This window comes from Chiloscyllium plagiosum, unplaced genomic scaffold (assembly GCF_037043375.1).
Source record: "Chiloscyllium plagiosum isolate Xiang-an unplaced genomic scaffold, Cpla_swu_hap1 HiC_scaffold_51, whole genome shotgun sequence".
Lineage (NCBI taxonomy): Eukaryota > Metazoa > Chordata > Chondrichthyes > Orectolobiformes > Hemiscylliidae > Chiloscyllium > Chiloscyllium plagiosum.
This window is the reverse complement of record NW_028270189.1, coordinates 17900663-17972751: the sequence shown is the minus strand read 5'-3', so window position 1 is coordinate 17972751 and position 72089 is coordinate 17900663. Positions and strand designations below refer to the sequence as shown.

General features: G+C 47.7%; 1 protein-coding gene across 1 annotated transcript; it reads right to left on the bottom strand.

Annotated features, from left to right (window-relative positions):
- Positions 1 to 24039: 24039 nt before the first annotated feature.
- Positions 24040 to 54150, bottom strand: LOC148135034 (putative G protein-coupled receptor 139). Its single transcript, XM_087985223.1, has 2 exons — positions 53937 to 54150; positions 24040 to 24947 (listed from the first exon to the last, which is right to left on the bottom strand). The coding sequence occupies exons 1-2, from the start codon at positions 54112 to 54114 to the stop codon at positions 24040 to 24042; spliced, it is 1086 nt and encodes a 361-aa protein (XP_087841349.1). The 5' UTR covers positions 54115 to 54150.
- Positions 54151 to 72089: the final 17939 nt, after the last annotated feature.

The following is a 72089-nucleotide window of genomic DNA, read 5'->3' as shown; positions in this document are numbered from 1 at the left end:
TTGTGTGGGAGAGAGGATGTCTGTGTGCATGTGTGTGAGAGAGAGAGTGTCTGTGTGTGTGAGAGAGAGTGTCTGTGCGTGTGTGTGAGAGAGAGTGTGTGAGAGAGAGTGAGTGTCTGTATGTGTGTGTGAGAGAGTGCATCTGTGTGTGTATTTGAGGGAACGTGTATCTGTGTGTGTATGTGTGTGTGAGAGAGTCTGTGTGGGTTTGAGGGAGCGTGTGTCTGTGTGTGGGTCCTTTGTGTATGTGTGTGTGAGAGAGAATGTGTCTGTGTGTGTTTGAGGGAGCGTGTGTCTGTGTGTGTATGTGTGTGTGAGTGTTTGAGGGAGCTTGTGTAAACTAGCCAGTCTTATTGTGTGCCCAGCTGCTGTTTCAGGTGAATTGGTCCTTGTGTCTCCAAAGATACAAAATCTGTCAGGGTGGCTTAACTGGGGCAAAGAGAGTGCTGTTCATTCCAGTGGGGATTCATCCAGTAAACCTTCCCCACACACTAACATCCCTCTGGCAATGCAGTGAATAGTCCTGCACACAGTGCTCCAGGTACAAACCAATGTAATGTCACCGTAGTCTTACCAGAGCATGGGACAGCTCTGCATTCGAGAGCGGTGTCTGGTGGAAATTTAATCAGAGGGTCACCATGGCCCAGCTGATGGGACAGGTTGGGAAGGAGAGTCCTTTAGAGTAACTCTAGCTGGTGTGGTAAGCTAACTGACCAGCGAACTGAGCTAACTGACCTCACTCCAGGGACATGTCCTATATAACCCAATCATAGCCAGCCTGCATCTCAATAGAAGCCAGAAGCAAGACCATTCGGCCCCCACCCTAACCCAGAAGGGAGAGCTCGGGAAGCTGATGAAGGAAACATGCCCCTCCCATGTGGCCTTCTGAAATGGAGCTGGAGGACAGAGCACATCTGGCCAGCTGTTTGCTTCCCGTGACTGGCCTGCTGCACCTTACAGTGAGACACTGAGGGGAATGTCGAGATTTCACTTCTCACTGAGAGGCTGCAACTCCAATCCAAATCAGGCTGGTTCCCTCCGAGACTCACGGAAGAGTGCAGCACTCTACAGATCAGGACCTTGTGGAGTCATAACCTCCAGGGTGGGGGCCAAGAGCTGGGAGATAGCATTAAGAACATAAGACCATCCGGAATAGGAACAGGAGGAGACCATTCAGCCCCTCGAGCCTTTGTATTGCCCTTGTATTCAATAGCATCGTGGATGATTCAACATTTGATTTGGGAGCTGAAGCTAAGACAATACAGAGACAGAGAATCAAATTATTCTGCCATGACGAATCATCAGGCGAAAGCGCGCGTGCGCGCGCACCCACACACACACACACACACACACACGAATTGTGGGATTCAGGCTGTCTGTGGGAATGGGGAGAGACAAAGGAGCAAAATGCTAGAGAGGGATCTGATCCCACAGATTCCACTGCTTCCCTCTCTCTCTGCAGCTCTCATCTCTATTTCTGTGTTCCCAGTTCTCTCTCCCACATCTTTCCTTCAATCCCTATCCCTCAACATCCTTCACATCTCTGCCCTGTTTACGTTTCCCGGTAGATTCCCTTCCCCATTTGTCACCTCACCAGGTTTTTCAGTAATGTTTAATCATTCAGTCTTTCATAAAACCAACACCTTGCTCACCTCTCTCTGCATCTGTCTGTCAGCTCTGTGGGATCTTGCATCAGCTCTGTACGTCATTCTAGCCACATCACAGCCCCCACCACCACCCCACTCTCTCAGCTCTATCTCTCTGCTGTTGCAACTCCTCTCTCTCTGTCCTATATCTCTCCCTGGGATTTCTGTCTTGCTGTCTGCCTGAACTTCTCTCCCTTTCTTTCTCCCCCCATTTTCACCTTGTATCTGTCTGACATTGTATTACTCTTCCTGGAGTTTCACTCTCTCTGTCTCTGTCTGTCTCTCTCCTGCTCTCTCAGTTCTTCTCAAGTTCTCTCCCTCCCTCTGCCTGCCTGTCTTTCTCTTGTTCTCTCCCTCCCTCTCACTGTGTGTCCATCCTTCTCTCTTTATCTCCTGTAGTTTCTCTCCCTCTTTCTCCCTGGACCCCTCTGCTCTGTCCCAGTGACTGGGGGAAGGGGCATTGGGAAGAGCTTGCCGCAGTGGCTGGTCTCTCCCAGGATTTACCCCCACTGTGGGGAGGGGGTGAGTGGAAGGAACATGATGTACTTTTCTGAGTGAGTCTGAAATAGAGAAAAAGAGAAGGAGAAAGGGAGAGTGACAAAAAGAGAAAGAGACATGGAGAGAGTGGAGATGGAGAAAGTGGAGAGAGAGAGATGGGCAGTAAGAGTCAAGGAGGTGGAGTGAGAAAAGGACAGAGTGAGAGGGACAGTGAGGGAGCGAGAGAGAGAGTGAGAAGGACATATATTGAGGGAGAAGGACAGTGTGTGTACTTGGCGATGGTTTTAGAGTGGGATCTTGGTGTGCATTACAGCAGTCAGTCAAAAGGCGAGTTAGTCTCTGCACTATGTCCTCCAGCCCAGGGGCTGTGAGTCTGCATGGGAAGGGGGAGAGTGGGAGGTACGGAGGGAGTGGGACAGCCAGAGACTGGGGGAGGGTTTAATTGGGCTTTGGAGTTGGTGGAGAAAGGAGGGGCTGTTTTCAGAGAGATGGAGAGAGGGATAGCATGTGATGCAAAGTCTGAGACAGGGTGGAGAAGAGGTCTCCACAGGAAGGATAGTCAATGAGGCCATTCAGGGGCCAATCCTGAGGATGCTGAACCGGACCAGGATCATTTCATGGGAGAGGGGAGATGATCGGCAGAAAGGACTCCATCTGTGATACAAACCTTCTGTAATTCTGGCACTGGGAACTTGCTGTACATTAAAATAGTCCCAGGCCAGTCAGTCAACCCAGACTCATTTACTGGTGTGAGAAAGTGAGGACTGCAGATGCTGGAGAGCCAGAGTTACAAAGTAAGGAGCTGGAGAAGCACAGCAGGTCAGCCAGGAGAGTCGATGGTTCAGGCTTGACCTGCTGGGCTTTTCCAGCTCCACACTTTTCCACTCAACACCGTCTGCCCCAGTGAGTGGGGCTCACAGCAGTGTTGGGGGCAGCAAAATAATTGAGGGGGAGCATATTTAGTGAAGTAGGTATTTGGGAGGAAAAATATTTGGGGAAGGGGATAAATTTGGGAGGAGAGTGAAAATGAGGAGCAAAATATTTTTAGGGGGTTCAAAATTGGGTGAGCACTTTCAGGTCTGAAATAAAGAAAAAGAGAAAAGGAGGGTGAGAAAAAGAGAGAGAGGTAGAGAGAGTGGGGATGAAGAAGGGGGATTAGAGAAAGATGGGGCAGAGCCAGACAGTGAGAGCGAGGTTGCGAGAGAAAGGCAGATTGAGAGAAAGAGACAGACAGAGAGAGAGAAGGACAAAGAGAGATGGGGAAGTCAGACTGAGACAAACAGGTGTTAAAGCATGGACAGACTGAAGGGGTGATACTCAGTATTCCAGTTGGTTCCAGTTCCCTCTCTCTATATGGTTTTTCACACTCCCTCTCTCCCATGCTCCTGGGGTTTGCTTCAGCTTATCTCTCTCCCTCTCTCTCCCTCTCTCTCTCCCTCTCTCTCTCCCTCTCTCTGGATGGTGAGCTGGTCTCTGTCCCTTGCCATGTTGGTCACCTCAGAAAGCCTCCAGAAAATTCAAGAAATCAGTCTGCAGGTGAATCCTCGTTTTGTTCATTTCTGGATGGTTTCCCAGAACTTTCTGTACTTCTGGCCAATTCGGAGAATCAGTTAATAGTTTGAAGCGTTGCTAATCATTTGGATGGATTGTTCCTGTTAGTTTCTTTATGTAGCAGGACCCAGTGCCTTCCTATCTGGGCCCTCCTTTGTTTGGTCGAGACGTTGTTAGGGATATGTCTGCCCAGGGAACTGTTGCGTTTGACATTATGCTGATGGTATAACCATCTGGCTGCTATCTGGCTTTTGTGATTTGGGAGTATAACTTGTCCAGTATACCCAGCATCTCTTGGCTGTCTATCTGTGTTTTAGCAAGGAGACCGCAACATTTCACCCATTCCCCTTCCCCCATCCAGTCTTTTGAAAGGAAAGAAGATTATACAATGAATTACAATCCTAATTTTGAAAGCTGGTTATGTTTGTTGTCAGAGTAGCCTGCTGTTTGAGCGAAAGCCATTTTGTACATTGTCACACCGACTGTCATATGGCTGATAAGTGATATCATTGAATCCCCACAGAGCAGAAACAGGCCCTTCAGCCCATCGAGTCCACAAAGACCCTCTGAAGAGAATCCAACTCAGATCCGTCCCCTGATGATATCCCTGAAACGCTGCATTTCCCATGGCTATTCCTGCTAACCTGAATATCCCTCGACACTATAGGCAATCTGTCAAAAATGTGAGTTATTGAACAGTGGGAGAAAACCCATGCAGATGCAGGGAGAATGTTCAAACTCCACACAGACAGTCGCTCAGGAGTGGAATCAAACCCAGGTCTCTGGCGCTGTGAGGTAACAGTGCTAACCACTGAGCGACTGTGGCTGTTCTAACTGTTTCGACAAAACATATTCCGTTCTGGGAATCCATACAGAATTGTGATGCATAGCCAACATCCAGTGATCAGAATAAATGCAAGGGAATGAGACCTGCTGGCTCAAACTCCTGGAATTCCCTCCCTAAGGACATTGTGGGTCCGCCACCTGCAACAGTTCAAGGAGGCAGCTCACCACCAAAACCAGCTCCCCAGCAGCTACGGACAGGCAATCAATACTGGGCCCAGCCAGGAACACTCAAACGCTGCAAATGAATGAAACTAAAGGTGATCAACCGGGGAGTTCCATCTACCTTCCAGTCCCTGGGGGTGTTTCCAGGCATTATTCACCATGATCGTACCCATCTGTTGCAGTCTTCAATCCGAACCACCGGTATCCCGAGATATATTAAGGTGAGTGCAGTTAGGACTACAGCCGATGTGAGAGGAGCCGAATTCGTTAATGACAGGCAGTGGGAATGCCGTGGTATGGCCTGTTCCTTCATATTTACATAAGTGTTGTCCCTGTCAATGTCCCGTCTATCTTCACAGCATGTGGTATGGAATCATGATAACCCATCCAAATACCTTTTTTAATGTAATCCGATACTTTCGACTTCAAAGATCCCCATCCAAACTTTGTCACTTGGGATAATTGGAATCCCTCGCACCAAGCCCAGTGCCTCACCGAAAGTATCCTTGCAGCTGTCATTAACCCAGCCCTTGGTGAGCTGCTGTAAGTGACAGTGAGAGATGTTGATGTGGGTGTTCTCCTGGAACAAATATTTACGCTGTTTGTCACTAATCTGGGATGGGACTTTTCTTGAGCAGTGAGGACCGCTGCCTTCATTTCATTATGGATGCCCCTCCCTCACTGTTGTCCCTCACGGAGGGCTGAATGGCCTGGTGGACAAAGTCACATGGTGATTAATTTAGTTTGTTTGTCAGCATCCAGTCCGTGTATGACAGACTGTCGGTCTGTCTTATACGAAAATGTATCTGGTTTTGAGACAGGATCAAACAGAGTGGTCTTTTTGATGCTGCCCACCAGCTGCGTGCCTGCAATGGCTGTTGTGTATGGAGTGAGACCATCCGCTGTCTGACACTGGGTAACCATAGGATTCATGGAATCTGGGTCCGTCTGTGGGTCAGGGCTGGGGGCAAAAGTTGCAGTTACCTGGGAGCAATGCAGTGGGAGTTCCCATCTGTGGGCGTGTGTGGATGTGTCAGGAAGGGGCCTGTCATTATCTTTTTGGGGAGGTAGAATCCCAAGGGCACACACTATCCCATTCTGGAAGGAGCCCTTGTTCCCTAGGGATTGTATTTGCTCCTGGCACCTCCTACTGGGCCTGATGTGTGTTGCTCCGTGTTGCAGGTGTACAGGACCCATGCAGCTGCTTGGAGCTCATACACTGTCCTTCCAGATTGTCAATACAACCTGAGGCTGCCTCCCCATCCCCAGAGACCCCCCTTTCACTGGATTGGGCTCTTTCCAATTGTAACTGGAGTAGTCCCATGTGGGTGAGATTTTCCTGCAACCTTCTGTCCTGCTCATTGTGTAGGAAACCTAGCTCGGTCACAGCCTGTAGGTTTCCCTGGGGTGACCGGATCCCAGCTGCCTTATCCCAGCCGGGGATCCTCCAGGCTATCGGCAGTGGAGTGAGCTTTCCATATTCCTTCCCCAGTTCTCTATGGGCATCTCACCACAGATCCTGTGCCAGGAATCCTTCGCTGCACGGCCAGGCTGGTTTCCTGCCAAATTCTGCCGGACTGTTTCACATTTGTACCGGCTCGTGTTCATGTCGCTTTGGCTGCTTCTGTATTAGGGGACACCTGGATATGTTCATAGAGTCACAGAGTTCTGCAGCATGGAGACAGGCCCAAACTGGCCCATCCACGCTAACCCCGTTTCCCTGCACTTGGCTCATATCCTTCCAATATGTTCCTCTCCATGTATTTGTCCAAGTGCCTTTTAAATGTTATTAAATGTATCCTCCTTGACCACTTCCGCTGGAAGTTCATTTCATATGTGTATCACCCTCTGGAGAAAAGGGTTGTCCCTCGGGTTTACTTTTAATCTTTCCCCTTTCACCTTAAACTGATGCCATTTCGTCCTCAATTCCCCAAGTCTTGGATAAAGACTGAGTGCATTCACCCTATCCATGCCTCCCATGATCTTATACACCACTATAAGGACACCCCTCAGTCTCCTACACACTAAAGACAATGCCCTAGCTTGTCCAACCTCTCTCTATAACCGTCTAGTTGAGTTCTGGCAACATCCTTGTAAATTTCGTCTGCACTCTTTCCAGTTTAATAACATCCTTCCTATAGCAAGATGGGCAAAACTGAACACAATATTCCAAGTGCCGCCTCACCTACATCCTGCACAACTACAACAGAACTTCCCAACTTCGATATTCCATGCCCTGACTGACGAAGGGCCCAGTGTGCCAAAGGCCTTCTTCACTGCCCTGTCTCCCTGTGACTCCACTCTCAGAGAACCCTGCCCCTGGAATCCAAGGTCCCTCTGTTCCACTACAATCTTTCAGGCCCTACCATTCACCATGAAACCCCTGTCTTGATGTGACTTTCCAAAATGCTCGATCTCGCCCTTGTCTATATTAACTCCATTTGCCATTTCTCAGCCCAATTCCCCAGCTGATCAAGGCCCTGTTGCAATTGCTGAGAACCTTCCTCACTTATTTTAGTGTAACCTGCAAACTTACTAATCATGCCTTTGCAATGGGCCTAGCACTGACCAGCTCAGTGGCACAGTGGCTCAATGGTTAGCACTGCTGCCTCACAGCGCCGTGGATCTGGGTACAATTCCCACCTCACAGGATGGTCTGTGTAGTTTAGATCCTGTTAGGGGTAGACTTCCTACAGTATGGAAACAGGCAATTTGGCCCAACAAATCCACACCGACCTGCCGATGAGAAACCCACCCAGAGCTATTCTCCCTACCCAATATTTACCCTTGACGGATGCACCAAGCGCTATGGGCAATTTAGCCTGGCCAATTCATCTGACCTGCACATTTTGGATTGTGGGAGGAAACCGGAGCACCCAGAGGAAACCGGAGCACCCAGAGGAAACCCACGCAGACACAGGGAGAATGTGTAAACTCCACACAGTCACCTGAGGCTGGGGTCAAACCCGGATCCCTGGCGCTGTGAGGCAGCAGTGCCAACCACTGAACCACCATACCACCCCAACTGAGTTTGTATGTTCTCCCCATGTCTGCGTGGGTTTCCTCTGGGTGCTCCGGTTTCCTCCCACAGTCCAAAAATGTGCAGGTCAGGTAAATTGGCCATGCTCAATTGCCTATAGTGTTCATGGATGTGTAAGTAAGTTGCATTAGTCAGGGGTTAATGTAGAGTAACAGGGTACGGGAATAGGTTTGGGTGGAATAATCTTCAGAGGGCTAGTAGACTTGTTGGGCCGAAGGGCCTGTTTCCACAGAGGAGGGATTCTATGATTCTATGACCGCTCGGGCACACCACTAGTCACAGGCCTTCAGTCGGACTGTTACCCTCTGCTTTCTACTATCAAGCCAATGGTGTACCCAGTCTGCTAACAGCCCCTGGATTTCATGCGATCTAACCTTCCAGAGCAAGGTACCATGTGGAACCTTATGAAAGGCCTTCCTGAAATCTGTAGAGTCTACATGTACTGGCCTGCCCTCGTCAACCTTCCTGATCACTTCATCAAAGAATGCTAACAAATTTGTGAGGCATGGTCTCCCACACACAAGGCTATGCTGACGACTCCCAATCAAATGCTGTATTTCCAAATGCATAGCATCTTCTCAAGTAATTTACTTACCACGTATGTTAGGTTTACTGATCTATAGTTCCCAGGTTTTCCTTTGCAGCCCTTCTCGAATAAGGGCACAACATTTGCTGCCCTCCAAAATCTGGGGCCTCACCCCTGGGTAACGTTGATGCAAAAAGATCAGCCAGGGACTCCACAATTTCTTCTCTCGCCTCTTGCAGTGTTGGTGTATATTTTTGGTCAGGAGATTTATCCACGTTCATACATTCTAAAACATTCAACACTTCCTCTCCTGTGATATGGACTGTCCCCAAGAGACATCACTAACTTCCCCAATCTCCCAAGCCTTCATGTACTTCTCCACAGTCACACAGAAGAGAAATAACTCTTGCGATTCTGCATATACATGCCCATGAAGAGTCCTATTCTTTCTCTAGTTATTCTTTTTCCTTAAACATACTTCAAGAATCTCTTTGGATTCACCCAAATATTCTCAGCCAAGGTCATCTGCCCTCCTGATTTCCTTCTTCAGTAAACTCTTGTATCCCCTATTTATCCCCAGGGATTCCCTTGACCCCAGCTGCCTGTACCTGAGCCATGTCTGCCTTGTTTTTTTCTGGTTCAAGCCTCAATGTCTCTTGTCATCCAGGGTTCCATATTCCTGCCAACCTTGCTCTTCACACTCACAGGAACGTACAGATCTTGAACTGAACCTATCCAACATTTAAAGTACTTCCACTTGCCAGAGGTCCCTTTGCCTGCAAACACACTACTCAAACCAACCCCTGCAAGCTGCTGTCTAATTCCGTCAAAATGTGCTTTGCCCCAATGTAGAACTAGCACCTCTGGAACATTTTGCCTTACTCCACAATGATTACAATATTAATAGAAATATGGCCACCAGTTCCAAAGTGCTCCCCCACTGTCACCTCACTCCGAACATTCTGGTTGTTGTTTACCTTGTTTTTAGAAATAACTGAACAACACCATCAGCATCTCAATGTTCACTTGTGAGACTTTATCTCTTCCATGTGAAGGAATATGACCCAGAAATCTTCATTTACTCTGGCTCCCATCAAAATTCCCAGGAACAGTCCTGCCCAGGTTATCAGTGATCCCAGGTAACGACAGCAAGGCACAGAAAAGGTTCAAAGTTAAGCTTCACTGAAACGGTTCTCATGTAAACATCCTAGATTAGTTTGAGAATGTACTTAGATATGGAGGAAAGCTTCCTCGAAGTGCTCCCATCGAACACTCTGGAGATTGACAGCACCTCGTGTTCTCTGTGTTGTCACAGTCAAATACACAAAGGAGAGGATTAATTATTAATACCTGCAACTCTCTGACCTGACCTGGGAGAGATGGGTCAGGAGGGGGAGATTGCTTTGTTGGGTAGGACAGGAGAGTGAGGGGCAAATTGCAGTGTTGTGTAGGGATCAGTCAGGGAGGGGGTGATTGCAGTGATGTTTAGGGATCAGTCAGGGAGGGGTGAGTGCAGTGATGTTTAGGGATCAGTCAGGGAGGGGGTGAGTGCAGTGTTGGGTAGGGATCAGTCAGGGAGGGGGTGAGTGCAGTGTTGGGTAGGGATCAGTCAGGGAGGGGGTGAGTGCAGTGTTGTGTAGGTATCAGACAGGGAGGGGGAGAGTGCAGTGCTGGGTCGGATCAGTCAGGGAGGTGGAGATTGCAGAGTTGGGTAGTGATCAGTCAGGGAGGGGGAGATTGCAGTGATGTTTAGGGATCAGTCAGGGAGGGGTGAGTGCAGTGTTGGGTATGGATCAGTCAGGGAGGGTGTGAGTGTAGCCTTTTGTAGGGATCAGTCAGGGAGGGGGTGATTACAGTGTTGTGTCGGGATCAGAGAGTAAGGGGGAGATTGCAGTGTTGTGTAGGGATTAGTCAGGGAGAGGGTTAGTGCAGTGTTGTGTATTGATCAGTCAGGGAGGGGGAGATTCCAGTTTTGGGCAGGGAACAGTCAGGGAGGGAGCGAGTGCAGTGTTGGGTAGGGATCAGTCAGGGAGGGGGAGATTGTAGTGTTGTGTAGGAATCAGTCAGGGAGGGGCCGATTGCAGTGTTGGGACTGATCTCTCTTCCCCAACTCTCTGCCCCATCTCTCTCTCTCCCCACTCTTTCGCCCCGCTCTCAGTCTCTTTCTGTCCCCCCTCACCCTCCCTCGCACCTTCCTCTCCCTCCCCTCTCTCCCCGTCTCGCCCCCCTCTCCCCGTCGCTCTTCAATCTCTCTCCCCCACTCTCTCGCCCTCCCCGTCTCTCTTCGCCCTCCCTATCTCTCTCTCTGCCGCCTCTCTCTCTTCCCCCTTTCCACACCCCTTTCCCCCTTTAACTCCTCTCTCCCCTCTCCCCTCCTCTCTCCCCTTCTCTCTACACCTCTCTCTCTCACCCACTCTCTCTCTACATCTCACTCTCTCTCTCCCCTCTCTCTTCACTAACTCTCCCCGACTCTGTCACCTAAATCTCTCCCCCCCCTCTCTCTCCCTCCCTAACCGTCTCCCTCCCCCACTCTCTCTCCCCCTCCATCTCTCCCCCTCTCTCTCCCCCTCTCTCTTTCCCTCCACGCTCTTCCCCCTCCCTCTGTCCCTGTCCCTCTGTCCCCCTCCCTCTGTCCGCCTCTCTCTCCTCTCTGTCCACCACTCTCCCCCTCTCTCCGCCTCCCCTTCTCTCCCCTTCCCTTTCCCCTCTCTATCTCTCTACCCCACTCTCTCACCACCTCTCTCTATCTCTCTCTCTACCCCGCCCTTCCCCTCACTCGACCCCCAATCTCTCTCTCCCCTCTCTCTTCACAAACTCTCTCTCCCACTCTGTCGCCTAAATCTCTACCTCTCTCACTCCCTGCCTCTCTCATTTTCTCACTCTCTCCTCTCTTTCCCCCACTCTCTTTCCCCACTCTCTCCCCCACTCTCTTCACCCACTCTCACACCATCTCTCTCCCCCCTCTCTCTCCCCCTCTCTCGTCCCCTCTCTCTCTCCTCTCTCTCCACCCTCTCTCCCCTCCCTCTCTCACCATCTCACTCTCCCCCTCTCTCTCTTTCCCTACTCTCTCGGCATTGTCTCCCCAATCTCACTCCCCCTCTTCCTCTCCCCCTTTCTCGGTCCCCTACTCTTCCCACACACCCCTGTCTTTCCCCTTTTCTCAACCCTCTCTCTCACCCCCTCTCTCACCCCCTCTCCCACACCCTCTCTCACACCCTCTCTCTCCCCACTCTCACTCCCCCCTCTCTCACCCCCGTCTCACCCCACTCTCACACCCTCTTTCTCCCCCTCCCTCCCACCTCACGCCAACCTCTCTCTCCCTAAACTCTCTCCCCCTTTCTCTCCCCCTCTCTCTGCCCCCTCTCACTCGCCCCCTCTCTCACCCTCCCTCTCTCTCCCCTCTCTCCCATCTCTCACCCCTCTCTCTCCCACTCTCTCTCGCCCCACTCTCTCTCCCCACTCTCTCTCGCCCCACTCTCTTTCAACTCCTCTCTCTCGCCCCACTCTCTCTCGCCCCCTCTCTTTCAACCCCTCTCTCTCACCCCACACTATCTCGCCCCCTTTCTCTCCACCTCTCTCTCACCCCACTCTCTCTCACCCCACTCTCTCTCGCCCCACTCTCTCTCTCCCCCTCTCTTTTAACCCCTCTCTCTCGCCACCTCTCTCTCACCCCCTCTCTCTCACCCCCTCTCTCTCACCCCCTCTCTCTCGCCCCCTCTCTCTCGCCCCACTCTCTCTCGTTCCCTCTCTTTCTCCCCTGTCTCTCGCCTCACTCTCTCTCGCCCCCTCTCTTTCAACCCGTCTCTCTCGCCCCCTCTCTCTCGCCCTCTCTCTCTCGCCCTCTCTCTCTCGCCCCCTCTCTCTCGCCCCCTCTCTCTCGCCCCACTCTCTCTCGCCCCCTCTCTTTCAACCCCTCTCTCTCGACTCCTGTCTCTCGCCCCCTCTCTTTCAACCCCTCTCTCTCGCCCTCTCTCTCTCACCCCCTCTCTCTCCCCCTCTCTCTCGCCCCCTCTCTCTCAGCCTCTCTCTCCACCCATTTCTCACCACCCATCTCTCTTCACCCATCTCTCTCCCCTCTCTCTCCCCCTCTCTCTCCCACCCCTCCCTCCCCCCACTCTCTTCCCCACTCTCTCCCCCTCGCTCTCTCCTCCCACTCTCTCCCCTCTCTGTCCCACCTCTGTCCACACCTCTCTTGCCCCTCTCTCTCGCCTCTCTCTCTCTCTCACCCCCTCTCTCACCTCCCACTCTCTCTCCCACTCTCTATCCCCCACACTCTCCCCCCCCGCTCTCTCCCACTCTCTCCCCCTCTCCCCCTCTCTCAAGCCTCTCTCTATCTCCTCTCTCCCCCTGTCTCGCCCCCGACTTGCTCCCTCTCTCGCCCATCTCTCGCCCCTGTCTCGCTCTCCTGTTTCTCCCCTCCTCTCTCGCACCCTCTCTCGCCCCCATCTCGCCCCCTCTCTCATCCCCCACTCTTACCCCCACGCTCACCCCCTCCCTCGCCCCCCTCTCGCACCCTCTCGCCCCCACTCTTGCCCCCCACTCGTCTCCCCTCTCTCCCCTCTCTCTCTCCCCTCTCTCACCCCCTCTCTCCCCCACCTGCCCCTCTCCAACCTCTCTCTCTCTCCCCTCTCTCTCTCCCCTCTCTCATCCACTCTCTCTACCCCCTCTGTCTCTCTCTCTCTCCCTCGCTCTTTACCTTTGTTTCTCTACCCTCTCTCTCTCCCCTCTCTTCCCACCCCTCTCTCTTCCCCTCTCTCCATCTCCCCTTTTTCTCGCCCCACTCTCTCCCCTCTCTCCTTCCCCTCTCTCTGTCTCTCCGCTCTCGTACCCTGCTCTCTTAACCGCTCTCTTACCCCAGTCTCTCTCCCCTCTCAGCCAACGCAATCTCACCCCACTCTCCAACCCCACTCTACCCACCCAGTTTCCCTCCCCCACTATTTCACCAAACTCTTTCCCCACCACTCTCTCCACCCAACTCTCTCTCCCCACTCTCTCCCCCACTGTCTCTCCCTCACTCTCTGCCCCCCTCTCTCCCGTCTCACTCTCCCTCCTCTCTCCCCCCCTCAACCCCTCTCTCTCCCCCTCTGTCTTCCCCATCTCTCTCCCCCTCTCTTCCACCCCTCTCTCCCCACACTCTCTACCCCCACTCTCTCTCCCTCACTCTAATCCCTTCTCTCTTTCCCCTTTCTCTCCCCCTCTCTCTCCCGACTCTCGCCCCCCTCCCCCTCTCTTCCCCTTCTCTCTCCCCACTCTCTCCCCTACTCTCTCTCCCCATTCTCTCTCTCCCCCACTAACCCTCCTCTCTCCCCCTCTCTCCCCACCTCTCTCGCCTCTCTCTCGCCTCTCTCTCACACCCCCTTTCTCTCCTCTCACTCTCTCCCCTCTCTGTCCCCAAATCCCTTGTCCCTGTCTCTCAACTCTCTCTCTCCCCCCACTCTCTCTCCACCACTCTCTCCCCCTCCCCTCTCCAGCCTCTCTCTCTCCCGCTCTCCTCTCTCCCGCCTCTCTCTCCCCCCTCTCTCCCCTCTCTCTACCCCCTCTTTTCCCAAAACTCTCTCTATCCCCTCTCTCCCCCTCCCTCTCTCTCCCCTCCCTCCCCCCCTCTCTCGCCCCCCTCTCACACCCTCTCTCTCGCCCATCTCTCGCCCTCCTCTCTCGCCCCTCCTCTCTCGGCCCCTCTTTCACCCTACCCTCGGCCCTTTTTTCGTCCTACCCTCGCCCCCTCTCTCGCCCCCCACTCTTGCCTCCACTCTCACCCCCATCATCTCGACTCTCGCCCCTCTCTCTCCCCCTCTCTCTCACCCCTTCTCGCCCCCCTCTCTCCAGCTCTCTCTCTCCCCTTCTCTCTTCCCTCTGTCTCTCCACCTCTCTCTCCACCGTCTCTCTACTCTCCTCTCTTCCCCTTCTCTTTATCTCCCTCTGTCTCTCTCCCCCTCTCTCTACTCTCTCTTCCGATCCCTCTCCCCTCTCCAACTCCCCTCTCTATCTCCCTGCTCTCAACCTCCCCTCTCTCACCTTCTCCCCTCCCCTGTCTCCCCCCTCTCCCCCACTTTCTCCCCACTCTCTCTCTCTCCCCGCGCTCTCTCCCCTCTCTCTCACCCTCTCTCCCCCTCCCCTCACCCCTCCCCTCTCTCGCCCCCTCTCTCGCCTGCCTCCCTCGATCCCTCCCTCTGCCCCCTCCCTCTTCCCCCTCTCTCTGCTCCCCTCTTCCTGCCCCCTCTCCCTGTCGCTCTCTCTTTCCTGCTCTCTCTCTCTCCCCCTAACTCTGTCCAGCTCATTCTCTCCCCCTCTCTCTCTCCACCTCTCCCCCCCTCCCTCTCCCCTCCTTCTCCCCCGCTCTCCCACTAGCTCTCTACCCCCTCTCTCTCTTCCCCTTCTCTCTGCGCCCTCTCTCTCCACGCCTCTCTCTGTCCCATCTCTCCTCCTCCCCCTCCCTTTCCCCCTCACTCCCTCTCTCTCTGCTCCTCACTTTCTCTGTACCCCCATTCTCTCTTCACTAACTCTCTCCCCAACTCTGTCACTGAACCCTCCCTCCTCTCTCTCCCTCTCTCACCCCTTCCCTCTCTCAATCCCTCCCTCACTCACCCTCTCACTCTCCCCATCTCTCCCTCTCCCGTCTCCTCCTCCCGTCTTCACCTCCCGTCTCCCCCACTCTCTCCCCACTCTCTCCCCTCCTCTCTCTTTCCTCCTCCCTCTACCCTCCTCTCTCTACCCCTCTTCCCCTCTCTCTCCCCCTCTCTCCTCTCTCTGTCTCCCCTCTCCCCCTCTCTCTCCCCTCCTCTCTCTTCCCTCCTCTCTCTACCCTCCTCTCTCTCCCCTCTCTCCTCTTCTTTCTCCCCCATCTCTCCCCCCTCTCTCCCCTCCTCTCTCTCCCATCTCTCCACCGTCTGTCTCCCCCTCTCTCCCCCCGTCTCTCTACTCCCTCTCTTGACCCCCTCTCTCTGTCCCCCTCTCTCTTTCTGTGCCTCACTTTCATTGTCCCCTAACTCTGTCCCCCTCGCACTGTCCACGCGCTCTCTGTCCCTCCTGTCTCTCTGTCCCCCCTCTCTGTCCCCCCTCTCTGTCCCGCCCCTCTGTCCCCACCCTCTCCGTTCTCCTCTCTCTCTCCCCCTCTCTCTATGCTCCCACTCTCTGTCCACCCTCTCTGCCCCCTCTGTCCCCCCTCTTTCTGTCCCCGCTCTCTCTCCGTTCCCCCATCTCTTCCCCCCTCTCTGTCCCCCTCTCTCCCCGTTGCCCACTCTCTGTCCCCTCTCTCTATGTCCCCCCTCTCTCTCTCCGTTGCCCTCTCTCTGTTCCCCTCTCTCTGTACCCCTCTCTCTGTACCCCCTCTCTCTGTCCCCCTCTCTCTGTCCCCCTCTCTCGCCGTTGCCCTCTCTCTGCCCCCCTCTCTCTATACCCCTCTCTCTCCGTTCCCCCATCTCTTCCCCCCTCTCTGTCCCCCTCTCTCCCCGTTGCCCACTCTCTGTCCCCCCTCTCTATGTCCCCCCTCTCTCTCCGTTGCCCTCTCTCTGTTCCCCTCTCTCTGTACCCCTCTCTCTGTACCCCCTCTCTCTGTCCCCCTCTCTCTGTCCCCCCTCACTCCGTTGCCCTCTCTCTGTCCCCTTCTCTCAATGCCACCGTCTCTCCGTTGCCCTCTCTCTGTCTTCCTCTCTGTCCCCCTCCTCTCTGTCCCCCTCTCTCTGTCCCCCCTCTCTCTGTTCCCCTCTTTCTGTCCCCTTCCTCTCTGTTCCCCCTCTCTCTGTCCCCGTGCTCACTCCGTTCCCCCCTCTCTGTCCCCCTCTCTCTGTCCCCCTCTCTCTCCTTTGCCCTCTCTCTGTCCCCCCTCTCTCTGTCCCCCCTCTCTGTCCCCCTCTCTCTGGCCCCCTCTCTCTCTGTTCCCCTTTCTCTGTCCCCCTCCTCTCTGTTCCCCTCCTCTCTGACCCCCTCCTCTCTGTCCCCCCTCCTCTCTGTCCCCCCTCTCTCTCTGACCGCTCTCTCTGCCCCTCTCTCTGTCCCCCCATTCACTGTCCCCCTCTCTGTCCATCCTCTCTCTCCCCCCATCTCTCCGCTCCCACTCTCCCCCCACTCTCTTGCCCCCGTCTCTCTCTGCCCAATCTCTCTGACCGCCCCTCTCTCTGTCTCCCACTGTCTCTCCCCCTCTCTGTCCATTCATCTCGCTGTACCCCTCTCTCAATGCCCCGTCTCTCTCCGTTGCCCCATCTCTGTCCTCCTCTCTGTCCCCCTCCTCTCTATCACCCACTCTCTGTCCCCCCTCTCTCTCCGTTCCCCTCTTTCTGTCCCCCTCCCTCTGTCACCCCTCTCTCAATGCCCCCCTCTCTGTCGCCCCTCTCTCTGCCCCCCCCCCTCTCTGTCCCTCCTCTCTGTGCCCCTCTTTCTGGCCCCAAATCTCTCCCTTCCCCTCTCTCTGTCCCCCTCCTCTCTGTCCCCCTCCTCTCTGTCCCTCCCTCCGCTCTGCCCCCCTCTCTCTCTGCCCCCTCTCTCTGTACCCCCACTCACTGGCCCCTCTCTGTCCACCCTCTCTCTCTTTTCCCTCTTTTTACCCCCCTCTCTCTCCCCATCCCTTCCCTCCTTCTGTCCCCCCATTCTCTTGCTCCCCTTCTCTCTCTGACCGCCCTCTCTCTATGTTCCCCTCTCTCTCTACCCCTCTCTCTCCGTTCACCTCTCTCTGTCCCCCGTCTCTCTGTCCCCCTCTCTTTGTCCCCCCTCTCTCTGTCCCGCTCTCTCTGTCCCCCTCTCTCTGTACCACGCTCTCTGCCCCCTCTCTCTGTGCCCCTCTCTCTCCGTTCACCTCTCTCTGTCCTCCCTCTCTCTGTCCCCCTCTCTCTGTCCCCTCTCTCTCGCTTCCCCTCTCTCTGTCCCCCCATCCCCCATCTCTGTCCCCCTCCTCTCTATCCACCTCTCTCTGTCCCCCCTCTGTCCCCCTCTCTCTGTCCCCCCTCTCTCTGTGCCCCTCTCGCTCTGTTCACCTCTCTGTCCTCCCTCTCTCTGTCCCCTCTCTCTGTCCCCCCTCTCTCTCCCTTCCCCTCACTCTGTCCCCCCTCTCTCTCCGTTCCCCTCTGTCTGTCCCCCCCTCTCTATCCCCCTCCTCTCTATCCCCCCTCTCTCTGTCCCCCCTCTGTCCCCCGCTCACTGTCCCCCCTCTCTCTGTCTCCCTCTCTCCCTGTCACCTCTCTCTCTGTCCCCCTATCTCTGTCTCCACTCTCTCTCTGTCCCCCCTCTCTGTAGCCCTTGCTCTGTCACCCTCCTCTCTGTTCCCTCTCTCTCTGTCCTCCTCTCTCTCTGTCACCCCTCTCTGTCCACCCCCTCTCTCTGTCCCCACTCTCTCTCTGTCCCCTATCTCTGTCCCCCTCTCTCTCTGCCCCCTCTCTGTACCCCCTGCTCTCTCACCCTCCTCTCTGTCCCCACTCTCTCTGTCACCTGCTCACTCTGTCCCTCCCTCTCCCTCTGTCCCCATCTTTCTGTCCACTCCTCTCTCTGTACCCCTCTCTCTGTCTCCCTCTCTCTGTCCCCATCTCTCTTCCCCATCTCTCTACCCCCTCTCTCTCCCCTATCACTCCATCCTCTCTCTTCCCAATTCTTTTGTCCCCCTCTCTCTGTCCACCCCTCTCTGACCCCTCTCTCTGACCGCGCCCTCTCTCTCCCCCTCTCTCTGTCCCCCTCTCTCTCTATCCCCCCTCTCTCTTTGACCCCCTCTCTCTCTGACCGCCCCCACTCTGTCCCCCTTCTCTCTGTCCCCCTCTCTATGTCCCTCTCTTTCTCTGTCCCTCCATCTTTCTGTCACCACTCTCTCTGTCCGCCCGCTCTGTCCACCTCTCTTTCCCCCTCTTTCTTTCCACCCTCACTCTGTCCCCCTCTTTCTGTCCACCCCTCTCTCTGTACCCTCCTCTCCCTCTGTCCCCATGTCTCTATCCACCCCGTCTCTCTGTCCCCCATCTCTCTCTTTCTCCCCTCTCTCTGGCACCCCCTCTCTCTGTCCCCACTCTCGCTCTGTCACCCTCTCTCTGTCCCCTTCTCTTTCTGTCTCCCTCTCTCTCTGTCCCCCTCTCTCTCTGTCACCCTTCTCTCTTCCCCCTCTGCCACCCCCCCTCTGATCCCCTCTCCCTCTGTCCCTCCTCTCTCTGTCCTTCTTTCTCTGTCACCCCATTCTCTGTCCCCCCGCTCTGTCCCCCTCTCTCTGCCCCCTCTCTCTCTGTCCCCCTCTCTCTCTGTCCTCTCTCTCTCTGTCCCCCCTCTCTCTCTGACCCCCCCTCTCTCTGTCCCCACCTCTCTCTCTGTCCCCACTCTCTCTCTGACCCCTCTCTCTGTACACCTCTCTCTGCCCCCTCTGCCGCCCCTCTCTGTGTGACCCCCACTCTCTCTGCCTCCCCCCAAAGTCTCTCCTGCTCTCTGTCGCCCTCTCTCGTTCACCCTCTCTCTCTGCCCCTCCTTCTCTCTGTCCCCCCGCTCTCAGTACGCCCCATCTGTTACCCTCTCTCATTCCCCTTCTCTGTGCCCCCTCTCCCTCCCCCTGTCCGCCCTCTACTACGCCCCCGTCTCTCTGTCTCCTCTCTCTCACTGTCCCCACTCTCTCTGTCCCCCTCCCTCTGTCCCTCCTTCCCCCTGTACCCCCCTCTGTTCCCCCTCTCTCTATGCCCCCTCTCTGTGTACCACCTCTCTCTGTCCTCCCTCTCTCTCTGTCCACCTCTCTCTCTCCCCTCTTCCTCTGTCCCTTCTCTCTGTCCCCTCTCTCTGTCCCCCTCTTCCTCTGTCCCCCTCTCTCTCTGTCCCCCTCTCTGTCCCCCTCTCTCTGTCCTCCTCTCTCTCTGTCACCCCTCTCTCTTCCCCCTCTGCCCATCTCACTGACCCCCTTTCCCTCAGTTCCCTCCTCTCTCAGTCCCCCTCTCTCTCTGTCTCCACTCTCACTGTCCGCCCGCTCTGTCCCCCCTCTCTCTTCCCCCCTCTTTCTTTCCACCCTCTCTCTGTCCCCCTCTTTCTGCCCACCCCTCTCTCTGTACCCTCCTCTCCCTCTGTCCCCACCTCTCTGTCCCCACTCTCTCACTCTCTCATCTCTCTCTGTCCCCCTCTCTCTCTGTCACCCCTCTCTCTTCCCCCTCTGCCCCCTCTCTGACCCCCTCTCCCTCTGTTCCCTCCTCTCTCTGTCCCCCTTTCTCTGTCGCCCTCTCTCTCTGTCCCCCCGCTCTATTCCCCTCTGTCTGTCCCCAGTCTCTCTGTCACCCTCCTCTCTGTACCCATTCTTTCTGTCCACCTCTCTCTCTGTACCTTCCTCCCACTCTGTCCACATATCTCTGTCCACTCCCCTCTTTCTGTCCCCACTCTCTCTCTGTCCCCTATCTCTGTCCCCCTCTCTCGCTGTCCCCCCTCTCTGTACCCCCTGCTCTGTCACCCTCCTCTCTGTCCCCACTCTCTCTGTCACCTTCTCACTCTGTCCCTTCCTCTCCCTCTGTCCCCATCTCTCTGTCCAAACCTCTCTGTCTGTCCCCCTCTCTCTGTCCCCTTCTTTCTCTGTCCCTCCATCTCTCTGTCCCCACTCTCTCTGTCCGCCCCCTCTGACCCCCTTCTTTCTTTCCACCCTCTCTCTGTCCCCTCTTTCTGTCCACCCCTCTCTGGTATCCCCTCTCTCTGTCTCCCCTCTCTGTCCATTCCCCTCTATCTGTGCCCCCTCTCTCCGTTGCCCTCTCTCTGTCCCCCCTTCTCTATACCCCCTCTCTGTCCCCCCTCTCTCCGTTCCCCTCTCTCTGTCCTCCCCCTCTCTGACCTTCTCTCTCTCCGTTCCCCCCTCTCTGTCCCCCCTCTCTCTATCCCCCCTCTCTATCCCCCCTCTCTGTCCCCCTCTCTCTGTACCCCCTCTCTCTGTACCACCACTCTCTATCACCCCTCTCTCTTCCCCCTCTGCCCCTACTGACCCCCTCTCCCTCTGTTCCCTCCTCTCTCTGTCCCCTTTCTCTCCTCCCCTTGGCCCCCCGCTCTCCGCGCCCTCTCTCTGTCCCCCCCTCTGTCCCCACACTCTCTGTCCCTCAGTCTCTGCCCCCCTCTCTCTCTGTCCCAATCTCTCTGTCCCTCCCTCTCTCTCTGTCCACCTTTCTGTATACACCTCTCTCTGCCCCCTCTGACGTCCTCTCTCTGTGAACCCCACTCTCTCTTGCCCCCACACCCGTCTCTCCCGCTCTCTGTCTGCCTCTCTCGGTCCCCCTCTCTCGGTCCCCCTCTCTCTCTGCCCCTCCTTCTGTCACCCCGCTCTCAGTCCGCCCACTCTGTCCCCCTCTCTCATTCCCCCCTCTCTGTCCGCCAATCTCTGTCCCCCTGTTCCCCCTCTACTGCGCCCCCGTCTCTCTGTCTCCCCTCTCTCACTGTCCCCTCTCTCTCTGCCCCTCCTTCTCCCTGTACACCCCTCTGTCCCCCCTCTCTCTGTCGCCCTCTCTCTGCCCCCCTCTCTGTCCCCCCTCTCTCTGTCCCACCCTCTGTGTCCCTCCTCTCTGTCCCTTTCTCTCTATACCACCTCTCTCTGTCCTCCCTCTCTCTCTGTCCGCCCTCACTGTCCCCCCTCTTCCTCTGTCCCCCTCTCTCTTTGTCCCCTCTCTCTGCCCCCCTCTCTGTCCCCTCTCTCTCTCTGTCCTCCTATCTCTCTGTCACCCTCTCTCTCTTCCCCCTCTGCCCCCCTCTCGCTGACCCCCTCTCCCGCTGTTCCCTCCTCTCTCAGTCCCCCCTCTCTCTGTCCCCTCTCTCTCTGCCCCCGTCTCTCTGCCCCTCTCTATCCCCATCTTTCTCTGTCCCCCTCTCTCTCTGCCCCTCCTTCTCTCTGCCCCCCGCTCTCAGTCTGCCCCCTCTGTACCACTCTCTCTGCTCCCCCTGTTCCCCTCACTCTGTCACCCCATCTCTCTTTCTCCCCCTCTCTGACACCCCCCTCGCTGTCCCCCTCTCTCTGTCCCGCTCTCTCTGCCCCCCTCTCTCAGCCCCCCTCTGTTCCCCCCTCTCTGTATCCCCCTCTCTCTGTCCCCTCTCTCTGTCCCCCACCTCTCTGTTCCCCTCTCTCTGTACCCACCTCTCTCTGTCCCCCCTCTCTCCATTTCCCTCTCTCTGCCCCTCTCTCTCACCGTTCCCCTCTGTATGCCACCTCTCTCTGTGCCCCCTCTCTCACCATTCCCCTCTCTCTGTCCCCCCTCTCTCACCGTTCCCCTCTGTCTGTCCCCTCTCTCTCTGTCCCGCCTGACCCCCTGTCCCCCTCTCTCTGTTCCCCTCTCTCTGTCCTCTCTCTCTCTCTCTGTGTCCCCCTCTCTGTCCCTCTCTCACTGCCCCCCTCTCTCAATCCCCCGTACCTCTGCCCCCCTCGTTTTCCCCCCTCTCTGTCCCCCTCTCTCTGTCCCTCTCTCTCTGTACCCCTCTCTCCCTTTCACCCCTCTGTCTTCACACCCCCGTACCCTCCTCTCCCTCTGTCTCCATCTCTCTGTCCACCCCTCTCTCTCTGTCCCCCTCTCTCTGTCCCCCCACTCACTATCCCCCTCTCTCTGTCCAACCTCTCTCTCCCCTCTCTTTACCCCCCTCTCTCCCCATCTATCCCCTACCTCTCTCCCGCCACTCTCTTGTCCCCCCTCTCTCTCTGTCCCCTCCCTCTCTGACCGCCCCCCTCTCTGTTCCCCCTCTCTGTCCCCCCTCTCTGTCCGCCCCTCTCTCTGTCCCATCTTCTCTCTGTCCCCACTCTCTCTGTCCGTCCCCTCTGTCCCCCTCTGTTTTTCCTCCTCTTTCTTTCCCCCTCTCTCTGTCCCCCACTCTCTGTCCCCCTCTCTCTGTCCTCCGCTCTCTCTCCCCCTCCCTCTCTATCTGCCCCTCTCTATCTGCCCCTCTTTATCTGCCCCTCTCTCTCTGCCCCCATCTCTGTCCCCCTCTCTCTGACTCCCTCTCTCTGTCCCCTCTCTCTCTGTCCCCCTCTCTGTCCTTCTCTCTCTGTCCCCTCCCTCTCTCTACCCCCCTCTCTCTGTCCTACGTACCCTCTCTCTCTGTCACCCCTCTCTCTGTCCCCCTTCTCTCTGTCCCCCTCTCTCTGTCCCCTCTCTCTCTGTCCCCTCTCTCTCTGTCCTCTCTCTCTCTCTCTATCCCCCTCTCTCTGTCCCACGTACCCTCTCTCTCTGTCCCCCTCTCTCTGTCCCCCTTCTCTCTGTCCTCTCTCTCTCTGTCCCCCTCTCTCTGTCTCCCATCCCCTCTCTCTGTTACCCCCTTTCCCCCTCTCAGTCCCTCTCTCTCTGTCCCCCCTTTACACCTCTCTCTGCTCCCCTCTCTATACCCCCCTTTTTCTGTCCCCACTGTGTCTTTCCCCCCTCTCCCCGCTCTGTGTTCCTGTCTGTCCCCCCTCTCTGTCCCGCCACTCTCTCTCCACCCCTCTCTCTGTCCCCCCCCCTCTCTCTGTCCCCCCTCTCTCTCTGTCACTCTCTCTCTCTTTCCCGTCTCTCTCTGTCCTCCCTCTCTCTGCCCCATTCGGCGGCACGGTGACACAGTGGTTAGCACTGCTGCCTCACAGCGCTAGAGACCTCGGTTCAATTACTGCCTCAAGCGACTGACTATGTGGAGTTTGCATGTTCTCCCCGTTTTTGCGTGGGTTTCCTCCTGGTGCTCCGGTTTGCTCCCACAGTCCAAAGATGTGCAGGTCAGGCGTATTGGCCATGCTAAATTGCCCGTAGTGTTAGGTAAGGGGTAAATGTAGGGATATGGGTGGGTTGCGCTTCGGCGGGTCAGTGTGGACTTGTTGGGCCGAAGGGCCTGTTTCCACACTGTAAGGAATCTAATCTAATCTAGTAATTCTCTCTGTCCCCACACGCTCTCCGTGCCCCCTCTCTCTGTGTCCCCCTCTCATACCCTCCTCTCTCTGTCACCTCCCTCTCTATCCTCTGTCCCCCTCTCTCTCCCGTTCTATCTGAACCTGTCTCTCCCGTTCTCTCTGACCCCTCTCTCGTTAAGTCCTCCCCTATTTCTCTGTCTCCCCCTTGCCTCTCTCTCTCTCTGCTCCTTCACTCTCTCACTCTCGATCCACCTACCTCGTTCTCTCTTTCTCCCCACGTCCTCTGTTTCTCTCTGAATAAATATATCTCCCTCCTGCCCCTCCCTCCCTCTCTGACGCAGTCTGTCTCCCTGACGCGTCCCTCTCCCTCTGATCCAGAGACTGGGGAGGAGGGGGTAGTGGTTGGTGCTGTAGCTGCATGTGGTTGGAGGGTTGGTTGTGAGATGACAGAGAGATGTAGGAGATGGGAGGAGGGGGGAAAATGGTGTAGAGACGGAATCGCGGGAGGGAGGCAGAGACGGCAGGAGAGAGAGAGTGCAGGGGAGGGGGGAGAGGAAAGAGTGGAGGCAGGTGGAGAGAGTGGGGGAGAGGAAATGGGGGGTCCAGTTTGGAGTGGGGGAGTCAGAGGGAGTTGAACCCAGCTCCTGAGCTCAGGGCGCGGTGCCTTCCCCTTCCCTGAGGACCAGGACTTGGGGCTGAGTCTGTCTCTCTGCAGCTCAGCTTCTCCAACAGAAAGACACACAACAACATCGGTCACTCTGCTGCTCGGCACGCTTTAATCAACATTTTTATTGTTTACAAATGGAACTGATGGATACAGTCAGTGGGATAGTGCCTTTTCTCACTGGCCCCTGAGTTGTGAGAAACATTGAAATGTTTCCCTTTAACCCCCCTGTGGGATAAGGATGGACAACCCAGTGCTACACTCAGTCTGTTACCATAGCGACAGGCTGCTCCATCGCTGAAACACTGAACTGAAATGAGAAAATCCCGGATGGATTGATTAATGAGGGAATTTGATGGATGGATGGATTTGGGTGAAGGGATATTTCAGCACATTCTTCAGTTGCTCCCTGAACTTAGTCTGGGTCACGGCATAAATCGCGGTGTTTGTGCAGCAACTGAGGAGCTGCAGTATGAAGCCCAATTCCTGCACAAACCATTCGAGATACACAGACTCATACCCAAAATCATACATCCGGGCCCATATAGAATACAGCATTAACATTGACCATAACAGGATGAAATTGGCCGAGATCACAAACAGTAAAATGATGGATTTTTTTCGGTTTCTCATTTCTGTGTCAGACTGAGCGTCCCCATTGGTGTGAGCGCGGAGTCTCCTGCGGGCTCTGCTGGTCACTAAAATGTGTCTGACGGTGAGAACATTGAGCAGCAGAATCAGGAGAAATGGGACACCCGGAGTTAGAATGTGGTGGAGGAACTCGATTGTGACCCAGACACTGGAGGATAGAACAGCGGCTGTTACATCACAAAACCAGGGCTCGTTCACCAGGTAATACCGAGCCGTGAGCATAAAATACCAGAAAATGTTCTTTAAACAGCTCAGCACAGTCACTGCTCCCAGAACCACAGCCGCCGTCTTCTCACTGCAATATTTACTTTTCAGCTTCTGGCAACAAATGGCCACAAACCGATCAAAGGTGAAAGTGACGGTGAACCAGACAGAGCAGTCAGTGGCTGCATAAAGCAGGACGGCGTGGATATTACACACGGAGATGGAGTACAGGAAATAAAACTGTTCCTCATAAACAATGGGAATGTGCCTCAGTATCAGGTCGAGGATAATGACCAGGAGATCCGCTGCTGCCATGGCCCCCAGGTAACGTCTGACACATGGAGACAATCCACAATCTTTATAAAGCAGGACGTAGATGGTCACTACGTTAACTGTGAGGAAGGAAAACAAACCCATTATCCATCAGCCTGGAGGCAAAGGGACCCGTTTGATCGGGGACCCAGTCAGATTTTCAAATGTGTCCCTGTATTCAGGGATTTATTAAAATAATAGGAGCTGGAAAAACAAATGGGAAAGTCGGAATTACTGACAAAAATGTGACATAAACCACAAGAAACCCTCCCTCCCCAAACACACAGAGACACATCCATAAGGACAGATGGTTTCTAGAACATTCCCACACACTCGATCACTCGAGAGCAGACACAGGTCACTCCTTCCCAGTTCCTAATACGGAGGGTGGAAACGTTGCTGTCCTGAAGGATTCTCTCCCAGTTTCCTGAAGACAAACGGAGTTTGGGAATTTCTGTATTTTGGTCTAAATTGTGGTCGATCCTGTGACGCGGAGAAATGTAAACGCAGGGAAAACGTATTCACCTCTTTAACTGCCTGAGGGGTCTTCGGAACAGTGTCTCCTTCTCCCTGGAACGGGATCTCTTCCCTTGGGATCTTATCATTTGTTCAATTCACTGACGTCCGGCCGTTCACAAACAACGTCAGGGACAGAACGTGCCGGGGAATGTCAGTTATAGAATGTCGGGGACAGAACGTTCCGGGGAATGTCAGTTATAGAATGTTGGAGGCAGAACGTTCCAAGGAATGTCAGTTACAGAATGTTGCGGACAGAACGTTCCGGGGAATGACTGTTATAGAATGTTGGGGACAGAACGTTCCGGGGAATGACAGTTATACAATGTTGGGTACAGAACGTTCCGGGGAACTCTTGGACCTGTCCATCACCTTTCCCCCCTACCCACCCCACCAACATGATGTCCTGTACCTGGACACACTAACATTAATGGGGTGAGAGACGGAGGGTCCAATCACAGGAATGGGAACTAAAGGCATTGCCAGATCAGCTGAAATAGTTAGATATACCACATTCTCAATCCACCTCACAGAACCAGCCCAGACCCCATAAAGCCAGAGGAGATATCTGTTCACCGTGGAACACTGTGCAGACCAGGCCAGTGTCCTGCTCAGTACAAACCAGCAATCTGTCCAGAGTGGAGCACTGCACAGATAAGATCAGGGCATTGATCTATAATCCCAGACCACTTATCTGTCCAGCGCGGTGAGAAGTGCAGACCACAGCAGTGCATTGATCTATAAACCCAGATTAGATATCTATCCAACACGGGGAGCTGTGCAAACCACAGCAGTGCATTGATCTATAACCCCGGAGTAGATATCTGTCCAGCAGCGGGAGAAGTGCAGACCACAGCAGGGCATTATCTATAAACCTCAACCAGATAGTCTGACCAGCACAGTGATCTGTGCAGTGGTCACCCGTGAATTAATCTGTAAACCAGGAGCAGTTACCCTCCCAACATGTAGGACTGTGCCCCCCACCCCAGTGCACTGATCTGTAAACTAGGAGCAGTTACCCTACCAGCATGTAGGACTGTGAACACCACCCCAGTGCATTGATCTGTAAACCAGGAGCAGTTACCCTCCCAGCATGTAGGACTGTGTACACCACCACAGTGCATTGCTCAGTAACAGTGTGTTAGATCACTGCCCAGTGTGGGGAATCTTGCAGCCCATGCTGGAAGTGACAGGATGTGCAGCTCCCATCCATTTACAACTCCATCTCTCCATTGTGCCCTGACAAGGGGATGCTGTGGGTGTGAACATCCCTGCCACAGAGATACAGAGATGGAGGGGGAATCAGTTTGAACAATAACAAATGGGAGGGGTATGGGAAATAGACAGAGAGGGGGAGAATGAGAGAAAATGTTATGGAAGGAAGTGTTCCCAGGTTTCAGAATGCAGAAATGAAAACATTTTAACAGCATCCTGTAACATAAGTGTTTCCAGGAATTTTGGGTGAACATGATATTCGTGGGAGTTCAGATGATGCAGAGTTTTAGATGAGTATTTGTTCTGCAGCTTTGCATCTGGGTGTAGGGTCAGCAGAGTCTTTGGCTTATTGAGCTAGATCTAACAATAATTTGTCTCAGTGCCATTTCCATTGACTGTGACGGAGGGATCATCTACACTAGGCCGAGCTAGTTTCCTGGTGCTATCTTATCGAACTCACCTCATTAACCACCCACCCCATGGTGTCCCTCTCATTCAATACCAGCCCGATTCTCCCACCCAATATGGCTGGAGGTACTCACCATCGCCCGGGTGTCCCTGGATATTCCATGATCCATGACACTGGCGCCATCTTCAAAAGGCCACTGAGCACAAGTTTGAGTTTTCTCTGTTAGGAGCTGCCCTGCCCAGTTTACCCCGAGCATGGCAGATAAGGGGTAATTACACCACGGTTTGTCGACAGGAGCACGGAGGTCCTGGTGAATTGGCTAGTACAGAGGGGGACCATTCTCTTCCCAGAGTGGGCCACACGATCAGACCCACCGAGCATGGTCTGAGCTCACCACCCAGCTCAGTGCAATATCTGCGGTCTGAAGAAATGTTCAGCAATACAGGACAAGTATCAATAACCTTCCCCGCTCTGTCAGGATAAGGGTGACGGTATTGTGTCTGCTCCCTCACACTCACTGTATATCTGTTACAGCACCAACCTCCGAACAAGGCTCATGGTCCACCACTCTCACTGCCGCATGCAGCACCTTCTCTCTCTCTCTCTGTCTCTGTCTCTCTCTGTCTCTGTCTGTCTCTTTCTCTCTCTCTCTCTCTCTCTCTCTCTCTCTCCCTCCACTTTACCCCCCCCCCCATTAATAACACTGCATGGACACAACACTGTGGACTGACTCTCTCCAGGCACCTCACCATGACCATGTCCCCCACCTACACATCGTCACCACCACCACCACCTCCCAGGAAGGGAGCATGGAGACTCCCTCCTACACCTCCCCCTGTAAACAGCTCAGATACTGAAACTAATCTGTGATAGATACTGCTCTCCCCACTTGTCCTGACATCTTTAACAATCTGTGCTCATATACACCCAGGACTCTCTGTTCCCACACCCCCTTTATAATGGCACAGCCTGTTTCAAACTGTCTTTCATTGTCTTTCCTACCAAAGTGTATCACCTCACACTGCTCTGCATTAATCCCCATCTGCCATACACCTGAACACTACATCAACGTGTGATTGTCCTGTTAGTTTTCCACACTGTCCTCCATAGTCTTCAGAGTTCTTCCAGGTTCGGTGCCATCTACAAACATTGAGATTGTTACAGTGTCACAGTCCCCATGAAACAACTGAAATCCCGCCCCACATACACGAGTGTGAGCAAGTGAAATACTGATATATTCCTGTGGACAAAGTCGAATAATGACATGCTGTCAATGGAGCAACAAAAGTCCTGACACACACCAGACGGAGCAAATTAAATATTGACAAACCACGGAGCAAGAGAAATCCGGATAGGTTCCACTTATCGATATTCACCAGGGTATAATGTGATGAAGTTGAGAGCGTGTACTGTACCTTTAAGCTAGGGTGAATTCTGTTCTGAACTGAAAGCTTACAAGCACCTGTGATACGAGAGGATGGCAGACCCAGAAACAATATATTGCTATAGAGCTGGAGACGGGAAATAAGCAGTTAAGAGAAAGGGGGGTCCCAGAGTTGTGATTAGTTAATGTATAATGTTCACTTTCAGAGTTAAAAAATAAATTGATGTTTTTATTTAAACAGTGGGATTTGGTAGATCTGACACTCATATTTTAACAGTTTACGAGGCGAATTGAGCATTTATTTATGTTTCATTTAAGTTACCAGATGAGCTTCACGCAGTGCCCGAAACATTCCCGTGTGTGTATCTGTGTGTGTCTGTGTGGGGCAGGTCTGGCAGTCTCTGTGGTGCTTAAAGTGATGCAATGCCACCCTCTGCTGGCCTCCACACGCCACTGCACAGGCATTGGCAGAGGGTGAAAACTAACAGGGATTCATTCAGAGAGGGGGAGGGAGAGGGCAGCTGCTCACAGCACCATCCAAACTGATGTCTTATCCATGGATTGATCTAAATGTCCTTTAAACGTTGTAACTGTCCCTGCTTTTACCACTTCCTCTGGAAGTTGATTCCACACACAAACCAGATTCTATCTCAAATAATTACCTCTCATGACTTATGCAAATCTTTTTCCTCGCACCTTAAAATATCCCTCAGTTTTGAATCCCCACCTTGAGGGAAAAGACATCAGCCCTTCAGCTTATCTGTACCCCTCATGATTTTATAAACCTCTGTAAAGCTACCCCTTCATCTCATACTCTCCAGTGAAAAAAGTCCCAGCCTACCAGCCTCTACTTATAGCTCACTCCCTCCATTCCCAGAAACATCCAGGTTAATCTGTTTTCAACACTCTCCATCTTAATTATATCAAGGTCAATAATATCAAAGTGAATAGTCAAGGTGTTTTCGAAGGGTACGGGGAGACCAAAACTAGAGGACATAGGTTTAAGGTGAGAGGGGAAACATTTAAAAGTGACCTAAGGGGCAGCTTTTTCACCCAGAGGGTGGTGTGCCTATGGAATGAGCGGGCAGGATGACCAGGCTGGACACAGTATTCCAGAAGAGGTCTCACCAATGTCCTGTACAACCACAACATGACGTCCCAATTCCGATACTCAGAGGTCTGACCAATGAAGACAAGTGTGTTAAACACCTTCTTAACCACACTATCTGTATGAGATGCAAATTTTAAAGAATTATACCTGACGGCCGAGGTCTCTGTCCTACAACACTGCCAAAGGCCCTGCTTTTAATTGTATAGATCCTGCTCTTGTTTGATTTACCAAATCCAATACCTCGCATTAATCCAAACTAAACTCCATCTGCCACCCCTCAGTCCAGTGTGTGATATTATTGCCACCTCACCCATCCCCTTCAGTTTTAAAATGCCCATCCCCCTCTCCAGGAGGCCTGCACACTCCGGCCTTGATTTTCACAAAGACCCCGAGCTTGGGTTGCCTTGTGTGGATAGGGGGAGGTTGGACAGATTGAAGACACAGTCAGTGAGGAGGAGAGGCTGAACAGTAATAACCGGGTCTGGTATCATTTCATTGTTTTAGGAAGAAGGCAGTCGCACGTTAGAGTTGATTAAGAGTGATCGGTGTTTTGGGACCAGAAATTAAGCTCTTCCTTCGTTTCTGGTGTTCAGTAATAAATATCTTTTTGAGACCCTTCATTGTGCAGAGTATGTCTGCAAGATTTCTTTCCCTAATATTGCAGACAACAGATAATAGCGATTAAAGATGGTCATAGTTAATTTCGATGGCACAGCACGTGCACTCAATATCCGACAGTTGAGACAAATATCTTGCATTTGATTAATAATACAAATTGTTTTTTGTAATTCAGTAATGGTAACCTGATTATAAAAAATCCACACCGAGCAGAAAGTGGGCTCTAAAATATGACTCAATATCTGGGTATGGTAGTGTGCTGGGTAGTGTCCCTGCCTCTGAGCCAGATCTCTGGATTTGATTCCAATTCCTGAACTTGTATGGTAGTGCTCAAAGCTCTGGACTAGAAGGACTGGATTCAAGTCCTGCCTGTTGCAGAGGTATGTCCCAGCATGTCAGAACAGGCTGATGAACAAACACACTGGAGAATAATGTTACAGCTTTATGGGTATTGCCGAGTGATGCTAGTGTCCCTACCTCCGAGCACAAAGGTCCAGGTGCAAATCCCACAGAAGTGTCTCATAATATATCTGAACAAACTGATTAAAATGGATTTAGAATTGTGACTTGATTGAGAAGGAAGAGGTGTCAGTATTGTATTTCAGAATTCAGGCCCAGGATGACTGAAAGTACAGGCATTCGTGTTGATTGGAGTCACATTTCGCAGCAGTAAAGGTTTATAAAATCCGAATGGTCATGGATAGGGTGAGTAGTCAGGGTTTTTCCCCAGGGTAGGGGCGTACAATACGAGAGGGCATTGTTTGAAAGTGAGAGGGGAAAGGTTTTGATGAGGCCTAAAGGGCACCTTTTCAAACAGAGGGTGGTGTGCGTATGGAATGAGCTGCCAAAGGAAGTGGTGGAGGCTGATACAAATATAACATGTAAAAGGAGCTCTTCCAGCAATTTCTGTATCTGTTTTAAAAATGCGTTCATTTTAACACAGGTATTCTGAATAAATTAAACATTTTATTTTTTAATGACGCAGGGACATGTAAACATATTTCAAATTGACCGAGACCATTTTCTGCTAAGGTTATGGCTCTGTGTATGTATGACAGCAGCAATGGTGCACCTACATGGAACAGGGAATGTGATGGGGACATAGTTTGGACAATGTACAAGGAGACCTCACATGGTACAGTTTGGGAGAGAATGATATTCCTGTGTGATTCAGCTCAGAGAGGGAGAAAATACAATCTGCCTGAGAAGGAAAGGCTTACTGCACTTTCTCTCCTTCATTACTCCTCATTTCAACAATGTGTGCGAGCCAAAAACAAAACTCTAACGTCATCATTACCATTCTCATTTTTATGGAATCCCTGCAGTGTTGAAACAGGCCCTTCAGCCCAACAAGTACATACAAACCATTTCCCTATATTTACCCCTGCCCAATGCATTTAACCTAGAAATCCCTGAATGCTACAGACAATTTAGAATGATCAATCCACCGAACCTACACAGTTTGAGCTGTGGTGGGAAACTGGATCACCCATTTAGAAGCTCACACAGACAAGGGGAGAATGTGCAAACTCCACACGGACAGTCACCCAAGGCTGGAATCGAACCCAAGTCCCTGGTGCTGTGAGGCAGCAGTGCTAACCACCGTGCTACCGTTTGGGTGATCCCTGACCAGAAGTCACTGGAATCTCCTCACTTCCTAAAGCAAAGGGAATTCAGCCAAATCCAACTCTCCCAGGATGAAACCCCATTGCTAGCAACTGTGTGAGTACAATATCTTGTGAAGCAGATTAACGTTTTAGACAATCTTGCAATTTTTCCTTTGTCATGAGTTTCAATAATATCTGGACAAAGTTCTTTCAAGTTAAAATTGCAGAGATTTGGTGTGTGTGTGTGTGTGTGTGTGTGTGTGTGTGTGTGTGTGTGTGTGTGTGTGTGTGTGTGTGTGTGTGTGTGTGTGTGTGTGTGTGTGTGTGTGTGTGTGTGTGTGTGTGTGTGTGTGTGTGTGTGTGTGTGTGTGTGTGTGTGTGTGTGTCAGTGTCTTTAGAAAGGGAAATATTATTATATTATTACAATGCACAAATCGTTTGCCATTCATCTTTCCATCATAGCTTGAGTAACATTACTGTGTATCATAAACGTGTTGTTTTAGCAAAAAAAAGAAACTAGCCTGATTTGTTCCTAAAACTGACCCTGACCCAGTCTGAGACTGACATCATCTTCCATATCACAAACCTGGTTACATTTAACATTTGTTGTTAGCTGTACAACCAGAACGCAATTAGATGGGATAAAGGGGCAAGGAGTTGACAGATGAAGTTTAATTTCGATCAATATGAAGCTTTGCATTTGGGAAGGCAAATCAGGGCAGGAATTATACATTTAATGGTAAGGTCCTGGGGAGTGTTGTGAAACAAAGGGACCTCGCGCTGCAAGTACATTGTTCCTTGAAAGTGGAGTCGCAGGTAGACAGAGTGGTGCTGAACACATTTGGCACATTTGCCTTAGTCAGAGCATTGAGTATAGGAGATGTGGTGGCATGTTGCATCTGTCCAGGATGTTGGTGAGGCCACTATAAGAATACTGCGTACAATTAGGTTTTCTGCAGAAATGACTTACACACAGATGTTCCAGGACTGGACGTTTGAGCTTTAGGGAGAGGTTAATTAGGTTGAGGCGTTTCCCCCTAGAGTGTCAGAGATGAGGGGTGACATTATAGAGGTTTATAAAACCAGCAGGGGCATGGATATTCTGAACAGCCATGTTCTGCTCCCCAGGGTAGGGGAGTCCAGAACAAGAGGGCATAGGCTAAAGGCGAGAGGACGAATGATTTAGAAGGGACCTGAAGATAAATGTTTCACACAGAGAGTGGTGTGTGTACAGAAAGTGCTGTCAGAGGAAGTGGTGACGGCGGTTACAATCGCACATGTAAAAACTATCTGAAAGAGGAGGGATATTGGCAAAATGCTGGCAAATGGGACTAGATCAGATTTGATATCTGCTCGGAGTGAACAGAATGGACTAACGGGTCTGTTTCCGTTCTGCATGACTCTCTGATTCTATAAGAAGGATGAAGAATAATTCTGAAAGGATCTTTCAAGTCGTACTTCTCTTCTCTGGAAGTTTAGCGTACCTCTATGTTCACATTGATTGAAAGCTGCGTTAGTTAATTATTTGACAGAGAAGTGAGTCACGGATAATGGGACACAGACAGGAAAGTGCAGCTGAGACCCCAACCTGATCAGCTACAATCTTAGTGCCAGATGGAGAAGGCTCAAAATATCTAATGGTCCATTCCTGTTCCTCAGTCCCATGTTTCTGAATTACATTCAGCCCCTAAAATCTGCTACACAGGAGCAGTTGGAGGCTACTTACTCCTATAACCTGGTGCACAGAAATAGAGGAGACCACTCAGTCCTTCAAGACTGTCACACACGCTTTGAAGTGATTTGGGAAATGTAATTGGAAAATCCAGGCATGGATATGAAAGAGGCCCCTCATCTCACTTCACAGAGCTTCCCCATATACCTCACCCAGAGATGGCTCACAAAATCATCTGGTCTTCCTCACTGCAATATTCAATAACATAAAATTCATGAAAATTACACCCACTAACTTTCCAATAGCAGAATGGGAGAACATCAGAAACAGGGGCAGGTCGTTCACCCCGAAGCCTGCCTTGCCCTTCACTAAGGTCATGGCTGATCTGCTCTTGGTCTGATATCCTCTTTAATGCCCAATTCCTCAAAGCCCTCAACTCTCTGACAGATCAATATCGATCTACCTCCTCTTCAAATACTTTCAGTCATCTAGCTCCCCGAACACCCTTGAGAAGACAAATCCTGACATTCAATACCATCTGTTGGAAGAAACCCCTTGCTGCTCCTATATCATGGCTTATTGATATGAACAAAAGAGTTTGAGACAACGGTTCAGGTAAAAATGCCTGGCTCTGATATCAAGTGGTTGCCTTCTGTTGACATCAAGGAGCTGAACAAAACTGGACTTAATGGGAATCAGAGTAACCTCTCCAGTGTTTGGAGTCAAGCATGGCACAAAGGAAGATGTTCATCATCTCAGTCCTTGGTCACCTCTGTGCGAGATCCTCAGGGCAGTTTCCTCTTCACAAACAGCTTCAGCTGCTTCATCAATGTCTCCCCGCCCCCACCCTCCACAACATAAGATCAGAATTGGGGATGGTCAACGAAGATTCCACAATGTTCAGAACATTTTGTTTCCCCCTCAGCTCCTGCACTGGTCTGTGTCCATGTGCAGCAAGACCTGGACACCATTGAAACTTGTGTTGCTAAAGGGTCCATAACATTCATGTAACAGCACTGCCTGACACTGCACATTGCCACAGTAAAACAAGAGTTCATTCAGTACCTCACGCTGGTTTCACAGGAATATGAAGAAGTCACTAAGTCATTGACATTATTGGAGAAAAACAGGGATAGCCCATTAAGTGCCTCCAGCCTATTACTCAGGAAGAGAAGGAGTGTAGTGTGATGGGCCACACCACAGCCCCTCGATAATATTTGAAGTCAGTCCCTTGAGTCACTTACACTGCAACAGGATGAGGCCATTCGGCCCCTTGCGTCATTTCCACAGGAACAATGGGAGGATATTCCTGGCAGGAACAGTGCGAGGTAATTCCCCCCTCAACGCACTTACACAAGAACAGAATGAGGTAGTTGCTGCTGATTCCTGATGATTGTAGAATGTAATGATTTCTTATTTTAAAGGAAATGTTAAGTGTCTGTTCCAGATGCAATGTGACTAGCCAACCCACTCGGTGTGAAGCAAAACACCATCCACTTAAACATGAAAGATAAAATGAAACCAAAGAAAGAGGAATTTGGAATAACGTAATTCTATTGGAAAAGTTAACAGAATAATAGATCTAGGAACTATTACAAATGAACTGTTCCAATATCGGAAAATCCCATAAACACAGCCCTTGGCAAAAATAAATATTCAGACACAGATTGTCACAAACATTTCTCCTATCCAAGAATTAAAAACAGCATCAAGAGAAATTTCAGAGAGGGTTGCAGCCAGGAGGCATTCACTGAAGCTTCCAACTCTGTGGAGACCCCAAATGTTTCTGATGTCACTGAGAAACCAAAACCCAGAGATCCTAATCTGTGAGAGCTGGCCACACCTATTCACGCTGCATTCAAATAAACCTAAAGCCCCCCTACCTGTTACTCAAGTGGTCTTAACTAGCCAGATTGGTAATGATCGTTCGATCTCTCTCTGAAAAGAAACCAAGACAAAATAACCTCTTAAAGCTACAGCATCATCATATTAGTCAGCACATCGAGCTGTCAAACAGGAACCAGGGGTAACCCAGTCAAGCCCTTGGCACTGTCCAATCGGACGAGGAAGAAGCCAGTCAGTCCCTTGAGTCACTTACACTGCAACAGGATGAGGCCATTCGGCCCCTTGCGTCATTTCCACAGGAACAATGGGAGGATATTCATCCCCTTGAGCCATTTAGGCAGGAACAGTGCGAGGTAATTCCCCCCTCAACGCACTTACACAAGAACAGAATGAGGTAGTTGATGCTGATTCCTGATGAACTGCTTATGCCCAAAACGTTGATTCTCCTGCTCCTCGGATGCTGCCTGACCTGCTTTGCTTTTCCAGCAATTGACTGTCTTCTCTGATCTCCAGCATCGGTAGTCTTTTGTCTCCTAATTGATGCTCTAACATGATGAACAAGTGGAGCAGAGGCTGCACAGACAGACTGATCCACGTTGTTCCACGTTGCTCCGTTGCTCATGCTACACACGTGGGTCTTTAACATGGTTTTCTAGTGTTGAGGAGGGAAGACATATGTCTTGTGTGAAATCTCAAGAAGGCATCTTCCATCTCCGAGAAGACAGCCTGGTATTCTCTATGTAGGGCAGAAGTGGGTGGGAATGGCTACCTGTTTCAGATGGAACGTATTGTGGTTGGTGTTGGAGATTGTGAGCAACATGACGTTCAGTACGGGTTCACGCACCGACTGCACAATATCGTGGGGTGAGTTAATTTAGGCATATAAACTATTAGGAAAGCCACGTTAGACTGATGAATGGACTCTCTAAGTTCAAGTAATGCTGATCTTGTTCATGTTGATCTTGTCTAGTGCACGTCCTGTTCAGTGTAACCTTTATACCTTATTCTGTCCAAGTCTATCTCCACCCTATGACCTGTCTGGCCATGTTTACTATGACCTGCCTCCACTGTTCATAAATAAAGTGTTTCCCTGTACTGAGGTACGCGTGGCAATAAATCAAACCAATCAATCCTGAGTAAAGTATGGAATTTCTCACCCTACCAATGTCTCTTTTGGAAATAAAAGAGACCTTGCTGCCACTCCTCGTGTTGCAGTGTCACCATTTCTTCGTCTCTCACAGCTCTACAGATTAAACACGCAGCTTCCTTACTCTGTCCTCATGTTACCATCATTCGTGTCTGTGGTAAGGAGATCATTCCTTACAAAGGAGATTACCTCTGTAGAGAGTGCCACAAATTATCTCTCAACAAGGCTCTACAACAGCAGGATGATGGCTTTACTTATGTACACGAATCATCTTACACTGAAGGACAGCAGACCATTGACTGCACCCATTACTTATGCAGCGTTTCGTTCCGAGCATTCAGCATAGACTTGTGAGTGGGAGATCATGCTTCCCAAATTTGTTAGATTTCTTTGGTGAAGTGACCAAGAAAGTTGACGAAGACAGAGCGGCAGGCATAGTCTCTATGGATTTCAGTAAGGCTTTGCCAAGGTCCCACATGGCAGGCTGCTCTGGAAGGTTCCATCACATGGAATGCTGGGGGAACTGGCCAATTGAATACACAGTTGGCTTGTTGGTAAGAAGCACAGGGTTTAGTGGAAGGATACTTGTCAGACTGGAGCATGGGTCCATTGCTGTTTGTTATCTATGATTTGGTTGAGAATGTACAAGGCAAGATTAGTCAGTTTGCAGATTACACTAAAATAAGTGGGAGCGTGATCAGTGAGGACGTTGATCAGACATTGCAGCAGGACCTTAAGCAGGTGGTGAAGTTGACTGAGAAATGGCAAATGGAATTTAATATCGAAGTGTGAGATCTTGCATTTTGGAAACTCAAATCAAGTTTGGAGTTTCATGGTGAATAGCAGGGCCTTATGGTTTGCAGTGGGCAGAGAGCCCTTGGCGTTCATATGCATGGTTCTGTAAGAGTGCGGTCATAGTTAGACAGGGCAGTGAAGAAGGCTTTTGGCACAATGGCCTTCGTCAATCATGGCAATGAATATACAAGTTGGGAATTTATATTGCAGTTACACAGGACTTTGGTAAGACAGCACTTGGAGTATAGTGTTCAGTTTTATCACCTTGTTATAGGGATGATGTTATTAAATTAGAAAGAATGCAGAAGAAATTTACAAGGTCGTTGCCAGGACCCAATGGTCTTAGTTATAGGGAGAGGTTGGAAAAGCTAGGGCATTTTCTTTAGCGTGTAGGAGACTGAGGGGGGTGAGGTGGGGGGCCATTATAGAGCTGTATAAGATCATGAGGGGTATGGATAGGGTGAATGCGGTCAATTGGTTTCCAAGGTGTAGAGAATCAAGTACTAGAGGGGATCAGTTTAAGGTTAGAGGGGAAGGAATGAAAGGGAAACTGTGGGGCCATTTCTTTACACGGAGGGATAGTACATGGATGAGCAGCCAGCAGATGTGGTTGAGGGGGATACATTAACAACATTTCAAACGGATTTCTATAAATATGTGATAGGAATGGACAAGAAGGATATGGGCCAACTGCAGGGAAATGGGATTAGCATGGATGGACATTTACAAAGTGGAGTAGAACCAAACACGCAGAAAAGCTCGCCTCACCTCGTAATCTGTTAAAATATGAGTGACGCAGATCTCCTACATTCCACTATTTAAACAAAAATAACAAGTTAGTTTCTTAACTTTAATAGTGAACACTAAACAACAACTATTCACAAATACAAGCCCCTCTTTTCTTTACTACTTACTAACTGACTGCAACTCTGTAAAAATATGCTGTTCCAACAACCCACATATTAAACATTACAATCTCAAGACCACACAGCCTCTATCTGTGTTCACTCTTCCAGCTTCTGATCTCCCTGGGTCATGTTTTGTTTACTGCAAGTAGGTTTGATATGAACATGTATCTTTGATAGAGAGTGTTGGAGATGGCCAGTTAGCACTTCTGCTCTACAGCAGTTACTCTACTGTTGGATGGTAGTGGCTCTCCCTCTAGTGTTCAAAATGCTGGGTTTATATACTCCCCATGTTACAATAATTCTCACAATGTGATTGCTTTCCAGGTGCCCAAACAATAATATTCAAATTCCGTTGGCTTCTGGTATCCTCAGCGTTATTTAAACTCCTTGATTGCATTTGAATTGCTGTCAAAACAGCAACCAAAACTCAGGTATCCATTCCTCAGCTAATTGTTGTATTTGGAACAGTCTGACATTTAGCTGGCATCTGTGGCTGTACTTTCTATTCAGCAAAACCCGTTCTGTCTTAAAGTGGCCAGACTTGCTTTCGGCTTCATAACGTCTCCCCACTTCAGGAAAAAAAAAGAACCATCAGAATGAAAAGTTGGCTTCATTTCTTTTCCTATAATTCTTAATCCCATTTTTATAAAATACAAAAGCATTAATCTCAGTTATACTATTCATATTAATTCTGCACACATATATAACACTGGAATAAGTCAAATTTTATCTACACTTCTTCCTTTAAATTCACGATAACACATCTGCTATATAATTTTTACGACCCACAGCATACGCATTTTGTAATTTTGTAATTTTAAAGTCGGTAACATAAGACTGCAATGAAATAGTCTCATATTTTCGTCTTGAAATATCCCAAAAAAATACGAGAGCATTGTCATTGTTGTCCACAACTGTCTCCGACAATTTGTCATGTAAACATTAAAATACTGTCAGGCCAGTACGAAACTCAATAATTCTTTTTCAATAATGGCGATGTTGTATTTATTTCTGGTGGATATTGAGCTTTTTCGACAAGTAGCCAATTGGCCATTCAATTCCATCATCATCTTTCTGCATCAATACATCTCCGAGCTCTATATCCCGAGCATCAGACACAATCTTCAAAGTATTTCAAAATATTTGGTGCAGCTAAAACTGATGCAGTGATTAAATCTGCTTTAAAATTCTCAAATGCCTCCTGGCATTGTTCTGTCCACCACAATTCTGTGTTCTTATTTAATAAATCAATCGGTGGTGCTGAAGTTTGCGACAAACTTCCGATTGAATCCATTCAGTTCAAATAACTGAAACACCTCTTTCTTCGAGGATGGTCGTGGAAATTGCTCAATGCCCTTCTTCTTTATGTTCCATGGGATCAACTTTCCATGTCCAATGTAAAGTCTCAAGAACATCACCTCTGCCTTCGCGAATTCTGTTTTCTTTAAGTTTATTACCAGTTTTGCTTCTTGTAATCGTTCAACATGCTCTGCCAACTGTAACATGTGAGCTTTCAATCACTTGCTAAAGATCACTACGTCATAGAGATAAACTGCACAATTTGTTCATCTGGCCACAACTCTGTTCCTGAGTCATAAATGTGGCTGGAGCATTATTCATTCACATGACATACTCGATAACGTTTTTGTCATATCTGGTATTTTTACCAGACAGCTTAATTGACTCAACATTTTTTTTTTAATTTGAAAGGGGCCACTAAACCTGGCTTTAAATGGATTTCCTACCACTGCTGGCAATACTAATAAGTCACCCCCACCTGCTTTACTCTATACTGTGCCCTCTTCTGGTGCTGTTTAGCTAACTGACCTACTCAATGTAATCTCTCCCTCACCTGAAAAATGTGTTGGTGGAAAAGCGGAGCAGGTCAGGCAGCATCCAAGGAGCAGGAGCATAAGCCGTACTTCTGAAGCCTTTCCTGAAGAAAGGCTTATGCCTGAAAAGTCGATTCTCCTGTTCCTTGGATGCTGCCTGACCTGCTGCGCTATTCCAGCGACACATTTTTCAGGTCTGATCTCCAGCATCTGCAGTCCTCACTTTCTCTCTCCCTCAATCACATCCATAATCCAAGTGTGAGATCTTCGACTTCTGTCCTGTCAATTTATAATTAATAATTTTTTTAAAAACCTCTCACTTCATGTATGAATATTAACTGAAATGAAGTAAACGGAGTAGATTTATTTGGGGCATCTTCGATGATAAGCAATTTAATGGGACACCATTATCCCAATCATTTGGCCAACATGATCTTCAGTGTCTGATGCTAACTCTTCAATGCTCCCTGGGATTCAGTTTGGGAGGCCCTTGATTTGAAGTGTTGTATGCCTAAGCTATCCATGACTTCCGTAAACAGCTGAGTGGTTTAAGACCCTTGGTTTGATTGAATCCCTCTGGGTAGGCAACAGCGAGAAAAGAAAGCTACCAACCCCTCCACCTCCCGTTTTTCCTTAACATTCCATAACGGAATTGCCTCTGGAAACCTGGGAGACACGTACATTATGGTCAGCAAATATTGGTTTCCACTTTTATTTTAGAAAATGGAGCGAAACAATTAGTCATAACCTACGGGAAAGGTTCTTCGAATGCAGGAACTGGCAACAAAGGTGCGGTTTCATTACTGCCTGTGACTTACCTACCCTTTGGCATGTCTGACATGTAAAACAAAAATTAACCACGTCCTTGTGCTTTCCAGGTCACTAGAAATGCTTCTGTACCTTCGCCTGATTCTGTACACCTAGGTGACCACCTGCAGTTAGTTCGTGTGCTACCCGTAACACAGTATGCTACCGGTAACACGATCTAGTGCACTTCGGCCCATTTCCCTTCTGAACTAACCGACAGTTTCTCTCCACGTTCAGGTGTTTTCCTGCACCATTACATCAAACAGGGTGTCATGTCAGTTAACTGAACATCAACTCCTTTGTCTTTTTCTTTTTTTTCTTCCTGCTGTAACTTATGACAGTGGGATCTTGTTCGTACACAGAGTGGAAAAATTCCTGGGTATATTTCTTTTAACTCCTCAGTTCCCTAGTTTTCATTTGACTTCTCCACCACAAGGGCTGTCTCTCCCACCTTGGATCAAGCTAAACCGTCCCCAAGAATAAAGTGTATTCCTGGAACTGACAGTCTGTCACTCACTCTCACTTTTACTTCCCCAATCTTGATTTGGAACTCCAACCTGATGTTTCTGTCCCCCAACCTTAATTGCTGTCGCATTCGACAAATTATCACGCTCTTGAGTAACATGTCAGAAAGAGTGAAAATACTTCCATCTCTTACCATTAGGGGCGGAGAGAAATTGAGGACTGCAAATGCTGGAGATCCGAGTTGAAAACTGTGGGGCTGGAAAAGCACTGCAGGTCAGACAGTATCCGGGAGGCAGGCGTGTTGACGTTTCAGGCACAAGTCCTTCATCAGGAAAGTGGGGGGCAAGGGAGGGGCAAGGGGGCTGAGAAATAAATAGGACGGTGGGGGTTGAGCTGGGTGGAAGGTAACATGGAATGTGATAGGTAGATGCAGGTGGGGTGTGGTGATGATAAATCGGAGAGGAGGGTGAAGTGGATAGGTGGTAGGATAGCTGGACCCCTCAAACTATACAGCATCAACATCAACTTCACCAAATTCCAAATCTCCCCTCCCCAACCTCATTCCAGATCCAACCGTTCAAATTGGCACCGAACTCTTGAACTGTCTTAATTGTCCATCTTCCTTCCCACCTACCCACTGCACCATCCCTTCCGACATATTACTATCACTCCCTCTTACATCTTCCTATAGACTTCCTAGTGAAACTCCCGCCAGCCCAGCTCCTAAACACTCCTATTTATCTTTCAGCCCCCTTGTCCCCAAGCCACATTCCTGATGATGGGTTTATGCCAGATATGTTGATTGTCCTGTTTTTCAGATGCTGCCTGATCTGTTGTGCCTTTTGGGCGCCTCACTTCTCAACCATTAGAGACTGAGCAGATGTCGTATCTCATAAAATTATAATTTATTGTCCTTCCCCTTCCCCGTCCCCCTCCCCCCGCCATTTCTGAGTAAAGTTTATCCACAGAGGCAAATTCTTTACAGAGATCAGGTAGTAACTCCATACCTAGCCCATGCCTCGGCTGTGCACTCTCCTGCAGCTCCTCGGCACCACTTGGGGTCTCCTTTACCAGTTTCACTAATGCCACTGGCTTAGCCTCTTTTACCACATCTTTTCAAAAAATGTCTTCCTTCAATGCCCAGCACTGTGTCCCCCAGCTTACAGCAGTAAAAACACCTTTTTTGTTCCCAGTGCCCTTCTTAACCCTCAGCACTCTAATTTTAGGTGTTCCACTCTCTTATAGTGAGAATACTGAAGGCCTTTCACCTCCTTTCAACCTCCATGGGCTTCTTTTTTTCATTTGTGCTAAACTATTGCCAGTTTGCTCTACTGTTCACTTTGCACTGTAGGATCTCACCTTCTCCCAATTTCTATCCCTCACCGGATGAAAATTCTCCCAGAAGCTACACTTCATCTCATGAACCAATGCATTTTTACCTGCCATTTCTGCCGTACTTCTCACTTCTTGAACTTTCTATTCATTCACGTGAATTCTTACCGTTTCTGGAAGTGAATCTTTAAACTCCTCCAGCAGAATAATCTCCCTTCGAGCCTCACAGGTATTAACCAGTTTTAAGGCCAACACCCACCTATCAAAATGACTGTGGTTAATTCTTTCATAACAACAAAAGTCTGACCTGGTTTTTTCTCTATATTTCTGAACCTCTGTCTATATTCTTCTAGTACCAATGCATGACCACACAAAATAGACAGTTTGACATCAGCCTAATCTCTTGACCCTTCATCTGACAGCGCTGCACATAGCTCACTAGTTGTGCCCATCTGCTAAGTCTGAACTAGCATTACCCACAAGTTCACTGGACATACCATCAGCCGAGTCATTTTTGTTTTTCAAATGAAATAAAAACAGATTTTGACATTTTTCTAACCGAAGTATAGCAATGTATTAACATAGCTGTATACATCCCGACGTTCTCCCTTCATCTCTATCCTGTTAATTTAACTTCCTTGTCTAATTCCCAACTTCTGAAATTCAAATTCTCTCTCTCTTTTTCCTCTCTTTCCCTTTCTCTTTGTTCTCTCGCTGTTTCCGTCCCTTTATTCATCTTCTAACTCCAGTTGCCACATTTGCAATTTAAGTTTTTTCTAACTCGACTGCAGTTGCCTGTTTCTCTGACACACCAAAGTGCTTGACCATCTCCATTACAATTTCAGATTTCCTTTTGTCCCTGGTTAAACCGAATTCCAACCGATTTGCTAATTCTAAAAAAAAAGTCCTTCTGTCTTTCTAAACTTCCTTGGCAAATTTGGAAACCTCTTTAGCATGTTAAAAGCCATTTCTCTCACTTTTAATTAAACCAACCACCAGTTAACAAAATTAAATGAATTTTCCCACCGGTTATATTTGAAGATCTAGGTCACCAATTGCCACGTGTTGGAATCTGCTGGGACCTTTTCTACACCACATCTGATCAAATCTGTCCAAATCCCATACAGCAAGGCCGCAAAATGTTATGACATCAATGTTGAACTCCTCGGTTAATTAAAACCACATACCCAGAAAAGCTCACCTCACATCATAATCTGTTAAAACGTGGGTGACAGAGAACTCCTAAATTCCACTAGTTAACGAAAACTTACAATTTATATATATATGCAAGTTAGCTCGCTGAGCTTGAAGGTTTGTTTTCAGAAGTTTCGTCATCATGACTAGGTGACATCATCAGTGAGAGTTTCGCTGAAGTGCTGGTGGTATGTCCCGCCTCTCTAGTTATAGGCCGTTGTTTCTTAAGGTGGGTGATGTCATTTCCGTTTTTATTTTACAAGAGAAGGTAGATAGGATTTAAATTGATGTGTTTATTGATGGACGTCTGGTTAGAATACCATTCCTCTAAGAACGTCCTTGCGTGTCTTAGCATGTGCGTGTGTTGTTCCAGTCAAAGTGATGCCATTCTTTGTCTGTATTATGGAACATAGTGGTAGTGGGTCATGTCTTTTAGTGGTCAGTTGGTGTTCATGTGTCCTGGTAACACGACAACAGGACCATTTCAATCACGGAAAAAATGATTTTATATACACTGTTTACTAAATGTGTGTGTGCAGATAAGTACCATTTTTCATGTGTGCTCAACACATTCTAAATAAACAACGGAGACACAGTTAACGAAAAGTGATGCATATGATGTATATAATTTATAAAACATTAAAACATTATTTGATCCTCATCTAAAGTGATATGTACCCCTTCTCTCAATGTTCTCTCCCTTTCTTGATTTCTCTACTCTTATCTCTCATTCTTATCAGGATGCGTGTTATAAATTCTTGCTTCTGGTGTCCAACTTATTTCAGTTAATCCCCTTTCTACCAAGAATGAAATATATTGACCTGTTGGGTTCTTTCCAAAGCTAGTGTCTGTCATATTATTGGAGATAAAATTTCTGGCATCAGACCCAGCATTTGAACATATTACTCTGTTGTACATGCACTGTACAAAGGACCACAGCACACAGGACTTTCCAAACCATTGAGGGATGTACATCTACTTCCTTCAATAATCTAGTTTTCTCATTTTCACATTTCCTCATCTATATCCTCTCTCTCTCTTTCTCTCCTTGTAGCGAGTTAAGAAATTTATCAATTATTCTTCACGTGCCTTCTCTTAAAACATTGTCTTTCAGTTTATATCAATTGCTCTCTTCTAGATGTAATGCGATTATAATTGAGCAAAGTAACTCCAAGACATTCGGGAGGAGCTGGCCAGAGTTAATTGGAAGGGGAGCCGAGCAGAGAAGACCATGGAGCAGCAAAAGCAGGAGTTTCTGTGGAAAATTCGGAGGATATCAGAAATTTATCCCAAAGGAGATGAAACATACTCATGGGAGGACAACGCAGCCATGAGTGATAAGGCAAGTCAGGGACAGCATCAAACCAAAAGAGGAAACATACAATGTGGTGAAGATGATTGGGAATCCAGAGAATTCATTGACTCTGAAACTACATAAGGATGGTACGACTGACACTACAGAGCTTTAGATCATAGTTAGGGAGAGAAACAGGGAAACACATTCACCTCAAACACAGAAGATCGTATTACTCAAGGAAAAAAGATTCAGATGAATTAAACAATTGAATTAAAATCAGTTAATTGGTTTCGCAGAATGTGTCAGATTGGAAGCATGACCCGGGGAGAGACCGTCAGCAGAATGAGAATATGAAAATGGAAGTATTTCCACATTAGAAACCAGAGTAGGTCACTGAGTACAGGGCTGATGGGTGAGTGGGTCTCGATTTGAACAAAGGGACAGACAGCAGAATTGCATTGCAGACATTGCAGCTCAAAACTGCGTATTTATGTAGTGCTGTAGACCACAGCAGCAGGAGAAACAGACCTGCATTCAAACACAGCCTGTAACATTTTGCCCGGGATAAGCTCCTCATTCTGCCATTACCATCAACACGATCTATGGTTCAGTGACGAGTGTGGGTGAACATGTCAGGGTCAGAACCACGTGAACCTAAACCTGATGCTAATAAATTAAAGGTAACACACTCGACCAAAAGATGTGATCAAAGGTCAGCAGTTCTGCCACATTCAGTCATAAATGGTGATGGGCCTCACAAAAATCCCCATCCTAAATAATTCAACAGCCCTGCACATCACTATAAAAGACCAGGATGCACTATCTGCACCATCCTCAGCCAGAAGTGTCAATTAGATTAGATTAGATTACATACAGTGTGGAAACAGGCCCTTCGGCCCAACAAGTCCACACTGCCCCGCTGAAGTGCAACCCACCCATACCCCTACCACTACCCCTACATCCTTCCCTTACCTAACACAACGGGCAATTTAGCCTGGCCAATTCACCTGACCTGCACATCTTTGTGACTGTGGGAGGAAACCGGAGCACCCGGAGGAAACCCACGCAGACACCGGGAGAATGTGCAAACTCCACACAGTTAGTCGCCTGAGGCGGGAATTGAACCCGGGTCTCTGGCGCTGTGAGACAGCAGTGCTAACCACTGTGCCACCGTGCCGTCGAGTTGATGTTCTACCTCACCCTCGCCATGCTGCCCACAGAATTACAGATGCTCGTGTTCAAACAATTTGATTCGCTGCACATGACATGAAGGAACAGCTGCACACAGTAGATACGACAAAAGCAATGTGCCCTGACACCATTCCTGCAATAGGACTGAAGACTTACGCTGCACAACATGCCGTGTCCTTGGGGAAGCTGTTTCATTCCAGCTCCAACTCTGACATCTCCTGGCAATGTGGAAAATTACTCAACTATGTCCAGTCTCCTAAAAGGAGAATAATTACAGTCTGACCAATTACTACTCCCTCAGTCCCATCACGATAGACAAATTGATGGGAGTTCTTTTTGACAGAGAAATCAAGCAGCACAGAAATAATCTGCTCAGTGTGGTTTCCGATTGGTCCCCATGTGGAGATGGTGCTGTTGTGGAAATGTCACTGGATTGTATGGAATATAAAGAACATGACAGCATGGGAAGAGTTAAAGTATGAAGGCCACTAGCAATCTATGGTGTGTGGAAGGCAAGGTGGAATAAGAATAGTAGAATGTTCTTTCACCAATTAACAGAGTAAGGTTAAGGCTGAAAGGTCATTATGGCGAGATGAGATAACACAAGTAAAAAAGCAAGTTGCTCTGTTACGTATTATTATGACAATATTGGGACAATAAATATTTGGGACATGACATTAAATATCTAATTAGTAGTTTGTAGAGTCAGCTTGAGACAGGAGACTATTGTGACGGATGGAATAGCAAAATATCTATTATGACAGGTTAGTCTGGAATTGAAGATCACTGTAGCAGAATTAGCAATAAATATCTAACCATGACATTAGAATAACATTAAGTAGAATATACAACTGAAGAGATAATAGGAACTAACATCACTGGTTTATTGTGTAGCTAGAGTGAGCTACTGTGATTAATATAGTTGGACATGCTGATAAGCTAGCAGAAACATGATAAAACAAAGATATAAAAATCCGCGGACCCTGAAGTCGGGGGCATTCGAGAATCTGCTTTCTCAGTATCACGGTTTTTTGTTTGAAAATAAAAGACCTACTTCTTGAAGAACTCTCTGCGTCGCCAGATGATTCTCTCTATTTTCTCCACAACAATTGCTAATCCAGACCAGGCTAATGTTCTAGCAGCTGGTGGAAGTTAAAAACAATTAATAAAATATCGAGATGTAAAAATCTGATGTCAGTAACATTGACCTTGAATAAATGTAGATTGTAAACATCATCTCCTTCCCCAATGTACTTTCAGGAAGTGAATCTCCGGTACTTTCCTGGTCTGGCCTAAAAGTGACTCCAGACACAGAGGCATGTGATCAACTCTTCAATGGTCTCGGAAACGGCCAAGGAAGACACTTTATTGTATCAAACTGCTCCGAGTTCTTAAAGGATAAAACTGGAAGAACACCCGGCCCCAGCCTCGGTACTGGAAAAAGGGAAATGGAAACGTAGTCTTCTTGACCCTGCAGAGACCTCCTTCCTAACATCTGAGAACTTGTGACAACATTTACAGAGCTTTCCCACAGATTGCACATGAACATCGGGAAAGGAGGAGGTCATTCAATACATTACGCCTTCCCCATTCTAGTTCATGTTCAAACATCTCCTCAATGCACTTATCCCACTCAATAAATATGTCTGTTAATGTGATTAACCTTCGAAGCTATGAAATAGGAAGTGGCAGTAGTCCCTTTGATCCATCGAGTTGCTACCCAATTCAATATAATGATGGCTAGCCCGTTATTTCCACACAATACTCCTGTTCTTCCCTTATTCCTTTAGTGTCTCAAAATCCTTATTTATATTCTTGGTTTCCAGGTGCGAGCACATTCTCCAGGTTCGCCAGCTGAGTGCAAACATTTCGTGTCAACTCAATGCAGAGTGCCCTACCTGTACCTAATACTGTGGGACCTTGTTTTAGACGTCCCAGCCAGGGGAATTATCATCCCTGCTTCTAATCTGTCACACTCTGTCAGAGTTTTATATATTTCACTGAGATCTCCACTAATTTTCCTATCGTGATACCTAGAAAAGTACCTATATTACAAGGAGATGTAGGACATTTTAAAACATATAAAGCAGAGCAAATTATTGGGACCTGATCAGTTGTACCCCATAAGTATGTGGGAAGCTAGGAAAGAGGTTGCTCAGCATTTTGCTGATATATCTGTATCATTTATTCCACAGGTGATGTGTCAAAAGACCTGGAGGGCTGCTAACATAGCGTCATTATTTAAGAAAGTTAGGAAAACCCAGGTAACTATAGATCGGTGAGCATGACGTCAATGGTGACTAAATTGTTGGAGGAGGTTTTGAGGGAAAGGATGTATATGCATTTGGAAACTCAAGGACTGAAGAGGGCTTTGTACATTGGCGGTCACGTCTCACTGACTCGGTGGAATTTTTTGGGGGAGTAATGAAGATGATTGATGAAGGCAGGACAGTGTATGTTGTCTTTGTGGAATTCAGTATGAAAACCAAAATGTTCTACATGGTAGACTGGTTAGCAAGGTTAGTCTGCCTGGGATCCAGGGAGAACTCGCCATTTAGATCAAAAACTTTCTTGAATATTGGAGACAGGCCGTGAGAGTGGACATTTGTTCATTAACTTGGAGACCTGTGACCAGTGGCGTGCCGCAAAGATCAATAGTGGGTCCACTGCCTGTTGTCACTTATACAAATCATTTGCACTTGAGTTATGAAGTATGGTGAGTAAGTTTGTAGATAATTCCAAATTTGGTGGTGTAGTGGACAGTGAAGAATGATATCTCAGAATAAAATGGGACATTGATTAGGTGAGTCGAGGGGTGGCAGATGGAGTTTATTTTAGATAACTATGAGGTGTTGCATTTTGCCAAGGCAATTCAAGGCAAGACATATAGGTAGGGTGCTGTCGAAAGCTGCGAATCAAGGGGAACCCCATAGAAATGATCGAATCCCTACAGTTAAGAAACAGTCTTTTCGGCCCATCGAGGCCACACCGACCCTCTAAACAGTATCCCATTGGACAAACCCTCTGAGCCTGCATTTTCCATGGCTAATCCACCTCCCCTACACATCCCTGGGTACGGTGCACAATTTAGCATGGCCAATCTACCTTTACCTGCATATCCTTATACTGTCGGAGTAAAATATAGCACCCGGAGGAAACTCACGCAGACACGAGGAGAATGTACAAACTCCACACAGCCAATCATTCAAGGAGGGAATTAAACCCAGGTCGCTGCCCTGTGAGGCAGCAAAGCTAGACTCGTGGTGCAGGTTCTCCGTTCCTTGAAAGTGCTGTCACAGGGAGATAGCGCAGTGATGAAGGCATTTGGTGATCTTCCCTTTATTGGTGCATGCTTTGAGTCGAAGCATTTGCATGACATGTTAAATATGTACAGGACATTGGTTTGGCCACTTTTGTAATATTGCCTTTAATTCTGGTCTCCCTTCTATCGGAAAGGCGTTGTCAAAATTGACAGGGTGTAGAAAATATTTAAAAGAATGTTGCAGGTTTTGGAGGGTTAGAGTTACAGGGAGAGTTTGAATAGGCTGGGACTATTTTCAAGTGTTGAAGCTGAGGGGGGACCTTAAAGGGATTTATAAATTCATGAGGGGCATAGATAAAGTAAACAGTCAATGTCTTTTCCCAGGATAGACGAGTCCAAAACTAGAAGACAAAGGTTTAAGGTGAGAGGGAGAAAGATTTAGAAAGGGACGTGAGGGACAACATTTTCACACAGAGACTGCTGTGTGTATGGATTTAACAGCCAAAAGAGGTGGTGGAGGCAGGTACAGTTACACCATTTAAAAGGCATTTGGATGGGTATGTGCATGTGAAGTGTGTAGAGGGAGATGGGCCGCCTGCTGGCAAGGGGGACGAGATTAATTCAGGATATTTGGCGGTATGGTTGACCAGACCGAACGATCGTTTTCCGTGCTTTACATCTCTGAGAGTCTATTGACTCTTCAGTGTATAACACTGGAACAGGAGAAGGCTATTCAGCATCTGAATTCTGCCAGTCGGCTTGTTTGCTCAATTACTGACAGTCAAATACAACAATACATCATTCAGATTTTGATGTTGTTTTACAGAAACAGGACAAAGGCCTTTAGTCAAGAAAAGCTGTAAAGAATGTGAAGAGGCCATTCAGTCCCTCACCTCCATTCCACAGGAGCAGCAGGTGAGCACAGAGCTATTGGAGCCTGTTACTCAGGAGCAGGAGGAGGACATGTATTTTCACAAACTTGGGATCAGGAGGCAGTCATTCAACTGCTTGAAACTGGGGCACAGGGACAGGAGACAGTCACTAAATTGTTCGAGACTGGGACACAGGAACAGGAGGCAGTCATTCAACCGCTCGAGACTGGGACACAGGAACAGAAGCCAGTCATTCAACTGCTCAAAACTGGCGCACAGGGAAATCTGGAGGCTACTGAGGCCCGAGGATCCTATTACGCAGGAACAGAAGGAGGCGACTCAGTCCCCACGAGTATGAGGCACTGGGAGAGAAGGGGAGTTTACTTGGAACAAACAGAAATATATAAATAAATTGCATTAGTGGTCCATTCAATCCTGACCCACCATTCACTAAGACCACGTCTGATCTGATGGTGATTCCCTCATTCCATTTTACGGAGACTGTCCTCTCTGCAGCCTCTGCTCCATTTTTTGGTCATGTTGAAGACACAGGTGCTGTAACAACAGTCACCGCGACTCATCCAGATGGATGGGTCTAACCGGATGAGTCAGTATTTGAAGAGGCCATTCACAAGAATTAAAACACAAAATAAAGGCATTGCCAGATGTTTAGTTCTCTCACATTCGCAATCCAACTCACTTAACCATACCATCCATTACAAAATGAGGATGGAGCACTGTGTAGATCCGGCTAGTGTACAGCTGAATGCAATCCAGCTATGTCCAGAGTGAAACTCTGTGCAGCCCACAACAATGCTGGATCTATAATCCTGGGCTCAATGTCCAGCGTGGGGAGCTGTGCAGTCCACACTGGTTCATTCATTTATAAACCTAGGCTGTTGCATTGTTCATTAACACTGTTTTAGATCGCAGCCCAGTGTGGGGAAAATTGCAGCCAATGTTGGAACTGACAGAATGTGCAGCTTCCATCCATTTACAGCTCCATATCTCCACTGTGCCTTGACAAGGAGTGCTGAAAATGTGAAAGTCACTGCGAGGAAGAGATGTAAATGGAAACAATTTACATACCAATACTTCTGATTATGGCGTGTATCACTCTAGTATTTAAAGATGAAATAACCGAGATAATATCCAATGAGATTTTATAAATAATGCAAACAAGTAAGAGGGGATGGTAATGTTATAGTGTTTGAACTATAAGCCTTCAAATAATCAATGGAAATTAGAAGAACAAATATGCAGGGAGACTGGCGAGACTTGCAGGAGCAATGAGGTTATCATTATAGGTGATTTTAATTATCCTAACATAGACTGGGACTTCCAGAGGGTTCAGAACTAAGATGGAACGTAACTTGTTAAGTGTGTTCAGGAAAGCTTCCACAAGCAGCATGTAGAGGGTCCTACTCGGGCAGGGACAAACTCGACCTACTGTTGGGAAAGAGCGCGGGATAGGTGACGGAGGTAAAGTCGGGGAGCATTTTGGGAAAAGTGAACAGAGCTGTATTAATGTTAAAATTGGTATGGTAGGGACAAACTTGGTCCACAGATTCAAGTTCTAAATTGGGGCAGGGCGTATTTTGTTGGAATTAGACAGGGAGAGAGAGTGTGTGTGTTTGTGAGAGAGTGAGGGGGACTATGTGTGTCTTTGTGAGGGAGAGATGGTATGCGTGCGTGTGAGAAAGGGGAGAGTGTGTGTGCATGTGATAGAGGGGGAATGTGTTTGTATGCGAGAAGTAGAGGGTGAATTTGCATGGGTGTATTTAAAGGGGAGAGGGAAAGGATGTGTGTCTCCTCGTTAAAACACAGGCAGGTTTGGCAGATCCCTTTCCCCACAAACACTCTGTGGTTTCAGAGCTCCCCCTCTCTGCCGCCTCTGCTCCATTTGTTGTTCATGTTGCGTACCCAGATGCTGTAACTACAGTCCCCATGCTCCATCCTGAGTTGGTTCACTAAATCCTCAGGTCTGCCTGAATGTCTAAGGCAGCTCCAGTAAACCATCTCCATCACCTCCACTAACCTTTCCATGACAGGAGGCAGTCAGATGTCCCTCAGCTCCTGCTCCTTGACAATAATACTCGAGGGGTTTCCTCATGTTATGTACTGCACAATCAACTGAGAGGGACAAACACAGGCCTTCAGAGGTCAGGCACAGACCAAGTTTCAAAGACGTGTCTCAAAGCTGCTGGAACCCCCTTTCCAACTTGGAGCAACAGCCTGCCACATACCATTGCATTGTTTCTGAGCTTCACAATGCCAGCACTCGATATACTCGGGAGTGAAAAAAACAACACCAGGGAAAGGTACAGAAAAAACAAACAATTAATTAACTGATAACACGTTGTGAAAATATGGATAAGGAGACAGGGGAGTGGGAGTAACTGGAGAAGTGAGACAATGGTGGGTCCAATGACAAGAATGGGAGCATTCAATAAAATTATTGCCAGATCAGTTGAAATGGTTAGTTACATCAAATTGTGAATCTGCCTCACAGAACCATCCAAGACTCCATATACTGGGACAAGGGACTAGCCAGAATGGAGAGCTGTGCAGACCATGCTAGTGGATTACTCTATAAACTGGACTACCTGGACATGGGGTCCATTGCAAACCTTTGCCAGTATATTGCTACTATACTTGCACTACAGAAATGTCTTGCACGGTAAGATGTGTAACCCATGTAGTAAGTGACAGTAAATAGACTCCCACAAATGTATGGCTCTGTACCTCCACTGCCAAAATATGAGATAAGATATTGTGTGTGTGTGTGTGAGTGTGTGTGTGTGTGTCTGTGTGTGTTGGTGGCAGTAGATATGAAAATTATTATTTGAGAGAGAATAGACATAGAGGAAATCAGTTTAAATGTGAACAACTGACAGGGCTTTGAGTCATTAACAGAGGGAGACTGAGGACCGTGTAATAGACAGAGGTGACGATGTGCTTGTGAATATTAAAGTAAAGACATTGCCAGACGCAACAACAATATAAAGCAATCCGTACAGGAATGATGGGATTTTGGTTGCATTTAGATACAAGCCATGGAATACCGACTCAGATTTGGTTAAGCAGCAGCAGATTATTGGCTTTATTAAGACTGTCTTTCATAGCTGAAGGTTCAAACAGCAGATGGAACGAACCAGTGAAGTATATTCTGCAGTTGTCAATAGTTAAAATTAGGAATGGTCAGGATATGGTGTCAGTAATCAGTTTGTGGCCAAAGGGATCACCGTAGTTGTGACTCGTCTGTTTCAGCCTCAGTTATTGGTCAGGGATGAGATGGAGTCAGAGGAAGGAAATGGAGTTTGCATCCAGAACAGAAGACAGTGACCTCCAAGCTTTCAATATTTAAATAGCAAGGGCAGTGATGCAATGAATCCTGGTTCATACCTGAAAGTGAGTATGTCAACCAACAAGACCCAGTGCCAGAACTAAAGAAGGCGAGAAAGAATGAACAAGTTCACTGTTGTTGTTGTGGTTTGGAGCGTGAACACTTACAGAGTAGTGTAAATGAAAAGAACAGTAATCAAGTCGCACATAGTTAATGCAAATAATATATCGACAGTGAAACTTACCAGGGACACCAACAATAGCCAGGATAGGATAATAAAAGCATTGAATAATGTAAAGTACATATTTCATCCGTAATGATAACGGCCACCAAGAATATGTAGAAAAAATCCAAACATAATATGACAAACCCCTGTCCATTGTTGGAACATTCCAATCTATTATTCTCAGATTCTGATCCATTGTTATAACATTCCAGTCTATTGTTCTCAGATTCTGATCCACTGTTGAAACTTTCCAGTCTCTTGTTCTCAGATTCTGATCCATTGTTATAACATTCCAGTCTATTGTTCTCAGATTCTGATCCACTGTTGAAACTTTCCAGTCTCTTGTTCTCAGATTCTGATCCACTGTTAGAACTATCCAGTCTAATGTTCTCAGTTTCTGATCTCTTCCTCTCTCTGGAGCAGCCAATCCCTGTTAGTGCTATCGGTGATGCTCCCGCCCATACCATGGGATAACATATTGAATCGATCTCTTTCATCATTAAAAGATGGAAACTCTCCACTGGGATAATTAGAATCCATGGAGACTGACATTAATCACAGTCACCAAACAAACAGGTTCAGTTAACCAGTTCCTTACATTATTTTACATAACACAATAAAAGGGCACATTTACTAGGTTTGGATGGAATGAATGAGAGTTGCTGAGGGATAGATCATAAAACTTTCAATCTTTTTGATCTGTCTTCCCTATATATGGGAGTATTGTCGGAACACTGCACTGTTGTATATGATTCACCCTGTTTATAAAAGGAGACAGGAATAAAATAACAGACGAGCTGCATATAATATTTGGTGGAGACGTTTCTAGATACCTTTGTGTAATGCTGTTCCAAGTTTGAAATTCACTGTTATCAAGTCCTTTCTTAACCTTGTGACATCATTCAGAGCATTGAAACTGCTGCTCAGGAACAGGGAGAAATAGGAGGTAGTCACTCAACTGCTCGAGACTGGGACAGAGGAACAGGAGGCAGTCTTTCAACTGTTCGAGACTGGGACACAGGCACAGGAGGAGTCACTCAACTGCTCGATACTGGGACACAGGAACTGGAGGCAGTAACTGAACTGCTCGATACTGGGATACAGGGAAATCTGGAGGCTCGTGAGGCCCATATTTCTGTTCCACAGGAACAGGAGGAGGTGACTCACTACCCACCACTGTGAGACACTGGGAGATAAGAGGAATTTGCTTGATACCAACAGAAACATCTGAATAAGTTGCATGAACGAGCCATTCAATCCTGCTCCAACATTCTTCAAAACCATGGCTGATCTGAATGTAATTCCCTCAATCCATTTTGCAGAGATTCCCCTCTCTGCAGCCTCTGCTCCATTTGTTAGTCATGTTGCAGATCCAGATGCTGTAACTACAATCACCATTTTTCATCCAGAGTTGGATCACCAAAGCCTCTGGTCTTTCTGAATTTCCACAGCAGCTTAAAACACAGCCTCTAGGAAACCATCCCCAGCATTTCCACGAACGTACAAAAACTAGAGTTAAGTCAAATGTCAGTCAAAGGCAAATGAGAAGCCTGGTCTGAATCACTAACAGTTGTGAGGATTCCTCATGGTACTGAGCACATGAGCAGCAGAGAGAGATTAACAGAGACGTTAAATGAATAGGCACAGAGCAAGTTACAAAGGTGTGCCTCGAAACTGTTAAAACCCCATTATCCAACATGGAGCACAGGGCAGGACACTGGGAAGTCAAATAAAACACAAGCAATGCTTTTTTGAACACTGTTTCTAAGCTTCTTAGTGTTGGAAGCTGATGCTCTTGAGTGAGCAACATTCAAAGGCAGGAAAAGATATAGGACAGTTCTTCACATTGAAACTGGGCAATTAAAACTAGATGGCGGGGAAGCAGTTTAAACATCAACAAATGGGAGGGATTTGGGAAATAGACAGAGAGAGAGAGACTCTGAGTCAGTGTTATGGAAGGATGTGTTTGCAGGTTTCAGAATGCTGAAATGAAGACATTTCGGTCATATCTAGCAACATAGGTTAGCATGTCCGAGAATGATGAATTAATACGATATTGGTGCAAGGTCAGATAGAGTCAGAGTCTCGGAGATGTACAGCATGGAATAAGACGCTTCAGTCTAAGTCGTCCATGCTGATGGGATATCCCAAATTAAACTAGTCATATTTGGTCAATGTCGATGTAAACCCTTCCTCTTCATGTACTCATCCCAATATCATTTAGACGTTATAATTGTAAAAGCCTCCACCACCTCCTCATTCCACACATGCACCACCCTCTGTGGGAAAAAAGTTGCTCCTTAGGTCATTTTTAAATCTTTTCCCTCTCATCGGAAATCCATGCCCTCTAGTTTTGGGGAAAAAGACCTTGGCTATGCACACTATATATGCTCCTCACGCTGCAGGAATAAAATAACCCAATCATCCAAGTTTGTGAGAACCCAATCTACTCGCACTCTCCCTATAGCTCCAATCCTGGCAACATCCTTGTAAATCTTTACTGACTCCCTTCAAGTTTCACAATATATTTCCAAAAGGAAGGAGACCAGAATTGAATGCAGTACACCAAAAATGGCCAAAGTAATGTGCTGTACAGCAGCAACATGACCACCCAATTCATATAGTCAAAGCACTGGCCAGTAAAGGCAAGCTTACCAAATGCCTTCTTCACTATCCTACCTAACTGCGATTCTACTTTAAAGAAACTATGAACCTGCATTCCAAGGTCTCTTTGTTCAGCAACACTCCCCAGGACGTTAGCATGAATTGTACGTGTCCTGCCCTGATTTGCATTTCCAAAATGCAGCACCTCCCATTTGTCGAGATTAAAAACCACCTGCCAATTGTCAGCCCATCAGCCCATCTGATCAAGATTCCATTGTACTCTGAGGTAAACCTTCTTTGCTGTCCACTACACCATCATTTTGGGTTTCATCTGCAAACTTAGCAACTATTGCTGCAATGATCACATCGAAATGATTTATGTGAATACTGAAAAGCAGTGGAGCCAGCACTAACCCTTGTAGCACACCTATGGTAACAACCCTCCTTTTCGAAAAACAATCCTTCACCACCACCTTCTGTCTCCTGACTTCGGGCTAATTCTGTATACATATGGCTAGATCTCCCTGTATTCCATATGAACTAAACTTGTTAACCAATCTACCATGCAGGAAGTTGGCAAATGTCTTACTGAAGTCCATACCAACAATATACACATCTGCCGCAATGAATCCTCTTAGTCACTTCTTCAAACATACTCAGTCAATTTAGTGAGACTCAACTTTCCATGCTTCGATCCATGTGGCCTATTACTTATCAGTCCTTGCTTTTCAACATCCATGCAAACCTTGTGCCTCATAATCCTTATCAACAGCTTGCCCTCCACTGAAGTCTGGCTCACTAGAATTTCCTTACCATCCTTCTTAAATGTTGTCAATAATCGCACCAAATTCGCAAGCCTCCTATCGTCCGGTACCTCATCTGTGACAATTGACGATACAAATATCCCAGCAAGGGGCCCAACAATCACTTCACTCGCTTCCCACAGAGTTCTCGGGTACATCTGATCAGGTCCTGAAGATTTTCCCACTTTTACGGGTTTACGAACTCCAGCATCTCCTTCTCTGTAATGCAGGCACTTTTCAACATGTCACGGTTTATTTCCAAAGTTCTTTAGCTTCCATATCCTTCTGCACAGTCAAGACTGACGCACGACGCTTGTTTAGTATCGCCTCCATCTCCTGTGGTTTTGCACATCGGCAACCTTGCTGATCTTTAAGTGACCCAAAACCCTCCTGAGTTATTTTTTTGTCCTTAATGTATGCATAGAGTCCCTTTGGATTCTCCTTAACCCTATTTGCCAGAACTATCTCATGTCCCCTTTGTGGCCTCTGGATTTCCCTCTTATGTATACTCCTACTGGCTTTAGACCCTTCTTGACAGTCACTTTAAATCTGGAATTAAAAGCCAAATGACGATGATTTTTGGAAAACCCATCAGGTTCGCTTATGGTCTTGAAGGAAGCAAACTGCCTCCTTACCAGGCCTGGGTTACATGTGACTCCAGACCGACAACCATGTGTGTGACTCGTAACTGGATTAGTGGTGCTGGAAGAGCACAGCAGTTCAGGCAGCATCCGAGGAGCAGCAAAATCCCTTCATCAGGAATAAAGGCAGAGAACCTGAAGCGTGGAGAGATAAGCGAGAGGAGAGTGGAGGTGGGGAGAATGTAGCATAGAGTACAAGAGGTGAGTGGGGGAGGGGATGACGGTGATAGGTCGGGGGCGGGGAGAGTGTGGAGTGGATAGGTGGAAAAGAAGAAAGGCAGGTAGGACAAGTCAGGACAAGTCACGGGGACAGTGCTGAGCTGGAAGTTTGGAACTTGGGTGAGGTGGGGGAATGGTAAATGAGGAAACTGTTGAAGTCCTCAATGATGCCCTAGGGTTGAAGTGTTCCGAGGCGGAAGATGAGGCGTTCTTCCTCCAGGCGTCTCGTGGTGAGGGAGCGGCGGTGAAGGAGGCCCAGGACCTCCATGTCCTCGGCAGAGTGGGAGGGAGAGTTGAAATGTGACTCGTAACTGCCCTCTGGGCAATTAGTGTTGGGTAATGAATGCAGGCACAACCAGTGATACCCTCAACCCGTGAATGCGTACTGAAAAAATCCTTGACTCCTGCTCTCTCTACCTGACATATGCTTCCCTCTTATCCATGACCAGACACTCAATTTCTCCCGTCCTCCAGCATTCCTTACACCTATCAGCCTTACCCTTACCCCTAAATGGGACAGACTGTCTCTGTGATTTTGACATTTCCTTTTTGAAGGCTTCCCTCTTCTCAGCTGGCCCCGTAACTGTGAATATCTGTTCCAATCCAGTATGGAAGTTCTTGCTAATATCATCAAAATTCGCCTTCCTCCAAGTTAGAGCGTTACCTTTTAGACCCAGTTCATCCTTTTCCATCTCTATTTTAAAACTAATAGAATTATGATTATGTGTCTCAAAGTGCTTCCCCACTGATACCTCAGTCTCCTGCCCTGCCATATTACCCAAGGGGAAGGTGACGTTGAGCTCCTTCTCTGTGATGGAGAGAATTGGTCAAGCAGATGCAGCGTTATAACTGGGATTGGGCCCAACGGTGTCTTCGTCTCATTGGGCTGGATCGAACCATAATTTTATCTCAGGGTCATTTTCATTGAGTGTGACAGAGGGATTGTCTGCACAAGGTCGAGCTAATTTCCTGGTGCTACCTTATCGAACTCATCTCATTAACTACCTACCCCACCACATGGTGTCCCTCTTATTCAATGCCAGCCCTATTCTCCCACCCATCACGGCTGGAGGTACTCACCATCGCACTGATGCCCCTGGGTATTCCGTGATCCCTGGCATTGGTGCCATCTTTAAAAGGCCAGTGGGTACACAATTGAGCTTTTTTGATGTCGGAGCTGGTTTGTACAGTTTACCCCGAGCATGGCAGATAAGGGGCAATTACACCACAGTTTGTCGACAGGGGCACGGAGGTCCTGGTGGATGGGCTAGTACAGTGGGGGACCAATCTCTTCCCAGAGGGTGCTCACACTATCAGACACACCTGGCATGGTCTGAGCTCCCCACCCAGCTCAGTGCAGTATCTGCTGTCTGAAGAAATGTCTAGCAATACAGGACAAGCATCAATAACCTTCCCCACTCTGTCAGTATAAGGGTCACTGTATTCTCTCTGGTCCTTCACACTCACTGTATATCTGTTGCAGCAGCGACCCAGAACAACGTTCATGCTCCACCACTCTCACTGCTGCTTGCAGTATCTTCCTTCTCTCTCTCTCCCCCCATTATTTCTTCCCCCCCCCCCCCCCCCCCCCCGCCACACACACTAATAACATAGCATGGATACAACACTGTGGACTGACTCCCTCCCGACACCTCACCATATCTCCCCCCACCTACACCAGCACTAACAGCAGAGGTACCCACTCCAACCCTCCCTCCCTCCGTCCCTCCCTTTCTCCCATTCCAGGAGAAACAACCTGGAATAGGACAGTAAGGGTCGAGCCAAGTGGTGGAGTGCCCGATATCCGTTCCCTCACGTCCTCCCTTCCCCTGCCATGTTGGGAGGACCCTGGTACGAGCCGGAGAGGACTGGAACGCCTCGAGTGGAGATTCTGAAACGTCCCAGCAACTGAGTAAGGAGCAATGTTCAGTTAAGGGCAATTCTCACTTTTAACCCACTGGCACCTCCGTTTCCCCCCGGCACAACTTAGAATCCGTGGCCCTGATGCCATCTCCCTTTTGTGTCGAGCTGGGACAAATGGAATCCCCACGGTCTCGGTCGGCAGGAGGGTGAGCTCACAACACATCGTCTCCATCACATCCCAGGAAGGGAGCACGGAGACTCCCTTCTACACCTCCTCCTGTAAACAGCTCAGATACTGAAACTAATCTGTGATAGTTCCTACTCTAACCACTTGTCCTGACATCTTCAATAACCTGTTCTCATATACACCCTGGCCCTTTGTTCCTGCACCTCCTTTATAACGGTACAACCTGTTTTATATTGTCTTTCAATGTCCTTCCTACTAAAGAGCATCACCTCACACTGCGCTGCATTGATCCTCATCTGCCATACACCTGAACACTACATCAACACATAACTTTCCTGTTGGAGTTCCACACCGTCCTCAACCAACGTTACAATTCTTTCAGGTTTGGTATCTGCAACTATTGAAATTGTCCTACAGTCACACTCCATTCAAAAATACTGACACACGCCAAACAGAGTGATTGAAATATTGACACACTGTCCAGGTCTGTATTACTGTCAATGTATAGTGAGTGCTTCTATATGTCTGTATTCGTGTGTGTATCTATGTGGGGCGGGTCTGGCAGTCTCTGTGATGTTTAAAGTGATGAAATATGCCCCGATATGAGTTCTGAGTAAGGATCACTCGATGTAAAACGTCAACTTCCATTTCTGTCCAAAGATGCTTCCAGAGCTGCTGAGATTTCTGTTGTTGTCAATCTCTGTTGCACCGCCATCCCGATCCCCCACCCCCTACGCCACTGTAATCGTGGTGCTAAAGTGTGTAAACGATCAGAGATTCAGTCTGAGAGGGAGATAGGTAGGGCAGCAGCTCGCAGCACTATCCAACCTGAATTTTGATTGCACCAAATACACACACACACACACACACACACGCTTACATGCGCGCGCACACACTCACGCACAAGCACACACTAGGTTGGTTTGGAGAGGATTGTCATTGTACTTCGGCCCGCAGACTGGAACATGTTCGTGTGGAGAAATGTCTGCGCTCCTTCTGCAATGTGGAAATGGTTTGTAACTGGGTAGTATTTCCAACACACAGTCTACACATGAAAACATATTTCCATAGCAATTATATCCAGGCAATTCCGAGTGAGCCACTTTCCAATGCGATTGGATTAATTTTAATGCACTTCCTGTAACTTGGAATTTTTAATGTTTTACTCTTACAAGTAACCTTACATGTGAGAAAGGATTGAAAAGACCTAAACCAGACCAGCAGAGTGTGGGCTTGTATTACTTTAAAGAAAAGAGGGAAATGGAGAGGAAGGGAGAGTGGTTTTGACCTAGTTTCAGTGATTCACACCAAAAACAAGAAGAGATCCACACACTAATGCAGGAACACATGTAACAAGCACAGAGAGACAGACATGCGCACAGAGGTTAACAGAGACATATATAGACACACAGGAATAGACAAACACGAACAGAAATATGCAGACACATACTTGGACATGCAAACACACATAGACTCATCGAGTTATACAGGGTATTTGCAAACAGGCCTTTCGGCCCATACAGTCCATGCTGACCATAATCCCAAGCTAAATCATTCCCACTGCCTGCGCTTGGCTCAGATTTGTCCAAATGTTCTCTTATTCTTGTACTTAACCAAATGCGTTTTAAATGTTATAACTTCACCCACAATCCATCACTTCCTCAGAAAGTACATTCCCTTCACGAACCACATGCTGTGTAAAAAATGAATCACCTCACAGATCCTGATCAGGTGGACCCAATAAATTTGTAGGAAGCTAAGAAGGTGATGCTGGGTTCCTTGCTGAGATGTTGTCATCATCAATAGCCACAGGTGAGATGCTGGAAGTCATGAGTTTGACTAAAATGGAAAGAAAAAGCCAAGAACTATAGATTGGGGAGCCTGACATCAGTGGTGGGCACGGTGTTGGAGGGAATCATAAGCTACAGGATTTAAATGCATTTGGAAAGGCAAGGACTGATTAGGGATAGGCAAAAGTGAGGAATGCAGATGCTGGAGATCAGAGTCTAGATGAGAGTGGTACTGGAAAAGAACAGCAGGTCAGGCAGCGTCTGACGAATAGGAAAATCGATGATCTGGGCAAAAGCCCTTTATATGCATCGTGAAATGGGGGTGTGCGTGGATAATCATGTCTCACTAATTTGATTTTGGTTTTGTTGAGAAGTAACGGACAGGATTGATGACGGCAGAACGCTGGATGTGATCTGTATGGACTTCAGTTAGGCATTTGACATAGCTCCCCATGGAGACTGGTTAGCAAGATTAGATCACATGGAATACAGGGAGAATGACCCAGTTGTATACAGAACTGGCTCAAAGGTAGAGGACAGAGGATGGTGGTGGAGGGCTGCTTTGCAGACTGGAGGCCTGTGACCAGTGGAGTGCCACAGGGATCGGTGCTGGGTCCGCTACTTTTCGTCACTTATATAAATGATTTCGATATGAACATAGGACAATTAGTACGTTTGCAGATGACACCAACATTGGAGGTATAGTGGCCAGCAAGCAAGGTTACTTCAGATTACGACGGGATCTTAATCAGGTGGGCCAATGGACCGAGGAGTGGAAGACAGAGTTTAATTTAGATAAATGTGAGATGCTGCATATTGGAAAGGCATATCAGGGTAAGACTTATACACTTACTGGTAAAATCCTGGGGAGTGTTGCTGAACAAAATGATCTCAGAGTACAGATTTATACTTCCTTGAAAGTGGATTTGCAGGTAGATAGGACAGTGAAGAAAGTATTTGATATGTTATTGGTCAGTGCATTGTGTATATGCGTTAGGAGACTGGATTGCGAATGTACAGGACATTGGTTTGGGCCACTTTTGGAATAGTGTATGCAATTCTGATCTCCCTGCTCTGTAGGAAGCATGTTGTCAAACTCGAAAGGGTTCAATAAGGGTTTACACTGAGGTTGCCATGATTGGAGGGTTTGAGTTACAGGGAGAGGCTGAATAGGCTGAGCCTGTTTTCCCTGGAGAATCAGAGAAGGAGGGTTGATGTTAGAGGTTAGTAAAATCATGGGTGCAGCGGATAGATTGAATAGCCAAAGTCTTTCCCCTAGGGTAGTGCAGTCAAACACTAGATGCCAAAGGTTTAAGGTTGGATGGGAAAGACAAAAAGGGCTTTAATGGGCAATATCTTCATGTGGAGGATGGTCCGTGTGTAATGAGCCTCCAGAGGAAGGTATTGAGGCTGGCACAATTGCAACATTTAACAGGCGTCTGGATGGACCGATGAATGGGAAGGGTTTAGATGGAAATTGACCAAATGCTGGCAAATGGGAGGAGAATAAGTTTGGCTGTCTGGTTGCCATGGATACGTTGGACCAAAGGGTCTGTTTCTATGTTATACAGCTCTATGACGCCATGTCTTTTAACAAACTCCCTCCTCTTATCTTAAAACAATCCCCCACTCGAGGGAAAAGTTACCTACCATTCAACATTACCGATACTTCTCATGATATTATGAACCTCTAAAAGGTTAATTCTCAGCCCCCTACGCTCGAGTAGAAAATGTCCAAGTCTATTGAGCCTGTCCTTATATGCAAACACTCCATTCCCAGCAACATCCTGATAAACTTATTCTGAACTCTCCCGAACTTGATTATATTCTCGATATAAAATGGCGACCAGAACTGCACAAAGTCCTCCAGGACATGCCTCATGAATGTCCTGTGCAACCTGAAAATACCGTCCCAACACCTGTACTCAAAAGACAGTTCACTGCTATTCGTCATTTATATAAATGAGTTGGATGAGAACATAGGAGATATAGCTAGTAAATTTGCAGATGGCATCAAAATTGGAGGTGTAGTAAACAGTTAAGAACGTTACCACAGAGTAAAATGGAATCTTGTTCAGATGGGCCAATGGACTGCGGAGTGGCAGATGGAGGTATATTTAGATAAATGCGAGGTGCTACATCTTGATAAAGCAAATCAGAGCATGACTTATATATGATAAAGTCCTGGACAGTGTTGCTGAACAAAGAGACCTTGGAGTACAGGGTCATATTTCCTGGAAGGTAGAGTTGCAGTTAGATAGGATAGTGAAGTAGTGTTTAATATGCATTCCTTTATTGTTCAAACCACTGAATACAAGTGTCGGGAGGTCATGTTGCGGCTGTGCAGGACATTGGTTAGGCCACTTTTGCAATATTGCGTACAATTCTAGTCTCATTCCTATCGGAAAGATGTTGTGAAACTTGGAAAGTTTCAGAAAAAATTGGCTAAGATGTTGCCAGGGTTGGAAGATTTGAGCTGTAGGGAGAGCCGAAATAGGTTGAGGCTGTTTTCACTGAATCATTAGGGGCTGAAAGGTGAATTATAGAGGTTTATAAAATCATGAGAGGCATGCATAGGGTAAATAGACAATGTCTTTTCCCCGGGGTAAGCGAGTCCACAATTAGAGGGCATAGGTTTAAGATGAGAGGGGAAAGATTTAAAGGGGACCACAGTGGCAATTTTTATGCTTAGAGGGTGGTATGTGTATGGAATGAGTTGCCAGAGGCTGGTAAAAATAAAGTATTTTAATAACTGGATGAATATATATAAATAGGAAGGGTTCAGACGGATATGGGCAGGTGGTGGCAAAATTGGCAAGCTTACGTTAGGGTATCTGGACGACATGGACAAGTTATACCAGAGGGTCCGTTTCCATTCAGTACATCTCTATGACTATGTCTATATAATGAAGAACATCAAGTGAAACACCTTCATAACCATCCTGTCTACATATGAAGCAAACTTCAAAGAATTATGCCTGAAACCCTAGGTTGCTCTGTTCTACAACACTACCAATGGCTCAACATTTAATTGTATATGTTTTTTTTTAGTTTGTTTTACCAAAGTACAAAATCTTGCATTTATCAACATTAAACTCCATCTGCAATTCTTTCGCCCAGTGAGTGATAATACTGGGGAAGAAAGGCTGGAACGTAATCAGTTACCTTGTACCATTTGGTGGTTTTAGGAAGAGGACAGTCTCGCGTTAGAGGTGGGAAACAGTGATCGGTGTTTCAGGCCAGAAAGTATGCTCTGTCTTTGTCTCTGGTGTTCAGTGTTGATATCTATTCGAGATCCTTCATAGTGCAGAGTGTGTCTGCAGGATTTCATTCCTCATATTGCAGACTACAGATAATAGCCATTTAAACTGGAAATATTAGACAAGTATTTAAAGATGTTCATAGTTTATCTCGAAGGCAGAGCACATAAACTCGACATCCTACAGTTGAGGCAAGTACCTTGCATTTTTTAACAACGTTATTATTTTAACTGGGTAATTCAGTAAAGTGAACCAGATTTCAATAAATCCATACCGATCTGGAAGCTGGCATTTAAAGTTAAAAATTTGGGCATGGTTTAGATTTTGTGTAGTCTGTACTATCCCTGCCTCTGAGGCAGAGCTCTGGATTCTATTCCAATTCCTGAACTTGTCTGGTCGTGTCCCTAGCTCGAGACCAGATTGTCTGGATTCCGGTGCAGCATGTCAGAACAGGCTGATGAACACACAGGAGAATAATGCTGCAACTTTTGGGGCTGTTGTGGAGTGGTGGTAGTGTCCCTACCTCTGGCCCTCATAGGTCTAAGTTCTAATCCAACTAGAGGTGTTTGATAATATGTCTGAACGCGTTGACTAAAATGATTTTAAAATTGTGGTTTGATCGAGCTGGAAGAGGTGTCAGTATTGAATTGCAGAATTTAAGCGCCGGATGACTGAAAGCACAAAGGCTGCGTGGGAGACATATTTGCACTTTCTCGAGGTTTATAAATTCATGAAGTGCATGGACAGGGGGTGAGTAGTCAAGATCTTTTCCCCATGCTTGGAAGTCCAAAATTAGAAAGCATAGATTTAATGTGAGAGGGGAAAGATTTTAAAGTGAAGTCGGGGCAACGTTTTCACTCAGAAAGTGGAGCGTATACATAATGAACTGCCAGAAGAAGTGGTGGAGGTAGGTATAATTACAACATTTGAAAGGCACCCAGATGGATATATTGATAGGAAGGATTTAGAATGATATGTTACAATTGCTAGCAAATACATTAGATTCCCTACTGTGTAGCACAAGTCCACATCAACTCTCTGAAGAGTTACCCACCCAGAACCATCTCACCAAATTTACCCCGACTAATGCACCTGACATTATGTGCAACTTAACATGGCCAATTCACATAACCTGCACAATTTTGGACTGTGGGAGAAACCCACGCAGACACAGCGAGAATGTGCAAACTCCACACAGTCAGTCAGCTGTGCCAGCAATCAAACGCAGGTCCCTGGTATGGGAGGCAGTAGTGCTAACCACTGAGCCACTGCACCACCCCAAGTAGGGCACGATTAATTTCAGAAATCAGGTTGGCATGGACGAGTTGGTCAAAAGTGTTTGCTTCGGTGCTGTACAACTCTTTAGATTCATCAAGAAATTTGATCTAGGTCCCTGTGTAATCTTCATTGTCCACTATATAGCCAAACTTGGTTTTATCCACAATCTTTCTAACCACTCCTTCTATAATTCTCATTTGAATCATTTGTCTAAATGTCAAAACAAAAATGGATTGAGCAGAAGTCCCTGTGGAACGCCACTGTGCACAGTGTCACAAGCCTTTTCTCTAAAAGCTTCCTTTTCTCAAAGATACTGTGTCCTTGTTTTTTTTCCAGAGGCGTCGTAAATAGTTCCCGGCTCAAAGGTGACTGGTTTGGTACAGAGATTAAACGGTTTTGTGATAAAAGGTATAATGAAAGGGGAGTGGTCAGCTCTCGATGTGAGCAGTTCAGTCCAGAACCAGTTTGTAGTTTAGCTGTGTGGACAGCCTCTCTCTCTCTCTCTCTCTGTCTCTCCTTCTGCCCTTCTAACTTTAACGTGCAATCATTTGTTCCATTTGTACTGTTTTTAAGGAGGGTTTGCTTATTGGGATGGTTGTGTACTTCCAGAACAGCTAATTAAGTCTCGTTTGAAAGGATTGAGTTCTGTAGGGGTTCTTTATTCTGTTCTTTGTGTTTCATTGTGTAGTTTTGTGAATATTGTTTGTCTATTTTAAAACCTGAAAATTTTCACTGTGCACTTACTGAAACAAATTACAAAGTTATAGTCAGCACTGCCTGCTCAAGAATATTTTGAGTAGTCCATAACAACAGGCCTCCAGTCTGAAAAACAACCGTCCTCGATAATGCTCTCTCCTGCTATTAGGTAAACACACATACATACACAGACACGTACACGACACACACACACATACACACGCACCCAGACACACACAGAGACACACACACGCACAGGCGCACATACACAAATACACACACAAAGACACGCACACAGAGACACACAGACACATGCATACGCTCAAACATACACACGAAGTCAACACATGCACACAGACACACACGGACGCACAAAGGGACATACACACACACACAGACACACACACACACAGATACACACGTGCATGCGCGTGCCGCACACACACACACCTTAGTGTCTTTAGGATATAAGTCTATAAGTTATGATTAAAAATGGGCTCAAGGCTTGTCGTGAGAGGATAGTAGAACTGGCTTGAAAAACATGTCAGCCATGATCAATAGTTCAGTAGACTGCATGGGCCAAATGGCCTTTTTACTGCTCTAATTTTCTGTGCATTCGTCTGTGTTAGTGTGCGTATTTGCAGGTGCATGTGTGTCTGTGTGTCCGTGTTTTTGTGTTTCTGTGTTTTTGTGAGGTTGAATGTGTCTGCGTATGCACGTCTGTGTGTGTGTTTGAGTGTTTTTGTGTGTGAATGTCTGTGTGTGTGTTTGAGTTTGTCTATGTGTGCCTGTGTATGTATCTGTGGGTGTCTGCATATGTTTGTGCTCCTCATTACTTTTAGTAATGGAAATATCAATGTACACTTTTGTAATTTCTACACTGTTTGTCGTTCATCTTTACATCATAGCTTGAGGAACTTTGTTTTAGTCATGAATTTGTTATTTTAACAGAGAACGAAATCTATATGACTTCTTCCTAGGACGGCCCTGACCCAATGTGAGACCTATATTATAAGCCATATCATCAAACTGGTCACACCGATAATTAGCTGTGACAAATAGAGGAGTGGCAGTAGAAAAGAAAACAGTTACTCAACAACCCAGGGAAATCTGGACCGATGAGCCTGACATCAGTGGTGGGTGAGTTGTTGGACGGGATTCTGAGGGATAGCCAATTGCATGCATGTTCAAAGGCAAGGCTTGATTGTGGATAGTCACCATGGCTTTTTGCATGAGAAATCGTGTCACACTAATTTGACTGAGTATGTTAAAGAGGTGACAAAGCAGATTGATGAAGGCAGTGTTGTAAATGCTTTCCATATAGACTGGAGCAAGTTCTTCGTCAAGATTCTGCATATTAGGCAAGTTGGTAATGTTAGGACACATGGGAACCAGCGCACCCAAGACCATTGAATAAAAAATTAGATTGAAGGAAGGCGACAGAGGTTGGTAGAGGATTGCTTTTCAGACTGGAGGCCTGTGAACAGTAGTGTGCCACAAGGATCAATGCTGAGCCCACTGCTTTTCGTCATTCATACAAATGATGTGGATGTGATCATAGGTGGTAAGGGTAGCAAGTTTGAAGATCACACCAATATTTTTGCTGTTTTGGGTAATGACGAAAATTATCTCAGAGTGCAATGAGACCTCGATCAGATGGGCCCATAGGCTGACGATTGGCAGATGGTGTTTAATTCAGATAAATGTGAAGTGCTGCATTTTGGGAAGCAAATCGGGGTACTTAATGGAAATATATTCGAGGATGTTGCTGAGCAACGAGACGGAGAGATGTAGTTCAACGCTCCTTCAAAGTGAATAGTATCGTGAACAAGGTGTTTGGCATGTTTGCCTTCATTGGTCAGAGCATTGAGTTTCGGAGTTGGGATGTCATGTTACAGCTGTACAGGATGTCAGTGAGGCCACATTTTGGAATACTGTGTGCAGTTCTGGTCTCCCTGCTGTACGAAGGTTGCTGTGAAACTTGAAAGGGTTCAGAAAAGATTTATAAGGATGTTGCTAGGTTTGGAGAGTTTGAGCTATAAGCAGAGGCTGAATAGGCTAAGGCGATTTTCCCTGAAGAATTATGGGCTTAGGGCTGACCTTATAGAGGTTTATAAAATTATAAGGGGGATGGATTTTGTAAATAGACAAGGTCTATTTCCCACAATAGGTGATTCCAAAAAAAGAGGGTCTAGGTTTAAGGTGCGAGGGGAAATATTTTAGATGGAACTTAGAGGCAATGTTTTCATATAGAGGGAGGTGTACGTATGGAATTATCTGCCAGAAGAAGTGGTGGAGTCTGGCATCTTGATGGGTATCTGAATAAGGAGGTTTAGAGGAATATGAGCCAAATGCTGGCAAATCAGACTCGATCAGATTAGGATGTCTGGTCAGCACGGACAAAGTTGTGTGCTATATGACTCTATAAGAGGGATGAGGAGACACTCTAAACAGGCATTTCAAGTAGGAATTCTCTTCCCCACAAGTTTGAGATGCCTCTTTGTTTACATTGATTCAAAGCTGAGTTAGTTAAATATTTGACAGAGAAGTGAGTCATGGATAACGAGATACAGTCCGGAAAATGGGGCTGTGACCATAACCTGATCAGCCACAATCTTAGTACCTGGTGGAGAAGGCTCGAAATGTCTAATGGCCCACTCATGCTCTTCAGTCCCATGTTTCTGTGTTCCATTCAGTCCCTCAAACCTGCTAGACAGGAGCAGTTAGAGGCTACGTCTTGCTATAACCTGATGCACAGAAAGAGAGGAGACCATTCAGCCCCTCCAAACTGTCACACACAATTTGGCCTGGTTTGGAAAATGTAATTGGAAAACCAATGCTGGATATGAAAGAGGTCGCTCATCTCTCTTTACAGAGCTCCCCCTCTCTGCAACTTGTGCTTCATATGTTGGTCATGTTGTGGACCCAGTTTCACTGTGAATACAGCCCCCACATCTCAAACAGAGATGGTCCAGATAATCTGGCAACATTCAATAACAGAGCTTCCAGGAAAATAACACTCTCTACTTTCCAATAATAGAATGTGCAACGCTACAAACAGGGGTATGTCATTCATCCACACGCCCACCCCACCCACCCACAACCCCCCTCCCCCCGCAAGCATATCTTCACCCACAATAAGATCATGAGGTCTAATATCCTCTTTCATGTCCAATTCTTCACAGCCCTCAACTCTGACTGGTCATAAAGCACTCCCTGCCCGCACACTGTGACCGATTGATATGAGCAAAAGACATGAACACAAGGGCTCAGGGAAGACTGACCGGCCCTGACATCAAGGCATCATTTAACTAAGGACAGTCTCAAGGAGCCTGAGCAGGATTGCACTTAATGGGAATCAGTTGTAAACTTCCCCGGTTAGAATGATTTAAAGCATAAAGCACAATAATTGCGGTTTGTGTACAGAAGTCCATGCAGTCCTGGACATGTCTGCAAAAGACCTTCAAGGTAGCTTCCTCAGCACAAACATCTTCAGCTGCTTCATAAATGTCTTGCTCCCACCATAAGATTAGAAGTGGGGGTGTTCACTGACGATCACACAATATTCAGGAAAAATGTCCCCCTTCAGCTCCTGAACATGTGCAGCAAGACATAGACAACATTCAGGCTTGTGCTGTTGGAAGTATCGGTAATATTCATGCAAAAGTGCCGCTGGACACTGCACATTTCCACAGTTAAAAGGAGGAGATTATTCAGCTCCTTGCGGTAGCTTCACAGGAATATGAGGAAGTCATTCAGCTCAATGAAATTATTGTAGAAGTGTAGAGATAGTCCATTTAGTGCCTCCAAACAATTACACAGGAAGAGAAGGAGTCACGTGTTATGGACGGCAGCAGAGCTTCACAAAAATATTTGAAGGCATTGGCCTATACTCTATTAATAATTAAGTGTTCTGATACATTAATATCTCATAAACATGTACTCGGCAAAACTGAAAGATCAGACACAGATTCTCAGATGCACTTCTCCAATCTAGGAGGGAAAACAAATCAAGTGAAAATTTAGAGAGAGTTGCAGCCAGGAGACTTCCACTGAAGCTTCCAACTTTGTGGAGACCCCAATAGCTTCTAATGTTACTGAGAAACCAAAACACCTCCTGTAATGTGGCTGCCAGAACTGCATACAGTATTTTAACTATGGCCTAACCAATGGCATGTTTAACTCATATTATGTCGCCTTGATGAATAAACACTATACCTACAGTCCCATGTGATTTGTTAACTGGCTATTACACTGTCCAGCCACATTCAGGGATGCATGAAGAAGCACTGTCTGACCTCCCTAGTGTTCATTGAATTCTCCCCTGTCTGGTTCCTTCTTCCAAAGTGCATCACCTCATATTTATCAGGGTTCCATTCCATCTGCCATTGATCTGACCATCTGACCATTCCACCTGTACCTTCCAGTAACATAAGGCCTTCCTCCTCACTGCCAACCACCTGGCCAATCTTTGTGTCAAACACAAAATTACTTATTACGCTCAGCCCCCACCCACCACCACCCCGTCCACATTCACATTTAAATCATTTATGAATACCACAAATAATTAGGCACACTGCACTGCTCGTTGTGGTACACCACCAGACACTGGTCTATCTCTACCACCTTTCCAGTAACTTGGGACCACATAGCTGTTTTCTACTCCTCTAGCACCTCCCTTGTGTGGTCAGAGTCGATTAAAACATTTAGGTCAGGACATTTCCTCTCTTGTCTCCAACAGCATCCTGCGATACAACGCATCTGAACTTTACATCATCCAAAACCATCAATCCCAACTTGCATCTTACATCAATCTGTCCGAGAGCTTCT

What these genes read in the sequence shown, in the direction of transcription:
- LOC148135034 (XM_087985223.1), bottom strand. Translation starts at nt 54,114, where the DNA reads ATGGATCAGAATCTGAGAATAATAGATTGGAATGTTCCAACAATGGAC. An exon ending in GGCTATTGTTGGTGTCCCTG is followed by an intron (nt 24,948 to 53,936) that starts GTAAGTTTCACT and finishes CCTTCCTCACAG; the next exon opens with TTAACGTAGTGACCATCTAC.